This window comes from Meriones unguiculatus, chromosome 2 (assembly GCF_030254825.1).
Source record: "Meriones unguiculatus strain TT.TT164.6M chromosome 2, Bangor_MerUng_6.1, whole genome shotgun sequence".
Taxonomy (NCBI): Eukaryota; Metazoa; Chordata; class Mammalia; order Rodentia; family Muridae; genus Meriones; species Meriones unguiculatus.
The window spans coordinates 28,270,088-28,334,494 of NC_083350.1; the positions used below are offsets into that span (position 1 = coordinate 28,270,088).

General features: G+C 48.9%; 2 protein-coding genes across 5 annotated transcripts; one reads left to right on the forward strand and one right to left on the reverse strand.

Annotated features, from left to right (window-relative positions):
* The first annotated feature begins 14,941 nt into the window (after nt 1–14,941).
* On the forward strand, nt 14,942–47,781 carry Tcof1 (treacle ribosome biogenesis factor 1). Of its 3 annotated transcripts, none has more exons than XM_060377215.1 (26): nt 14,943–15,158; nt 17,361–17,416; nt 20,396–20,535; nt 23,678–23,745; nt 24,431–24,617; nt 25,166–25,239; nt 27,371–27,595; nt 30,456–30,668; nt 30,820–31,041; nt 31,146–31,337; nt 31,483–31,635; nt 31,814–31,891; nt 32,104–32,274; nt 34,060–34,179; nt 34,391–34,579; nt 34,698–34,892; nt 35,794–35,904; nt 40,101–40,284; nt 41,174–41,292; nt 41,698–41,920; nt 42,360–42,442; nt 43,212–43,392; nt 44,965–45,468; nt 46,531–46,628; nt 47,085–47,124; nt 47,363–47,781. In XM_060377215.1, the coding sequence occupies exons 1-25, from the start codon at nt 15,051–15,053 to the stop codon at nt 47,103–47,105; spliced, it is 3,915 nt and encodes a 1,304-aa protein (XP_060233198.1). In that variant the 5' UTR covers nt 14,943–15,050; the 3' UTR covers nt 47,106–47,124; nt 47,363–47,781. The 3 variants fall into 3 exon arrangements, with proteins under 3 accessions (XP_060233199.1, XP_060233198.1, XP_021489378.1); XM_021633703.2 differs by having other exon boundaries at nt 14,944–15,158; nt 47,082–47,124; XM_060377216.1 differs by lacking the exons at nt 46,531–46,628; nt 47,085–47,124; nt 47,363–47,781 and having other exon boundaries at nt 14,942–15,158; nt 44,926–45,062.
* An 896-nt stretch (nt 47,782–48,677) lies between these two features.
* Nucleotides 48,678–57,515, reverse strand: Cd74 (CD74 molecule). Of its 2 annotated transcripts, XM_021633714.2 has the most exons (9): nt 57,331–57,515; nt 53,117–53,286; nt 52,872–52,951; nt 52,131–52,193; nt 51,280–51,372; nt 50,937–51,024; nt 49,850–50,047; nt 49,426–49,488; nt 48,678–49,179 (listed from the first exon to the last, which is right to left on the reverse strand). In XM_021633714.2, exons 1-9 carry the CDS (start codon nt 57,405–57,407, stop codon nt 49,169–49,171), a joined length of 843 nt encoding a protein of 280 aa, XP_021489389.1. In that variant the 5' UTR covers nt 57,408–57,515; the 3' UTR covers nt 48,678–49,168. The 2 variants fall into 2 exon arrangements, with proteins under 2 accessions (XP_021489389.1, XP_021489390.1); XM_021633715.2 differs by lacking the exon at nt 49,850–50,047 and having other exon boundaries at nt 57,331–57,514.
* Between the last annotated feature and the right edge of the window lie 6,892 nt (nt 57,516–64,407).

Genomic DNA, 64,407 nt, shown 5'->3' on the forward strand with positions numbered 1-64,407 from the left:
CCTTGATCCAACCTCTATAAGAGTGACATGACCTCAGAAAGCATGTGTGTGTGCAGGCAAACACACTGACACACACACACACACACACATAGACACATACGTACACACACAGACACAAATGCTGCCCATCCCCCAGACCACAGGTTTTTACCTGGTTGCCTGGATCCCTCAGTTCCTGCTGTTTATTGTTATGTTCACCCTGGAGGAACCATGACTCACACTCACAAGAGAAGTACACAAGGCTAGTCATAGGATCAATGTTTTTCAGAAGCAACTCCAATAACCACAATAGCCAAGGCATTATAAATAACTTGGCTCCTTCAGATGGGAAACATGGACCCCAACTGTTTCCTGCTGTCAGCTTACACACGTTCTTCTGGGATTGATGGCAGATGGAAGATATCAGTTCATCTTCCAGGGGACCCAGTCCAAGCTGGACAGAAGGTCCTAAGAGCTCTCTCTGGGCCAGTCCTGAGTGCCTTGGGGCTACATCTTATTTACCACTTGGCTTTGCAGAGAAGGCAAGACCAGACACACCCAAGGTCACATGTTGTTGAGCGAGGTTTGATCTTTTGTCGCTAAAGCCTAAACCCTTCCTCACCACTGTGAGCATATACTGTGAGTTCTTGGGATTTGGGACCAGTTTTGCTTGGGACCCTCAGCAGGTAGCACATAGTCTGACCCATGGAAGATCCAACATATCAGGCCATCAGTTTCCCGAGACCAACTGTGGTTTTGTGGCGGACCCTCCTGATCCCTGAAGTCACTTTGGCCCCAGGTTCCCCTGTTCCCTGACACAAGCATGGATGTGAGAAATTCATCTTCTTTGAGATTCCTCCAAATCTGTTTGTTTTGTGACAGGGTCTTTCTATGTAGTCCAGGATGATCTAGGATTTACTGTGTAGACTTGGCTGGCTTCAAACTCTCAATCCTCCTGCCTTGGGTTGTTGAATGCTTTGCTTTTCTAAATATTTAAGTACATAGAATAGGGCTTCATTCGTTTGCCTTTTGGTTCTTGGTTCCTTTGTATGTGCGAAGCACAGAGGTGAGAAATGGCAGCGACCAGACATGGCCCCTGTTTTCTGGAGCCCTCAGCTTACCCGAGGTGACCCCAACCATGAAGCCACAGTAGATTCCAAAGTCACTGTAGACTACAATGAAGTGCCCATCCATGGAGCAAAATGGAGCCCAAGGATTCAGAATGGAAGGACTTGGGTGCCTTGACACTGTGTGCCTCTTACCTGACCTTTCACCTGAGAAGAAATTTATTTTTTGCTCTGAGAAGAGAAGTATGACTGTGGGGACACAGTGCACTCGTTTATTTATTTGGCTTTGCTAATTTAATCTCGTTAACAAATAAAAAGGTAATATGTTTGCCCAAATGCTAACCAGGCTCTTCCTGTGTTGTTATTCTTATACTTTCCAGATTTAGCATCCAGTGACCCACTGCCCCTGGTAGCAGAGGACAAGAAGCCCAAATGATGATGGTGGAAATGTCAGTTCCCCTCCTCAAGGCTCCTTCTCCAGGTTTAAAAAATGAGAGAGCAGAGCTTGCTGATAATAACTTTCATATCCACTGTCTCGTTTTACATTCATGATATCCTGGGCTGAAGGCAATCTGAGCCCTGTTTTCTTTCCTTTGCTTTGTTGTTGCTGAGATGGGGTGTCTTAGTCACTGTTCTATTGCAGTGAAGAGACACCATGAGCGAGGTAACTCTGGTAAAAGAAAATAGTTAGTTGGGGACTCACTTGCAGTTTTGGAGGGTTAGTCCGATATTATCATAGCGTGGAGCATGGTGGAATCCTAGTGCTGAGAGCTACATCCTGATTCACAGGCAGAGAGCCAGCGTAAACCTGGTGTGGGCTTTTAAAACCTCAACGCCACCTTCCCAGTGACACACCTCCTCCAACAAGGCCACACCTCTTAATCCTTCTGATCCTTCCGAACAGTTCCATTCCCTGGTGACTAAGTATTTAAATATATAAGCCTATAGAGGCCATTCTTATCCAAAGCACCACACAGCATCTCACTATGTAGACCAGGCTGCCCTAAAACTCACAGAGATCTGCCTACCTCTGCCTCCCAAGAGCTGGAGTTAAAGGTGAAAACCACCCAGCAAGCCATATTTGCTTGGTGGGGAAATTAAAACAGAAAAGATGTAAGTGTCCCAGTGACCTAAGGAAAAGAGGGAAGTGAAAGGACTGTAACCAGGCTGTCTGCCCTAGCTTGGGACCCTCTCATCCTCACTGGGATTTCTTGATGTAAATAATGTACAGGAGCCTTAGAAAAATTCTCTCTGAAAGTTTCCTCAGAGTCTGTCCAGGGACCTTAAAGGTCTTAGGCCCAAATCTGAGTACCTGCTCAGTGTAGCAAAGTACCCATTAGTATGCTTAATTTTACATTGTTATGTATCCATTAAAAAGAAAGGCAACGTGGCTAGAGGGATATCACTGTGGTTTGTTATACAATCATGCTGAGTTTGGACTCTAGCACCCCGGTAACAAGCCTGGCATAATCTTGCATTGCTGTGAGGGGCAGAGACAGAAAAATAAGTGGAGTTTACTGTCTGCAAACCTATGGGGAGGAGAGCAGAACACAGCCCCAGATTCAGGAAGAGATACTCCCTTACAGTAGTAAGATGGAGAGTGATAATCTCTTTGACCTCTGCACACATTAGTAGAGATAAATGCACATATGAACATACACTATAGTACACTACACACACACACGAACTTACTCAATTTGATTAGCTGCAAAATCTGTTTACTTGGGTGGGGGAGTCTATCAGTTGCAGACCTTGGTGCCAATATGATTGCAAATACAAACAGCAACGTGGTTTCCACATCACATGACCAAGGGATGTTTTATACATAAGGTAGACTGTCAAAATAATCCCAAGAATATAATACCTAATCATTTCAGATTATCACTGAAGGAAACTTAAAAATGAAAGCCTTGAAGAACTTGTGGGAAGTTCCCCCTCCCCATTCTGAGATTCTGTCTTGCAGTTCCGCCTTGCCCAAAAGCCCCTCCCCAATCTAACAGTTTTCAAGTTTCCCTGGTAACCATGGCTGGTGGAAATGACAATTAAGCTGTTCAGCTGCCTGGCTCTCTTAGTTCTCCCATTATGGCTCCATGCCAGGGTCAAGAAGGCCTGGATTTATCCGTCTACAGTGACACGCTGAAAGAGAGAGAAACCCTGGAGGTCAGGTTCGAGTCTAGAAATACAAAGAATAAAAGCCCAAACCTGGATGGGCACCAGCCTTCCTGCCCACCACCCATCCACTCATCATCCATTCTTCATTTTCTGATGCCTATTGTATTCCAGTTACTAAATTGAGAAAAGACAGGAGGGGGTAAAAATAAGCAAGGTTCACCATGGATCTATAATGCTCCCCATCGATGTCACATATGCACATACATAAAATGTCTGGTAACACTGCTTCCTGCTGGGAGGCTGGGGGACCACGGGGGAGGCAGGGAGGTCACTCTTCTTTGCACCCATTTGTGCACAGACACAAGCTTGTGCTCCAGACACAAGCTTTCATTTTAAACGACTCTCTTCACTACCAGGGAACATTCTGGTCACATTGAGTAGGCTGACCACCCAGAGGTAAACCTGTTGAGCATAGGCTCTGTAACACCGTCCAAGAGACTGCTGACCCCAGAGCCTTATTCCTACCTTGTTCCTGCCCGGCTGTGGTGTGTGCTATGCTCAGATTGAACTACTCTGGAGGTGACAAAGGTACCCTCGCCTCAGGACACCTGTTTGTGAGGGTTAGCATGCGGTCACAAAGGAGCAAAAGTGGCCAGGCATGTGTGCCTTTCTCTTTCCCTAGACAAATATTTTCCTTGGAGCCTCCTGATACTGTCTCAACCATGTCAACACTGGTGATCAAGCAAGCTGTAAGCACATGGGTTGTGCAGAGGTCATGAGCACACACCCTTCTTCCTGTCTTGCTTTCCAGAGAGGTCACTGGTGCTTTTCCAAACATATCTTCGTCTCCTGAGCTAAGTTCAAAAAGAAGCACAAGAGCCACCAGGGCCAGTCACTGGGGATGTTGCATTTAGATGGCTCCCAGGTGGCACCCTCTCTCAAAGCTTTGTGTGAACCCTGCTTTCTGTGGAGGTTTCTCCATTACAGCCTCTTAGCATCCTTGGGAGCTGGGGGCTGTTCCCATCTCTGGTTCATTAGTCAGGAAGCTGAAGCCCGGAGGAAAAATAACTCATCCAAAGTTCACTTGCCTATAACTCATCCAGCTTCACTCCTAACTATATGCCATGCTGCCAAATGGCCTCGGCTGTGTGAAGATCACATGTCTCATACCACAACAGAAGACATCAATGGGGCCAAAGAGATGGCTCTGTAGTTCAGAGTACTGGCTGTTCTTCCAGAAGACCTGGGTTCAATTCCTAGAGGCCACATAGCAATCCACAACAACCTGTAACTCCAGTCCCAGGGGATCTGACACCCTCTTCTGGCCTCAGAGGCACCAGGGGTGTGTGTGTGTGTGTGTGTGTGTATAGTTGTGGCACATGCCTTTAATCCCAGTCGTCTGGAGGCAGAAGCAGCTGGGCCTAGGGGATGAGCCCAGGACATTTACAGTAAGTCGTCTGCGGCCCTGTGCACATGGAGAGCAGTCACCACAGAGTGGTTTTATTGTGGGAAATTAAACATGACTTCAATGCTCACCCACAGGAGGATGGATTAGCAAGCTGTGCCTCACACACAATGCAATCAAGTCGATGCTGGGAATAGATAATTTGATGGAGCTCTGTACATCACCACAGATAAATTTACACCATAATGTGGGGTGAGAATAAGTCCATTGCAGAAGGCTGTATGTATTATATCATTTACAAAAAGCCGAAAAGAATCTAGAAGCAATACTGTCTCTGTTTCATGAGCACAGTATTGTGTGCTAATACACTCACAGGCAGTATTAGTAAGAATCTACCTACAGGGATGACTCCTTCACCCTCAGGGAAAGGAGTCAGTGACCCTCTCTGACAAGAGGGCAGGAGAGAAGAGGGTGTGCTAGGAGTTCCTGGTCACTCTTAACATCTTTTATCATAATCTGAACCACGAGGATTTGGCAGCTGCCTACCTGTTACTATTGTTTTGTTCAAAGTATGTCAAATACCTCATGATTTAAAATGCAGCACGGTGGCACACGGCTTTAATACCAGCACCTTTGAGACAGAGGCAGGTGCATCTCTGTGAGACCTGCATGGTCTACACAGTGAGTTCCGAGACAGCCAGGGCTGTTGCACAGAGAAACCTTGTCTCAAACAAACAAACAAACAAACAAACAAAAACAGAAAAAGAAGGAAGTAAAGTGCCTCCTAGAATTTGCCTCCTGTTAAAAATCCCATGTGGAATCCAGTCCTGAGCGGTGTACATACCATGGTACACAGACTCTTGCTTTTGGTAGGCAGCCACTATGAGGAAGCTATCCCTTAGCCTCTGCTGACACCCCTCCCCCCCCCCACATACATCTTTTCCCACCACTATTCCTCACTACCCTTTTGGCCTCTTCAGCAGATGGCTAAGAAAGTTCTTAAGCAGCCCAGAGGCCAGGAAAATGGAAATAAACTCTCTGTGTCTGGATAACTGCTATTGACTTGCTGGGTTCAATAAATGACAGAACCTCTCTGATCTTCTTCTGGTGCGTGACAGAGCTATGCTGGTGATCATAATAGTTCCAGAAGCCTCCAAGCCTCCAAATCGCCTGGGAGGGTCAGAATTGCCTTGGTGGAACTTTAAAATTGCATTTCCACTGGGTAGTTCAGTGATTCCACTCAACAGCCAAGCTTGTTCTGGGTTAGATATGCATGCATTCAGGAAAATACTGTTTACCTCTTTCCTCTCCCCAGCCCACCCCAGTGGCTCTCTGCAGCTCTGCTAATCATCACCCTGAATAGCTTATGCCAAGCAGGGTGCTGATTGAGAATGAGGGAGCAGATGAGCTTCCAGAATGCAGCCCCTTTAAGCCTCCCACTCCCTGGTAACCGCAGGGGAGCTGAGAAGGAAGGCAGAGGGGGAGCCAGCAGTCACAGCCCCCCCCCCAACACACACACTCAGGTAGAGGAGGGTTCTGGGGTGGGGACACAGCAGGTACTGCCGCTAAACTCCTGCCTCTCCTCAGGCAGCGCCTTCGCCCTCTTCCACTCCCACCGAAGACAGGCATCCCTGCAGATGAGTCCCTGTGGATCACAGCAGCCAGAAGCTGAAGGCAGACCCATGAAGATCGAAGCCATTCACTGCTGACTTCTCATCTGCACTATTATTTAATTGGTACTTTCTTTTACATTGCTCGCTCTGTTCTTTTTTTCTTTTTTAACTTGAATGCCTATTTAGCCCCATCCTAAGCAATCATATCTGCAAAATAGCAGGTTTGATGTGCTAGTTCTTTTTTGTCTAATACACATTAAAATAAATACAAAATGACTTCCATTTAAATACGTCCATCTACTTCCCTCCCAAAGCATTGTATATTAGCAAGCTTTCAGAAACACTGAACTAGCCCAACCCCATCACTGCACAAAGATGCAAACAAACCAAGGCCCAAGGATGAAGCCCAACTTTCTAGAGGCCGGGCCCTGGAGTTGAACCTGTCATATCCACAGCCACCCATTATTGGACAGATGACCAGACAGTCCCTAGTGACCTTGACCTTTCAGAAGACCTTTCTTTGGTTGTATACTGCCCTCTCCTGGCTAGTCCTTTGGTAGCATGTGTCTGGGAAGGAAGAAGGGGCCCCCTGACAGAGCAGAGATGACTGCCCAAGGTGGGAAGTTTGAGTACTCAGAGAAAACACTGGAAGAAGTGATATTTACACTTGGCTTTGAGGCAGAAAGAAGAAAGAGTGCAACTTCAAAAAGGAAAATGGCAGCTCTGCCCAAATGGGGTGAAGGGAGTGAGATGTTCTGAGAACAACATGTTCTCAGGATTTGGGTTCTGGTTTGACTGGGAAGATACACACCAGAGAGTAATTATTAAGAAGCTGGAACCCTGCTGGAGAGATGGTTCCAGCCTTTAAAAGCATTCATTGCGCTTACAGAGGGCCTGAGTTCAGCTCTCCGCACCTACGTCATGCAGTGCCCAACTGCCTCTAACTCCAGCTCCAGGGGATCTGACGCCCTTTTCTGGCCTCCTTGGACACTGCACCCATGTGAACAAACAGACTACCCCCAACCACACATACACACACACAATCAATCAATCAGTCAAGAATCATGTGGAGGAGGAGAAGAGAGACGAGGGGAGAAGAGGAAGGGGCGGAGGAGATGGAGGTAGGTAGAGGAGAAGGAAGAGAAGCAGCAGCAGCAGTGGCAGCAGCAGGGACTGTGGGCTGACAAGATTGTTGGGGCACCCTGCTAGTTGAGGTTGGAGTTTGCCTAGTCCTATAGCCATTCTGAGCTCAGCGTTAAAGGTAGGACTCCCTCTTCCCCAGCAGGGCCTCTTGCTCTGTCTGACTTCATCTGGAGAGTGTCTTTAGACACAGATGCCCCTAACCATAGGTGATATACAGCCTTTGACACAGCTCCTTGCTAGCTCTCCCCCCCTTTTGACTACTTGATGATTAGGTACTGGATTTCCATTCAGATGATAGGGGTGTGCTATATAATGCAAATCAAGCATCCTTGAAGTGCCTAGTTCCAACCAATTATGTACACTTATCCTTGGAGCCCCCCCCCAAGGGATATATAGCCTTTGTTCTCTGGAATTAAGGTTGAATTAGCCATCATCTTGTTCCTGGGGTGTGTGATCCCTGGACGAAGCTTGCTGGCCATTCCAGGCATGCTTCTCGTCTTGTGCCCTTCCTGACTTTGTGGGCTGTAGGGAGACAGGCCCCTGGCAGGAGGAGAACCCACACAAGATGACATTCACTTACTGCCAAGCTTGAAGACCTGAAGTCAATTCCCAGAACATAAATGGTGGAAGGAAAGTATCAGCTCCTGAAAGTAGTTGTCTTCTAACATCTCTCTGTTCTGTCTGTCTGTCTGTCTCTCTCTCTCTCTCTCTCTTTTTCTCTTTTACACACATACACACACACACACACACACACACACACTAAATAACTTGTCACATTCCTGTAATCCTACCACTCAGGAGGTAGAGGCAAGACAATCAGACATTCAGAATTATCCTTGGCTACACAGCAAGTTTGAGTTACATGAGACCTTGTCCCTAAAAAGAAACAGCAGCTGGCACCTGAGCCTATGGTCAATGGCTTAGCAGCAGAGGTCTGATAGGCGGGGATGTGCAGCACGGCCATTTGTGTGGAGGAGGGAAGGGAAGAAGAAGGAGGACACAGAGGGAAGAATAGAAGGCAAGGGCCCAGGAGAAAGGGACCAACTCTCTACCTCTGCTCCCTACCTGGCAACTCAGTCATTTCCTGTCACTAGGCCTGGTTCCTGAACCATAAAAGGGTGGAACTAGCCAGGTGCTCTCCATGGATCCTTTCTGATGATCTTCAAAAGGAAACCACACACACACACACACACACACACACACACACACACACAAAGAAAAAATGAAAAGAAAGAAACCATGCTGAGGAGACTATGCTCTGGGCAGTTAAATTTGTTCCACCTATTAAAATAGAATGTGTGTCTCCCTGTTGCCCACAGATTACATCCTGCATATTTAAGACTTCAGTCTGTAAGCATGTATTTCTTGCACTGTGTTTTTAGCTTAATCATAAGGCCTCTGTCCTGCCTCCCCCATCTGTGTCTATGGTCCAGCCTGGGTTGGGTTAGGAGGCCCTGGCAGCTACCCAAATCCCACCAGTGGTGACCCAGGCCTCTACTTCTCAAAGCCTCTTTCTTCATCTACACTAGCAGAGCTGGTGTAGTTTAGATGTTTTCTATGGTGCTAAAGTGAGGAGTGCTTATCAGCCTGGAGGTCTAGCTCTGGCTCACTGCAGACACTTCACAAAATGAGCCCTTCGAAGGGTTCATTTCTGAGTCTATGCAGACCTCCACGTCAGAAGAAATGGATCTAATATGTTACTGTTAAGTGAAAGAGGCCACACTGTTCTGTGTATATGGCGAACGCCTTAAGGAATAATGGGAGGAAGGGAGGAAGGAAGAGAGGAAGGCTGTGAGTGTGGGAACAGGGCAAGGATGAGCTGAACTGGAAGGGCTACAGTGTGAGGCAGCCTCTGAGGGCAGGGGTGCTGGGAGAGGAGTAACTGTCTAGCTACATTTTAGAATTGCTTAATCTGCTACTTTAGTAACAACTTAATGACCTTCAAAAGCTTTCTCTGGATTGAAGAAAAACAAACAGAAATTGTAGGTAGGGAAGGGGGAGAGAAGGATCTGGGGAAACAGCCTGCCAATGTATGTGACTTGAGTCAGAGAGAGCCTGGAAGATGAAAAAAGGGGATTATCTTTGAGTCAGGGTGATTGCAAAAGCAACCTTCCCAGATAGCGCCCCCCCCAGACAGTCCAGTTCCAAACAACCTTTGTTCCCAGATTAATTTAACACATGGTCATTTCAGAGGACCAGAGAGGACAAGAGATTGGCCCAAGCCGCACAGCAGAACTTGACCATAAAGGTTCTTTACTGTTTCCTGGTCCCGCTGCTTCCCACGCATGTACAGACCATTCCTGCTAGGAAAAGCTTGTAGAGCCCCACCTGCTGAATGTTTTCTTCTAAAAAAAAAAAAAAAAAAGGAGTATTATTCTAGACACCTTTAATTCTAGCACTGGGGATGCAGAGGCAGGCAGATCTCCGAGTTTGAGCCCAGCATGGTCTACATAATGAATTCCAGGACAGCCAGGGCTACATAATGAGACCTTGTCTCAAATAAATAAGTATTCTTATTCTTATTTTAAATTATATGTATATGTATGTGAGTATGTGTCCATGAGTACAGGGACCTAAGGAGACCAGACAAGGGTACTGGATACTCTGGTGTTGAAATTACAGGCAGTTATAAGCTGCTGGTGTAGGTATTATGACCCAAACCCTGGTCCTCTATAAGTGAGCAGTGAGTGCTCTTAACCACTGAGCCATCTCTCCAGGCCTGTTTTTCCTTCTTTTCCTGACCCGCCTGGGAACCTGAGGTGACTAAGGCAGGCTGCTTTACCCATGGACACTTAAGTTGAGTGCTCTGGAAGCTTCTAGCTTCTTCCATGAATAAAGTCAAGTTTTCCTAACTGGTAGAGAAACGCTCCAAGGCTAACGTTTTTAATGTGCAATCTTTGTTTGCTTCTGCCTTGACTGTTGCCAGGTTATATTTTATGGGTTTAATGTTTTAATTTTGTGCTTGGTCCCTGAGGCAATTCACTGAAGGATATGATTTAGAAAATCCAGGAAATAAAGAAATTACCCACCGAAGAGGCATCTGACAATGAATTTTATTAGGGACAAAACAAAACAACCTGTCGCCAGACTGAGGTATTAGAATGTCCTGGTTTAGTGTAGGGTTTTTTGTTTGTTTGTTTGTTTGTTTGTTTGTTTTTAATTTAATACTAGCTCTCCATTCCTACCAGGGTCAGCTGGGGATACACACCCGCCTTCTTCTCTGCTCACCCTCTTGCTGGTAGGAAGCATCCTGACCTCTTCTCCAGGCACTTGTCACTACTGACCCAAGCCTGCCATGCACAGCCACGAAGCAAGGGCAGACCTGTGTGGTGAGACATCACAAAGCTCTATTATCATTTAGAGAATGCCCTGAAGGAGGAGAAATGTGAATGGAGAGGGTAGTAAGAAATACTGCAGGTCTTTGAATGCTTGCCTGCTCATCTTTTGTGCACAACCTAACAGCTGTGCAAGCAGAATTCCAGGCTTTTCATTTACTCACCTGGCAGCTTCCTTAGATTTCAGTCTCTGGATGCTCAAACCTAAGGTAATCCCAGTCTCTGAAAGGCTGAATCCCTAAAAACTAGCCCTTCACATCCTTCCCCTACCAGCTCAGTTCCTAAGGCCTAAGAGTGGGGCACTATGGTTTCTGAGAACACCTTAGACCCCGAACCCTTTGTTTCCTGGCAGTTTGACAAAACCCTACCCCCCCTCAGAGTGCTTTCCTTTGCTGGCATCTGGGCAGGTGAACCCTGGCCACAGAAATCACTCAGCAAGACAAGATAAGACACAGCATACTGGCCCCTGTAGCCCATCAAATTTATCAGGCCACCCAGGATCCTGTGGGCAAGTTGCTTGCTTCTCTGGAATCATTGTTCTCCCTCCTTCCAACTCCTCACCACCTCTTCTTCACTCTCAGCAGACCTCGCCTCCCACTTGGAAGAGAAAAATAGAAGTTCAAGATGAAATCTCCCATAACATCCCACTGCAAACCTACATCCACATGTGCTCCCATCCTCTCCATGCTCCCGCTTTGGGGTTCTATTGAAGTCCTCCCTCCTCCTCTCTCAGACCAGCCCTCCACCCACACCCCCATCTCTCCCTGCCACGTGCCCTCAAATATCAGTTCCCAGCTCTTTTCCCGGCTTCCTAAAATGTCTCCCCCATCTCTCTCCCCTGTATCTACATCAGTTTTTAAGTCAACATAAGTCTCTTCCACCTCAAAACACACACACACACACACAAACACACACACACACACACACACACTTTTCTCCCCTCCACACAAAACTTCCCAACAGCCTAGCATCTCCCCAGCCCTGGCACAGTTGTGGGATCACTGTGCCTGCCTTACTCAGCCTGCAGCACATCCTGAGTCAGCCTTCAGCGATAGTAATCTGACCAGGTGTGGTGCATGTCTATCTCCTCTGGAGCCACCATTCCACATTCCTGAAGTTCTTCAACCAGCTTCTTCCCATGAGCCTACCCTCCCACTTTGTTCTTCAGCTTCAGCAGGATTCTCTTGAACTGCCCTAGTCTCAAAAACCACCTCTGGTCCCACCTTCTTGCTCGGTGTATGTTCTTGGTAGGCATCCTGTCTACATCCAGAGTCCCAAGAAACCTCTTTCCATTCACAAATTTCTATCTTTTTTTTTTTCTGACCCAGACTTTTAAGTTTTGCCCCAACTAGGTTTGCAAGTAACTATGAGGAACTTGGGGTATAGGCAGTGATGAGTTCTTACTTAGCATTCACAAGGCTCTAGACTGCATCACCAGCACCCCATCCCAAGCAGCACACAGGCACACACAGAGGAAAGCAAACACCTATTTGCCATGTGCCCTTTCAACCACAGGATGTCTGAAGCAGGACTGACACTCTGTTTCCCCTTTGCCACCCCCTGCTCCCTCAGCCCTTCCCCCAAGTCCTCTTCCAGTTACCTATCCAAAAGGTTCTTCCTACTGTTTGCACAGACACCCCAGAATCTAGCCCAGAAGACATGCCCTGAACTTCTCCTTGCTTACCCTCCCATCCCAGGAATCAGTGGTGACTCCAACCAGCTGTGGAGCTCCCTAGGCCATTGTTCTTCGATGTCACAGATGTCACGACACCCTCTGCTTGCTCCCACCTCCCACCTCTCATCGTTATCTATCTTAATTCCCCTCACTCTACCCTCCACAAGCCACATTACAATTCACGTGGTACCCTGTCCCTCTAGGGTTCACACTGCCACTGCTCCCTAACTGCCCTCAAGCTGAAGAAAAGGACCTCTAATATGGAGTCTGCCTTCTGCTGTCCTTTTATGCGCTGCAGTTCTCCGCTGGACGCTGCCATAAAGGCCTTCACTTGCCTCCTCCCTCAGTTGTGCCTTTTTCCAGGGCAAAACAAGAATGAGACAGAGTGTCACTGTGTATGTAATCCTGGCTGTCTTGAACTTGTTCTGTAAACCAGACTGGCCTCTGGTCTCTGCCTCTGGAGTTCTAGGATTACAGACAGGGGCCACCACTCCCAGCTTCAGCTCCACTCCCAGCTCCAGCTGTACCTTCTGATTAAAGCTCTTTCAGCAAGTTCCCCTCTGACCAGGATTCTTTCAACCCAGACTCCCTCACATGTAGTTCAGGTTTCTTCATAAACACCATCTCCTTTAGGAATCCTTCTATTTTTCCTAAAATGAAAGAGATTCCTCCTTCATGTTTTTTATGATAATTGCTAAGGTACTTAGTTCTATGGTTAAGGGGCCTTTCTAAACATTTCTGCTTAGAACTCTCCTCCCTCCCCCCCCATGACAGCCTTTGGAGGTAGAAATGGTAATTATCTCCACTTCACAGATAAACTAAGGCACAGAGATGTTATAGAACTTGCCAAGCTCACTTAATTAGGAAGAAAGACAAAATTTAAACCCAGATAGTGTGACTTCAGTATAGCTTTCAAATGCCATACCATCCCACAAGAAAAGGCTATCCTACCCTTCAGTGTATGCTATGGCTATTTGTTTAGCACATGTCTCCCTCATTAGCATTGGAAGCTCTGCTGGAGTACAGACCATTTGTTCTCCAATAGCAGGTATTCTATAAATATTTTCTCAATATCCTCACACACTCACTCACTCCTGTCACCTGGTCCTGTGTGCTTCTCCCTAGAATGTGCATTTGTTGCTTTTCTTTGACCAAATAAAAAGCAACTCATGTTGGAAAGGCTTATTGTGGCTCACAGTTCACAGGACACAGCCCATTATGGCAGGAAAGGTATGGTGACAGGAACTTTGGTTACACGTCAGCAGGCCAGGAAGCAGAGAAAGAATGCATGCTCGCCCCACTTAGACACACCCACAGGAGTAAATCTTATGTAATTCTAAAGTCAAGTCGCCAGCGAAGATTAATGATCATATGTGCTTATGTTGGTCCTGAACTTGGGTGAAAATGTATGTCAACGCATTTCTAAAGTGAAAGCTATTGGCAGATTCACAACCAGTCCAGAAATTAAGAAGAGCTGCCTCAAATATTCCTGGACCACTCCCATGCTCTCCTCAGGGTCCCCTCAACAAACACAGCAGCCACACATTGGAGTTCTTTTGTTTGTTTGTTTGTTCATTCGAGACAGGGTTTCTCTATGTAACCCTGGCCATCCTGGAACTCTGTAGACCTGGCTGGCCTTGAACCTCTGTCCCCTGAGTGCTGGGATGAAAGGCAGGCTCCACCAGCCTGTACCTGGTTTTATAATCCCTTTGGAGCATGTCAGAAATTTGCTGCAAGAAGGGTACCATAAGCCTGCTTCTTCACCCTCCAGTGTTCTGGACCTTCTTCCCAACTCTATAGCAGTACAGGGTTCTGTTTGGGGTTTCCTTACCAAACACCAAGGCGGTTCTCACATTCTGACTCATGCAGTACCTCCAGCCCACCTCTCCTCGGTGCGTAAAATTTCTGCTATCACGCCTCTAAATCCCGGCACTCCGGAAACAAAGGCAGGTGGATCACTTGAGTTCTAGGCCAACCTGGTCTACAGAGTGAGTTTCCGGACAGTCAAGGCTACATGGAGAAACCCTATCTTAAAACAAAACAACAACAAAAGTTTCTGCTGTATTTGAGGCTAAACTTAAATGTCTCTTTGGGGCTAGGTGGCCCTCCTCTGTGCCTCCAGAGGCTCTGCCTTCTCTCAACAAGGTGCACCAGACATTTGAACTGTAATTACCTCACATCCTCTGTGTCTCCAACCTGGGTGATTTTTGAGGTCGACTGCTTGTTTTATTTATTTTTACATGTCCCAAGCCTAGCAAATGGGGCTCAGGTAAGGATTTGTTTAGTAACTCAACACATCAGTGACAACTGATGCCTCGTCCGTGGATCCCAGACACTGTATGAAATGAATGAGTAATCGGAGGCTGGGGATAGTGATCAGGAAGTTCGAAGATGAATATAGGCGCCGCAGGCGTCATGACAGCAAATCCCTTCAAAGGGTAAATCAGAATTAAGATGAACGAGCCCTTTTTATCATGGCTGTCCCGAGGGAGGTTCCAGATCAGGACACACCTTCGAGCCAATCGCAGAGCTGATTAGCCTCCGTGGCTCCGCCCTCTCTGGCGGGATGGCCCACTCCAGCTGCAAGACTACTCTTCCCAGAGCGCCTTGCGGCCGGGTGACGCAGGAACGGAAGTGAGGAACATGAGGTTCTAGGGCGCGAGGGAAGAGGGTTGCGGGCCGAGGGGGCGTGCACGTGAATAAGTTGGCCGGATCTCTGGCATGGCCGAGGCCAGGAAGCGGCGGGAGCTGCTTCCCCTCATTTACCATCATCTGCTGCAGGCCGGCTACGTCCGCGCGGCGCGGGAAGTGAAGGAGCAGAGCGGCCAGGTAAGCGTCAGCGGGCCGAGTGCAAGATCTAGAGAGCGGTAGCCGGTGCTCCTCCAGGCCAGCGCGGGTCCGAGATGCTGGCCAAGGTGCAGGAGGCGCATTAAGCTCTGCCCTACCCCATGCAACTTCCACCTACCTCACCGGACTCAGTTTCCCCATCGGTTCAGTGGGCGGGCCGGAACCTCTGATCCGACTCCTGCAGCTTTGTAATTCCCGCCCCGGTTCCCGGTAGCGGCAAGTTTCAGTTTCCCTGGTCTCTGGCCACGTGGCTCTATGCAGTTTCCCTGGGGCACCCAGCTAGCCGCTGGTCCCAGGTCACAGTGGGTTGTCACTACTCTTGGGAACACCGAATGGAAGGCCCCCTTAGTTGGTGATAAGGAATGCAGGGCATGCAGGCCTTTCCTTGGCTGTCTCCTGTTATGACAAGACTGGAACCCGTAATTTCAAAGTTTATTCATCTGGCAACTTTTAATTTGGCCCTGAGGTACAGATGATGAACTAGGGGAGCCCAAGAATCACAAAAGTGACTACAGTTAACGTTGTATTAAGCTGTAGAATGAGAGATTCGAGATACCAAAGAACACAGGTGGCAGAACCTGAGTGGAGAGTATCAGGGCTGTTTCCCTGAGGATGTAGTAGCTGATTTGAGATCTCAAGGGAGATGGGTATGTAGAGTGCTGGCGCCAGGTTGGAGTGGGAATTGAGAGCGTCCTAGCCTCCTGAAAGTTTGCTGTGCCTAAAGTTGGAGTCTCCCAGAGAGATGGAGACAAAGCAGACAGGCTGGAATGGTCCACGGGTAGTCTTCCCAGAATAACTGTGTAACTCACTGGTGAGATGGATATTGATCTGGTTAATCTATACTGCTTTGGCCACAGTGAAAACTGCAGGACTACTGGGTGAGGTTGTGCTCACCCTTAATCCCAGCACTCTAGAGGTGGATCTCATTTGAGTTCAAGGCTAGCCTGGTTATGCAGAATGAGTTCAAGGCTAGCCAAGGACTACATAGTGAGACCCTGTTTCAAAATCAAATGAATTTAAAGACCAAAGGTTGCTGGGTCCTAAGATGTTATCTATCTATTGACCTTTCCTGGACCCCAGCGTCTTTCCCATTTGTACTCTTGACTTTATAATGGGCAGATGGGGGGGGGGGGGCGCAGGACTACACAAACAAGAATGTCTACTCCCGTAAAAATAAGTTTGTGTCTTAGCATATCTACCTAGATGGTGGCAGATGCTGGCCACAATAAGGAGAGCAAGGGAGATAGGGAATGTCAAACTCCAGTTACAACTAAAGTGTTTAGAGATGCCTTATGGAGAAGATGACATTGGAGTAGAGACTGGAAAAAAAAATGTAGAGATGAGCTATGTGGTTGGCAAGGGAGGGAGAGCATTTCAGTGACAAGAATGGCAAAGCCCTGTTAGGAACTTACTTTATTATGACACTCTGCCTGGGGTAGAGGAAAGGTAAAACTGACTGACTATAGATTGTACCCCTCAGGCCTGACAGCAGCTCTTTCCACCTTACACTCATTGTGCCGTGAAGAAGGATCCTAAAGTTTGCAGAGATGAGCTCAGCCGGTGAATAGGAGCTCTCCCTGAAGCTAGGCCAATCTGTTTAGGTGCTGGCATGTTCTTTCCTCTGTGTGTGGCTCTTTGTATTCCATTGGAGCACTTTGACTGTTTGGTCTTGATGTTCACACAGATTGTTCCTCATCCTAGGCCTGGATTCTACCTGTTTTCCTCTGTTTTAACTATGACTCTAACACCTTTGGGCTCAGGCTCTTTCCAGGCATCCAGTAGGTTCCCTTATGTCACACAGAAGCCTACAGGGTTTAGGCTATCTGTGTTTTAGGGAGATTGATGAGCCAGGCCTTTGAAAACCATCTAAGGAGGTTAGGTAGGAGCTTCCATCCCTGGCATGTGCTAGGGATGCTGGGTAATGCTAGTCTGGATTATTTTAAGTGCCCTCCACTCGAAGGTGCCTTTTACCAATGTATCATATTGAAAGATTTGCAACTGGAACTGTTTGCCCTACTTGACTCTGGAAGGTTTTGAATGTTGCTGGTAAAGCCAAGTAGACATCTAAGAGCAAACAGTATCTGCCAGAGCAGCTGTTGCAAGCCCTAAAGTCGGGGAGAATTAGGCCCAGGAGGAGGCCTTTTGGTCCGGGTATGTTTTGAAACTCTCTCTATTTCTCTACAGAAGAGTTTCCTGACTCAGCCCATCACCCTTCTGGACATCTATACGCACTGGCAACAGTAAGTCTAGTGGGAGGGAACAGGGTTACCCTAACTAATCATCTTTGCAATAAGCTAGTGTACTAATGTGGCCCAAGATATGTCCTAATAGCTCACTGTGGATATCCTTGTCACCTTCGTAAGGTAGGCTGTGTCACATGTGTGGGTATTTCTTTGTGTATAGCTTTATTATAATGGGGGAAACAATGGAGCTTTCTTACCTTTTTCTTTTTTATTTTTTTGTTTTGTTTTTGAAACAGGATCTTACTATGTAGACCAGGCTGGCCTTGAACCAACAGAGATCCTCTTGTTTTTGCCTTCTGGGACTAAAGGAGTGTGTTACCACACTCAGTGAGAGCTGGATCTCTTAAGAACAAAAGGTCAAGACTTTAATCCCAACACTTTAATCAGAGGTAGATGCCTGCTGATCTCAGAGTTCCAGGCCAGCCTGGTCACATAGTGAGATCCTGTCACAAAGAACAAGCAGAGAAAGCCAGGTGATGGTGCACACCTTTAGTCCCACGTGTGGGAGGCAGAGGCAGATGGATCTCTGAGTTTGAGACCAGCCTTGTCTACAGAGTGAGTTCCAGGAAAGCCAAGGCTACGTAGAAAAACCTGTCTAGAAAGAAAGAACAAAAGCTTAATGACCAGTATGGTGGCCCACACCTTTAATCCCAGAAGCAGGAGGATCTCTGTGAGTTTGAGACCAGCTTGGTCTACATAGTGAGTTCTAGGACAGCCAGGACTACTGATACCCTGACTTTAAAAAAAAAAAAAAAAAAAACTTCATACATACTAGTGTGTTATTTACTGTCAACATTTATTAAGTACCTATGGAATGGAATTTCAGGACCTAAGAATGGAGGTGCTATTAAAAAGGAGAAAGCTGGAAGTTAGGCATAATTATACACGCCTCTAATCCCAGTATTTGGGAGGCAGAGGCAGGCGGATATCTAAGTGAACCTTGTCTGGGAAGAACAAAACAGTGCTGGGACTAAAGGCGTACGCCGCTGCCACTTGGCTTGTTTCTTCCTTGTCACTGACATCGTAATCAAGGAGGCAGGCGTGAGGCAAAGGAGATTCTAGTGGTGGAGATTACCAGTGAAAACAGGAGCCTGGCACCAGACAGGAGCACTTACCACCCGAGCTACCAAAAAGTGAGGCTGGTAGCGGATGTTCTGTTGTGACAGCTCTGATGCAGGGGATGCCAGGCTCTTGGGGGGGGGGCAGGGCCAATGATAACCTTGCTCACCCTCCCATACTTAATACTCCTCCGCTACTTGGCAAGCTCACAGCACAGGGCATGCTTCAGTGCCCTCTCCGTCCTCCCCAGGTGTGTGGGTGTAACTGTACTTCCTTCCCCACCAAACTATATCTGAGCTGTGCCACACACTGTTTCCTGTATCTGCCCCATCCATGATTGAGGGGTACAGAGTGAACCAAACATCTTGCCCACCAAGCCAGTCTAGACTGGCGATTACCTATCAAGTCAAACCTAGAAACCAGCTAAATGGCCTTGAGCAACTTCTGTGACCTAGAATATTGTCACCTGTAAAGTGAGCATTATTATAGCATTGCCTTGTGACGCTCAAACACAGTAATCTATTTAAATTCATAAAATTGCCCAGTGAAACCTCTCCTATCTGCAGACACTATTCTCGATAGATCAGAGGACAAGCAAGAAGGGAAAATCCCAGCTCTTGTGAAACTTGAATTCTGTTGGGAAGAGAGGGTTGAAACAAACTGATACATCTAATAAAAGCTGCTTCCTGACAAGGGGCCTTCCTAGGAAGAAGCCGCCTGGGCAGCACATCCCAGACTGTCAAACCCAGCTGGGAAGAATGGGGCTGAGACAGTGATTTCCTGCAGGTGGGAGGGTGGAGTCAAAAGGTCTGGCGAGACTAAGCTATCTGACAGAAGACTTACCGGTTTACACACACTCTCTTCACCCACCGCACCCTCCTTTCTCCCAGACCAGTTCCATAAATCCTTTCTCCGGGTACTGGGGGACTGTTGTGAGCTGCTGTCCTTTGGGGCTGTGTGAGTAGTGGACTCCTCCAAAAAGCAGTCAGAAGATACAGAAGGAAATGAAACTAGATGGTAGGGTGGAGTGTGGGGGGGGGGGGGGTGAGGGCTGTCAGCAAATATAAGATACTTTGTACCAAACTCAAGAGTTCAAGAAGGGAAGAGCATGGGAGGGGAGGAGGAAGCCTGCAAGGGCAAGAAGAGATGCGTAGGGCTGGGGTACATGATGTGAAGCTCACAAAAATAAAAAAACTTTAAAAGGGGAGGGGGGTTGGAGAACAAGTACACCACCTGTCTTTGTTAGGGTTTCTCTTGCTGTGATAAAACACCATGACCAAAAAGCAAGCTTAGGAGAAAAGGGTTTGTTTGGCTTACCCTTCCATTTTGCTATTCATTATTGAAGGCAATCAGGACAGGAACTCAGAGGGCAGGATTCTGGATGCAGGAGCTGATGCAGAGACCATGGGGGGGGGGGGGTTGCTGCTTACTGGCTTGCTTAGTCTGCTTTCTTATAGAACCCAGGACCACCAGCCCAGGGATGCTGTACCCACAGTAGGTTTGCCCCTTCCCCACCAATCACTATGCCTTACAGCTGCACCTCATGGAGGCAATCCTGAATGGAGGCTCCTTCCTCCCTGATGACTCTAGCTTGTGTCAAGCTGACACACAAAACCAGATAGTGCACCAGTACAAGAGGACATTTCTAGGGTCAGGGGAACCTGGATAGTTCTGCACAGCCAATGGGCTCTACCAGTCACCTGATGGTTGTGAGCTGCTGCTGTTTCGGAACATTGTTGGCTGCCCATGACACTAAGAAGGGTTAAAGTATGTTAGGAAGTGGGTGAAGATGCAGAGCACAGGTAATTTCCAGTGTTGGTGTCAGTACCTAAACTCTCTGTGTGCCCTTTTCCTTTGAGGACTGAATAGATATCTTCCCAAATCTCATGGATATGTCCTGTCTCTCTTGTCCTGAAGGACCTCAGATCTTGGCCAGAAGCAGAAGGCAAAGGATGATGTCACACTGCAAGCCAAGAAGTCCCGGGTGTCAGACCCCATTAGCAGCTCGGAGAGCTCGGAGGAGAAGGAGGAAGAAGAGGCAGAAACTGCCAAAGCCAGTAAGAACCCTCCTTGCTCGGTGCTGTGTGGGGTTGGGGCCCACCTGGCCAGTTGTGGGGTGCTAGTCTGCTCCACATCAGGGTACCCCTCCAAATCATCCTTTAGTGTAAACCCAGAAAAGGTGGAGCTTTTCAGAGGGAGGTTGAGGAGTACCAGGAAGCCCTTACTTTGTGGCAAACATTGTGACCCCAAGCTCCGAGGACCCAAGGGTGAACCCTAAGATCCCGGAAGGCCACATGTGGTGGTGCACACCTTGTAATCTCAGCACAAAGACAAGTGAATCTCAGAGTCTACATAGTAAATTCCAGGCCAGCAAGAGTTGCTGATTGTTTTAGTTACTGTTCTATTGCTAAGAAGAGACACCATGAGCAAGGCAACTTTTATAAAAGGAAGCATTTAATTGAAGGGCTTGCTTACAGTTTCAGAGGATTAGTCCATGATCATCATGGCAGCAGGCGGGCAGGCATGGCACTGGAGCATTATCTGAGAGCTTATATCCTGATCTGCAGGCAGCAGGCAAAGAGCCAGAGACTGAGGTTGGTGTGAGCTTTTGAAACCTCCAAGCTCACCCCAGTGACACACCTCCAATAAGGCCACGCCTCCTTATCCTTCCTAAACAGTCCACTGACTGGAAACCGACATTCAAATATATTCTCATTCAGACCACCGTACTGTTCTCCCTCGTATTTTGCCAGTATGAGGTAGATGTGGTAGCAGAGTGACCTAGTGTGGGCTCTTTGGCCTCTTCTCTCCTTGCAGAAGCTATAATGCTGTACCCAGCAATTGCTGTGTCTCTGTCTTGTAGGCATCATATTGCTTACATAGAAGACAGTTCCTTGATTTTTTTTTAAATTTGTTTATTGTGTATACACTGTTCTTTCTGTATGTATGCTTGCACGAAAGAGAGCACCAGCTCTCCTTATAGATGGTTGTGAGCCACCATGTGGTTGCTGGGAATTAAACTCAGAACCTCTGGAAGAGCAGGTAATGCTCTTAACCTCTGAGCCATCTCTCCAGCTCCAGTTTTTTGATTTTTAAGTAGGTTTTCTGATTATAAAAGAAACACAGGATTCATTATAAATTGTTCATTACAGAACATTTGAAAATTGTTACAAGGGAAGGTGGAGAAAATCGCCCACATTCTTGCCACCTACAATTCCACAGTGCTGTCTTTCATCTTTTCTTCCTATGTGTGCTTTGCCATCTTGATCTTAAATTACAAATGCAAAACAGGTCCAGTGTGTATACAAAAGCATACAGAAGGAAAATGCAAGGATTGCTATTCTCATCCCCATCACTTCCTACCCGTTTCTCTTGGTGGGCAGCCAATAAGCCTGCCCTGTTGCTTCCTGTCAGACAGGTGTCCACCTGTGTGCATGTGAATGGACCCACATCCTGCTTCAAACAGAAATGGCAAATGTTTGTGTTGTCTAGGTATTTGGTGGTATTTAGTTTTTAGAAGTATCTTTTTTTTATTCTTTGACAGTTTCATGCATGTGTAAGATATGTTGCTCAAACCCACACCTGACTCCTTCAGGGTCCCCCCAGTCTGTTCTGCTTAATATCCTCTTTTTGTTGTTGTGATCAGCCGGCTGAGTCCAATTAGTGCTGTCTGCTAGGATGCTGCCTGCTAGGATGTTGTGTAGGTTACTATAACTACTGTGAGTTCATGAGTATGACCTTAAGACAGCAGTTCACCGGCTCTTTTTCTTTTTGTTTTAATTTATTTTTGATACAAACTTTCACTGTGTAGCCTTGGCTGTCCTGGAACTCACTCTATAGACCAAGCTGGTCTCAAACTCAGAGATCCATCTGCTTCTGCCACTGCCTCCCTGGGCACTGGGGTTAAAGGCATATGCTGCCACCGCCACCCAGCAGCTCTTACATTCTTCCTACCTGTTATCTTCTGATGTTTCCTGAGCATTTTGGCCTTGATGTGTGTCCCATTTAGGGCTGAGAGCTCAGTAGTCACTTAATTCTGAACAAGCTATGAGTCTCTGCACAGCTACTCCAGAAAGGTGAGTATAGATTTATATATTTAGTTGTAATTTGACATGTCCTAATAGCAAAACAACAGTAGTCAGTCCCATTCCATATGACTCCCGCCCTCACCCCAGCCTACAGTCTCTAGCCAGTAATCAGTTTCTAAAGCGATGGTCATGGACTGACTTATAATTGACTTTTTACATTTTGGATTTTGTTTCAGTTCAGGTTTTTGCTGTTCTTAGTTCTTCTAGAGACTAGGTCTTATATGTAGCATGGACTGGCCCCAAGCTCAGGAAGCTCCTGCCTTGTCTTTTGTTTGGGTGCTGGCCGACAGGCACGTGCCACCACATCTGGCTCAATTTAAGAGTCCTCTTTGAAGTATTTGTGTACAGCATGACAGGATGTCAAGCGTTTTCTTCAAAGTAATGTGTGATGGGGAAGGGGGAAATGAGACAGTAGGTGAACTAAGATTGGCCACAAGTTGATACAAAGTTATAATAAAGCCTGGAGTTAGGTGTTTTTAGCATACTTCGGAATATTTTGAAAACTTCATGCAGGTTAAAAGAGTGTTAAAGTGCCAGGAAATGAATTCAATCCTGCCATTTGTTTCAACAACTGTTCCTTTAATGATAACTTCTTTCCCTGAATGCCTGAGACCTAAGGTACTGTTCCCTAAAAGTACTGATAGTCTGAATTTTACCGTCTTCAACTAGGCCCAGGCCCGGGTGGAATTGTTCAGCACATTTCCACCAAGAAACCACTCAACTTCCACAGAGCTTTCTCTGTGGCTTGGGACTGGCTACCTTAACCACTGCCCTGCCTGCCAGTGACTGTCAGGACTGAGGGTTGGCACCCTATGCAAAGAGTACTTGCCAGAGTCGGGCATGTTTTGTGGTAATGGTGGTAGGACTGTAAGCCCGTCCTTTCCCTCTCGGGACCTCCTGATCTCATGCCATGGAGCAGCTGGGAATCTCTCAGGGGTGCAGGCACAGTAAGCATGCTGATACAGCGCAGAGCTCTTCCCCTGGGCTAAGCCTCAGGTCCTCAGTAAGCACCAAGCAGTCAGTACCAGTAGGACTGATAGATGGCGTGAATTGTGCTCATCATTCTTAGACGGGAAGAGCCCACCTTGCTCACAGTGTTTGTGTCTTGCAGCCCCAACACCAACATCTGTCAGTTCTTCAGCCAGGGCTGCAAATTTGCCATCAAGCATGAAAGAAAAGGTGAGTTATTTCTTAGCTGTGGGAGTTATATCCAGTAGAGCATAGTCTGCTGTGTGAACCCCAACTTGCCTCCAGGTGTCTATGTCCTCATCTGTTTGGGCCTCAGGTGCCTATTCTGTAAAAGAGAAGTGATACCTCAAACCGCACTGCACTTGGGCAGGTGCCTTCCCCTCTCTCTTCCATGCTCACTGTTCACTGAGAGCTCTTCTCCAGTACCTGGTATATATTGCAGGCTCTGCTAGGCAATGGAAGGCTATCATAGATAATAAGGTTTGTGCACTGTACACATTTTCCAAATTAGAAAGTACTTAAAAAAATATTGGGCAGTAATCTGTAACACTGTGGCAGACACATAAATGATTATGTCACCCAAACCAGGAGATAGCAATAACATGTAAAAGTAATAATGAAGTAATAATAATAACACAGTGAACTATTGCTTAGTGCAGAACAGGAACTACTGTGACCCTGGAAGGGTAATGCTCTCTCAATGTGTAAAAGGCATCTTTGTCCCATTGTAGAGGTGATAGGACAAATCAATTGGCTGTTAAAGGCCATAGCTGACTGCCCTTAGGCTGGGCGAGGAGGTGGGAAGCACAAACTCAGACAGGTCGGAAATGGCTGTTTGGGGCCCGGCCCGCATGTTCTGTCATGACAGAGTGCTCATCTCTCTCATACTCTGTAGGCAAAGACCAAGACGGCCAACAAGATGGTGAACTCTGTGAAGCAGCCTGCATCAGCAAAGGCAGTGGTCCACCTGCTCTCTGGGAACTCACCCAAGAAGTCGGTAGAGCCCTCAGCAAGCACAGTCTTGGCCTCAGAAACTGAGGAGGAAGGCAGTGCCCAAGTCCTCGGAGCCACTGCCAAGCCTGGTGAGAGACCCCCAAAGTCTGGGGCAAGGAGGCAGGCTAAGCCCTGCTGTGCTGTACTCTGGGGCATTCTGACTGCAGGTCTGTCTCTGTGGCAGGCAGGGTCCTACACCAACACCCATTTCCTCCTTTGCTGACCTCCTGGGTCAGCTGCCTAGACGATAGATGGGCTTTCTAGAGGATGGCATTTCCTGGCCTCTCTCTGTGGCGGGTTATAGGGACCTCTGGCCACTTGGAAACTAAATGAAAAGGCATAGATCTTTTCCATTTCTTATGGAAAACAGGCTTTTGCCCAGCCTGTCCGCCATTCCCCAACCTGATAGCACATAGTGACTTGATTAAATCATCGGATACTCCTAGCCTTACCAAGACATGCAAAAATGGGCAGTGAAGGTCACTGCTTCAGCCAGGGGTTTGGGGTGAGGGCAGATACCTGACCCTATACAGCTGAGAAATGTGTGCTGCCTCGGTTTGACTGGCAACTGGCATGGAGGCTCTGGGAAGGGAGGTGAGTGTGGGAAGGGTCCTCAGTCCTCTGTGTCCGCCCTCAGGAATGGTGTCAACGGGCCAGGTCAGCAGTTCCAGTGAGGATACCTCCAGCTCAAGTGATGAGACAGATGTAGAGGTAACTGCCACCCATCCCCAGACATCGCGCTCTTTTGACCCCTGACCCTCCCAGAAGCCTTGCTGGTGTTCGGATCCCAGTGGCCAGTTATCAACCCAGCAGGTGTATCAGCAACTGGAAGGTTACAGCCAAGGCTAGGCAGCTGGGGAGTGAAGAGCACAGTACTGCTCAGAATAGGCTGGGCATCCGGGACCAGTGCTATGAGAGGGGCTCGCCTTCCTGGGTTGTAGGCCTGAAACACTGGGAAAGGAAGACCCAGAGCAGAGACCTGAGTAGGAGTGTGGGTTGGGGGTAAGGCACAGAGACAGGTGGAGGGATCTTCTGTTTCTAAAGCATGTGGTTCTGCAGTTTCTTACGTGAGGATTTGGAATGTGGTACAAGATGAGGTTAGACAGGGCAGGGCCTCAATCCTCTGTCTGAGCTGGCAGGTCAGTGTAGGGGTCAGGGGTTATCATATGGTCATTGAGGGGCTGCCACAGGGTTTCAAGCACCCTGTGTTTATGAGGTGGCCTGGCTTACATTTCAAAAAGATTGGTCCTGTGGCCTGGACCGGAGGAAGATTTAAAAGTAGTGAGGCCCACTGGAAGACTGTCAGATAACAGTGACAGGGTGCCAGTGGCAGAAACCAGGTTCCATTAGAAATATGGTTGCCAGGTATAGCCATTCTGAAGCCTAATACAAAGCCATAAGCTTATGTAAAACATGAGGGTGTTTATATTCCAATTGTTGGATCTTGGGTATGAACTTTGTAAATTATAGTGCTGTATCACAGTGTCAGAAAGTTGGACAATTTAGAGAGGGGCCAGCAGTAGCCAGGGATAGACTAATACAGTGCATGGGCCCAGCAAAACCCAGTGGCCTGGTGAAGACTGAGCCATCTCCATCTATCCAAGACTTGGCTATAAGGCTGCTCCTTGCCTTCCATCTCACTGTTGGGCCCTGAGTATGATAAGGCATAGGGCTCCTCTGGGTACCTTCACTCCAGGCCTTGCTCCTGGAAATCCAGCATCTGTGTAGGCAGCATTGGTAGACTAGAAGTCAGTGTGGAGCTTTGGCAGCAGTGAGGTGGTTTTTTGGGAAGAATGTGGTACCGTAGGGTCCTGTGGGGCATGAGATACAGAATAGAGCAGGTGCTGACTGACCTACCAGCTACCTTAGGCATGTTGGGAGGAACACTAAGGAATTCTCCGGAAGAAGCTCATGCCAGTGCAAATGCCAGGGTCTTCTCCCTGGATAGCCACCACAGTCAGGTGTTTCTCAGTTGGAGGGGCCTTTCAGGATGGACCTCATTGTGTGTCAGTAGGTAGACAGGCATGGTGGCTAAGTTCTGTCCCACAAATAGCTAGCGGCCCTGTTATAAACCTTTGTGCTGCCCTTGAATGATCTGTGCCTTTTTGGGAAAAGGGTGTTAGATTCTGTCTGCCTCTGGGAGATGGAAAAGTGTATGCTTTTAGGAAGGGGCTTGTATTAGTTACTTTTCTGTTACTAAAAATGACCCCTATAGGCTCATATATTTGAATGCCTGGTCACCAGAGAGGACCTATTTTAAAGGATTAGAAGGATTAAAAGGTGTGGCCTTGTTGGAGGAATCCTACCACCACTGGGGGTGGGTTTGAGGTTTCAAAGGTTTCTAAAGCCCATGCCAGATTTCTCTGCCTGTGGATCAGGATGTAGCTCTTAACTGCTCCACTGCCATTCCTGCCAGCATGCCGCCATGCTCGCTGCCATGATGATAATGGACTAAATCTCTGAAACTGTAAGCAAGCCCCCAATTAAATGCTTTCTCTCACAAGATTTGCCTTGGTCATGCTGACTCTTCACAGCAATAGAACAGTGACCAAGGCAAAGTATAAAAAAGTTTAATTGGACTTATGGTTTCATAAGGTTAGAGTCCAAGATGGCGGAACAAAAGAATAGCGGCAGGAAAAGCTGAGAGCTCACATATCTAAGCCCATCCCAGTGACACACCTCCAACAAGGCCACATCTCAACATTCCCTACCAACTGGGAACCAAGTATTCTAACATGAGCCTTTGGGGCCATTCTCACTTGAACTGCCACAGAGCTTGACAACCCCTTGACATCATAGGGGAAATGGCTCCTCATTTCCTGCTTCTGTCTCCTGCTTCTAGGTGAAACCCTCAGTAAAACCAGCCCAGGCCAAAACTTCTCCAGCCCCCGCCAAGGAGCCTCCAGCAAGAACAGCCCCAGGCCCCACCAAGTTAGGGAATGTGACACCCGTGCTCCAAAAAGGAGCACCTACTACCCCAGGGAGGGCAGCACAGGCGGAAGAGTCTGAGAGCAGTGAGGAGGACTCTGAGGATGAAGACGAGCCCTCTGCTGGGACGCCCCCCCAGGTGAGCCCCGGGAGGGCTATCCCTTGGCCTGATAACTTCTGATAGCCACTGAGTAAGGGAGTGTTCCTGCAGAAGAGGATGATTCTAGAGTTTGTGGAGAGGGAGAAGAGCCAGGGCAAGTTAAAGAACCATGACAACTGGGCAGGGGCCTCCAGTACCTGTGGAAATGGCCCTTTGGGCCCACAGTGCAGCCAAAATGGCTAATTCTGGGGCTGTTGCACTTTGTCAGAACTCCACACCAAATTGGTCAGTACATAAAAGTTTGACAAGGATTGCTGTAAGCTCAATCCATCGTGCTTGTATAGAGAGAGGTGTGAATTAAGTAAATAGGTAAATCGTAATTAAATTAATTAATTTTAAATTTCATTTTTAGTGTAAGTGCCTCAAATTGCATTACAGTGGCTACAGGGAGAAGAGTCCATTCAGTAGTGGTAGTAAAATTAACTATTCTTACAAATTACTTTTAATTCTTTTGAGTCCACATAGAAGTTTCTCAAAAGAGGACTTTAGTAAATAAGAATTTTCTAAACATAATATATAAAATATATCATACTAATATCCAATCCATTGGTTAAAGAATTTTTTTCCTGGTTATGTTACTTATCTTGCCCAGAATGAGTAAATCCCTGATGTAGGGGTCCTCTGTCTGTTTTGATAGCTGTAATTGTAATGGGTTTGCACTAGCCGGCACCACCAACCTACCTTGTTTTTATGTGACTAGAGGTAATGTTTCTAAAAGAAAAGTAAATAGGGTCAAGACATACAATCTGTGACCAAGAAGACAAGCAATCAAAGTTAATTCTTCAAAATGGAATATTATTCCACAGCTACAGGCTCCAGCTCATTGCCACATGGAGCTAGGCGCATTCAAGGTTATTTATGTGACCCAAAATACACAGAACAGTGAACATCAAAGGGACTCGACCCCAACTTTCTCCATGGAAATGAATCATGTTTGAAATTATGAAAGTAAAAGTAAAGAGACAAACAGCCCTAAACTACACCTACTCTGGTGATTATATTATTTGCCTTGGTTTCCATGTGTGGCCAGTGTAGTGCCATCCCAGCATGGCTGCTAGGAAGAGACCTGGGGTTGTCTTCATTTTGAGTCAGCCTCCCCATAGTCTAGGCTGCCCTAACTTATACTCTTCCTGCCTTGGCCTCCCAAATTCTGAGGTTACAGGCATGTGCTAATCATGCTTTCTTAAGTTACTTTTCTGTTGCTTTGAAGAGACACCATTACAAAGGCAACTTATAAAAGAGAATTTAATTGTGTGCCTACAGTTGCATGACCATTATGGTGGTGAACATAGGGGCAGGCAGGCATGGAGCTGGAACAGTAGCTAAAAGCCTCTAACTGCTCCACAAGCAGAGAGAAAGCTATCTGGGGGTGGGATGGGCGTTTGAAACTTGAAAGCCAGTGATACACCTTTTCTAACAAAGGCATACATTCTGATCCTTCCAAACAGTTCCACCAACCGGGGACCAAGCATTCAGACATACAAACCTATGGGGGCCATTCTCATTCAAACCACCACCCATGCCCCAGCAAGTCTTGCGAAGTTTTAAGTGCTAAGTTCTCTAGACAAACTAGACTGAGCAGGTAAATGCTAGAGAGGGTCTACGCTGTTTCTTTTCTGTGGGTCAGATAGCAATCTCATGTCCCTGAACACATCCTGGAACAAGCAAAAGACTAGAAAGCTTTCAGAGTTAGAACAAAGGAGGCAGGCGTGAAGGGAGTCTGTGCTCAGGACTTGGGGGAGGTGGGGTTCACGGCAATTATTGAAATGTTAAAGAAGGGTTGGTTGACAACTTGAAGTGGCCAAGGAAGGACCCAGAGGAAATATATGACTAAAGACCTGAAGTTGAAGGGTTCAGGGAACGTAGTTGGGCACTGAAGCTCTGAGGTAAGTTACAGGTCTGCAGCCCGGCCTACTTGGGACTGTGTTGTTGGCATTGCTTCATATCTGAAGAGACAAGCTAAATGCAGCTTGTCTGGACTGCTTGCCCCTCCACACAGAAGGTCTTAGAAGGCCCAAAGCTATTTATTTTCTATGTAATTTAGGGCCTAGTGGACAAGTTCTTTATGAGAAGACAGGGTCTGTGGCCATTCTTCCAAGCCCCAGAGGCAATGGTGAGCCTTTGGCTGAGAGCAGTAGGGAGAGTGGATGAAAAGGAGGCTGCTGTGGGAACAGGATCTAGAGCCATGGTTCTCTACCTTCCCGGTTCTCAACCTTCCCATTGCTGCAACCCTTCAATACCATTCCTCATGCTGTGGTGACCTCCAACCATAAAATTATTTTGTTGCTACTTCATAACTGTAATTTTGCATTTGATATTCAGGAAGATCTGTTATGTGACCCCCAAAAGGGTTGTAACCCACAGGTTAAGTTGACTGATCTAAGAATTGGTATGCTGCTTACCACAGGAAGACCCAGGAAGCTTGACTTCTCTTTTTCCATGTTCAGGCTGCCCTTGAACATCTCCCTTTGCATACCCCTTCTCTGCCCTGAACCCAGACAGCTATGTAATTGAGCTGGCCAGACTCAGAGGCCAATGCCTGTGCCCACAGAGCAGACTGCCAGCTAAGAATTTAACCACTGTGTGCTGGGGCTGTCCAGAGCCAGAGTGAAATCCACTATACTGGTATCAGTATATATCAGTATGAGTATCAGTATCAGTATGAGGAGGTTTCTGGTGCTCTGGCACTGAAAGGATATGGAACTGGAGGGCTGGGGTGGCTAGGATACCAGTGACAGTGAGAAGGGAAATGGATGTCGAAAAAGCCTTTGGGGTTTTTCTTGTTGGATCACCAGAGCACCTTAGAAAGAAGGACGAACTGTTTCTGCTCTTTCACCAGGCAAAGGCCCCTGAAAAAGTTCTTCATGCCAGAACTGCCTTAGTTTCTGCCAAGGGTATCTCTGGGAAAGGGCCTATCTCGGCATCACCAAGGAAGACTGGGCCCGTAGCCACCCAGACCAAGGCAGGAAGGCCAGAGAAGGATGTAGAGAGCAGCAGCGAGGACGATTCGGACAGTGAGGATAACGTGCCAGTTGCTGTGACCACTCCTCAGGTGAAGGTTGGGAAGGGAGCATCTCAACCTAGACCTGGAAGGCCGCTGGCCCCATCTCCCGAGCTGGTCCCGGCCCCTGTTCTTACTGATAATGCTGTCAGGTTTTTGCACACATCTGCCTTCTAATTCACTCCTCAATTTCTCACACCAGGCAAGGCCTTCGGTGAAGAACCTTCATGTCAAAAGTACCTCAGCCCCTGGCAAGGAGTCCTCCCAGAAAGGGGCTACCCCCGTTACTTCTGGGAAGGCAGGGCCTGTGGCAGCCCAGGCCCAGGCAGGGAAGCCTGAGGACTCAGACAGCAGCAGTGAGGAGTCAGAAAGTGATAATGGGAAGATGCCAGCAGCTGTGACCCTAACCCCAAATCCTGCCAAGGTGAGGCCAGGGAGCCTTGTGCCCTGCCTCGTAAGACCATGCTGTAATCCTCACTTTTCAGAACCAGGGCGTCTTTCCCTGATCTTTCCCTTTGTCACTCACAGGTGAAACCTGTGGGTTCACAGGTCAGACCTGCTTCCACTGTCAGCCTGGGGTCATCAGGAAAAGGCGCCGCCCACCGAGCATGCCCTGTGACAGCAGGGTCAGGAGCTCCCAGGGTCCAAACTGGAAAGGTAGAAGAGGACTCAGAGAGCAGTGAGGAGTCGGACAGTGACGGGACTGTGACCCCAACCAAGGTAAAGCCCCTTCAAGGTCTCAGCACTGGAGCCTATGTGGCCTGCCAACCCCAAACCCTTCACCCCAGGTTCTGCCATCTAGGTCTCTAGTTGCTGTGTGTATCCTTCATGTGGCTCCCCACTTATCTCATGTGTCTCATTCCAGGCAAAGCCCTCAGGGACAAGGGCTACCCCTACACTCCCTCAGAAGGCAGGGCCTGTGGCCAGCCAGGTCAAGGTTGAAAAGAGCAAAGAGGACTCAGAGAGCAGTGGGGAGTCGACGGACAGCCAAGAGGCAGCACCGGCAGCTACAGCACAGGTGGGGAACCAGAGAAGAGAGGCAGCATGGTCAGCCTGGCCTGCCCTAATCTGGAACCCCTCCTCTCAGGATTATATGGGTTCTAATTGGTAGGGAGGCCAAGGAGCTACATCCCAGAACGAATGTGGCCCATGAATCCAGGAGGCTCTTTCAACCTTTGGCTGTACTTTCTCCACAGGCCAAACAAGCTCTGGAAAAGCAGATGAAGGCTTCCCCTAGGAAAGGCACTGCCAACATCCCTGCATCCGCCACGGGAGTAAGTACCTCATCCCATTGTAGGGCAGGAGCAATGACCTCTGCAGCCAGCCTGTCAACCCCAGCTCTAGCTAAGGCTCTTGGAGTGAGGGGATCAGAAGGAACTGCTCCTAGCACCATGTGAGGCCTGCATTTCCCCAGCTGGGCTCACTCCCAGCCCCCATGAAGTTTTTCAGGCTCCCATGAAACCTTTACTTCCTCTTGTCATTCTAGGGGAAGTCTGTGGGGAAGGGCCTCCAAGGGAAAGCTGCCTTGGGACAAAAGATGTCCCCAGTGCGCCCTGGGAGGACAGAGCCCTCAGTTGCCCAGGCCAGAACAACGGCTCAGGAAAACTCAGAGAGCAGTGAGGAGGAATCCAGCAGTGAGGATGAGACCCCAGCACAGGTAAGGGAGGGAGGAGCCAGCCCAGACCACGACTGGGGAGGGTTCACCTAGGGCTGCTTTCGGCACTGGGAGCAGAGTCCTGGGGCTTGGGCTCAAATGGGCCTCAAGGTCCCCTGTCCTCTGTTTCCTGATCCCCCAAGCTCTGATTCCACAAATCTAGGTGTGTCCCACATAACTTTGCCCACTGCTGCTCTGGCCAGGAGTTTCATGGCTTTGGCCTTCAGGAAGGTCCCACCTGAAGCAGGGTGTGATGATTTACTCTATTCCAGCAGGATAAGGTGGTGCTGTTTGGGGGTGTGCGGTGGGGCTAGGTAAGCATGGCACCTCAGGTATCTTAAGAGGAATGCCATGTCAGTGAGGAACTGAAAGTCACCTGGTGAAGAGGAGGGGAAACTCTTCAGTCAGAGAAGCAGCCTGCACAGAAGCCAAAAAAGTTGGCTTGGGTAGCACCATGAACAGGTTAAATAGCAGGAGCCAGGAGCCAGGTTCCCTGGGTTCAAGTCCAGCTCTACATCCTGATGAATGGTGCTACTCCTGGGGCCTTGGCTACACTCCTGTCTGTCAGAAACCCACCCTTGTGGATGTGGGCAAGCTCTGCCCGCAGCCCAAGGACCTACCTTCTTGGCAGTAGGCTAGGCTACTGGTGGCAAAATTGAGAGGCAAACAACCTGGCTCAGGAGTCTCCCTCTGGCTAAGGCTGTAGCTCAGTGGCAGAGTGCCTGCCTACCGTGCATGAAGCCCTGGGTTCCATCCCCAGCACAGGACTCACTCTGGAATGATTTTTCCTTTATACTGGTCCCTGTAGCTTTGTATGAGCTGGATACCCTGACAGGCATCTTAAGAATTTTGTAGGCAATAGTTAAGATGGGGCTACTTAGCATCTGGAGGGATGTTGCTCTTGCAGAAGACCTGGGTTTGGTTCCCACACGGTAGCTGGCAACCATGCGTAACTTTTATCCAGGGGCTTTGACCCCTCCTCTAACCTTCACAGACACTGGGCATAAAGGTGATGGGTGCATAGACATTTGGGCAAACTCATCCACATAAATATGTCTTCAAGGATGGGTGGGTGAGATTAATCAGAGAGAAAAATGTGGAGTAATGTTTCTGTCTTGTCCTGTTAACCTCCTACTTACTCAGTTCCTACTTCATGGACTGAGATGAGCTGCTTGAGCTCCAGCTTCCTTGGCTTTTTAAAAGGGAAAGAAAAGACAGCTTTATATGGAATTCAACTTCCATTCCATCTAGAATTTGATGACATGGCCCCCAGCTGAAGGGGAACCTAAATGCATGTGTCTGGGTTGGATTATACTTAGCTGGCTTCACGGTGCTGGATTGGAGGGTGTGATAGTGCCACTTAGACTAGTTAAACACAAAATCTGTTTATACTTTGCAGAAATAAAATGTGTTTTATTAAACTTGTTTTATAGATATGAAGGTGATGCCTAGTAAGATTGAGTGGCATTTTTGTTTTGTTTTTTTTTCGGGGACAGGTCTCACTGTATAGTATAGCCTTGGCTGTCTTGGAATCCATTCTGTATGTAGACTATGCTGGTCTTAGTCTCAGGGATCCACCTGCCTCTCTTCACCACCCCCACCCCATCCCCCGAGTGCTTGGGTTAAAGGCATGTGCCACCACACCTGGTTTAAATGACTTCTTAAGCTCACATTGCTGTTAGCTGGAAGGAGGAGCCAATATCAGCTCCCTGTCTACAGCATCAGTATTTGATTATTGCTCTATTGCAGGTCACCTTTGACCTTCCTAATTCCCTTACTTCTTTCTAGGCCATGCCGATTGGGAAACATCCCCCGGCTAAAGCCAACCCACCGCCCACTAAGGCATCTCCAGCCAAAGGGCCAGTATCTGTATCTGGAAAAGTGACCACTATAGCTGCTCCAGCCAAGGCAAGTAGGACCAGAAACCACAAAACAAGTTGGGATAAATTCTAAAAGGGGATCCAGCAGTGATTCAGCAGAGACCACACTCTGTACACGAAGACACTGTATTATATTGCATTGCGTTGTTTATTATAGCCACACCCTAGTAGAAGCTTGACCAAGAAGGACCCACCCTGTCCTCTTCCTCCTCCAATACCATTGCCACCTCTCAATTCAGGGAAAACCACCTGTGAGTACTGTTCAGAAAAGCGCCATCTCTGCAAAGGACCAGCAGTCTGTGCTGGCCACGGGAAAAGCAGGGGCCGTAGCAATCCGAGCACAGACAGCCCCCATGGCTGGAGCAGGGAAGGACTCAGACAGCAGCAGTGAAGAGGAGTCTGACAGTGAAGAAGAGACACCAGCCCAGGTACCCAGGTGGAGCTGGTATTAGGACACAATATGTTTTGGCCCAGGCCTGTAGGCACAGCTTTGTATGCCTGAGCATCTACCTGGTTCCTCTAACTCTCTCCCTTTTCTTTCTCCAGATAAAAGCTGTGGGGAAGACCTCTCATGTCAGAGCTGCCTTAGCCCCTGCCAAGGAGCCCCTTGGAAAAGCAGCACATCCAGGAACCCCCAGGAAGACAGGGCCTGCAGCTATCCAGACCCAGACAGGGAAGACGGAGGAATCAGAAAGCAGTAGTGAGGAATCCGACAGTGATGGGGAGATGCCATCAGCCCAGGTGAGGTCTGCCAGGCCTGAGAGCCACTGTTAACAAGTCTTTAGTCATAAACTGATCTTGGCCTGGTGAGAAGGAAGAGGAGCGGGTAGAAGTTCTAACTCCAGGATCCCTTGTCCCCAGGTACCCCCCTGCCAAGTCCCTGGATGAAATGTGCCCTAACTTTCAAACCAAGGCCATCCTAGGCACTCCTGCAGCTTGCAGGGGCTCCACAGCACTGGACACAGCAGTCCCATGCAAGCTGAGGCAGGTTCTGCCAAGGTATATGAGGCCAGCCTGCAAAGATAGCCCTGTCAGAGAGTCACAAGGAAGCCTGGGGTAATGGTACAAGTCTCTGTCTATGGAGTCCTGTCAGGCTCACTGAAGCCGGGGCCCAGGGAATGGGGGAGAGAAGCAGTCTTAGCCGAGCCATTGTCCACTTCCCATCCCAGCTGCAGAGAGCAGTGAGGCTGGCTGTGTTCTGAGTGACAGACTCTAGTGTGAGCTCAGGCAGCCTGGTAGAACTGGTAGGTGATGGCATCTGATACTGCAGTTTAGGGAGCTGGCAGAGAGATCATCAGGAAAAAAATGTTCCCTGTCAATGTCAGCCAATCATGACCATATAGAAATTGGGAAATGTCAGGAACTAGTCGAAGTACTGTAGCTTCTGTTGAGAAACTGGTGGCCTAGGTTCTACCTGCTGAGTGAGCACAGTCCCGCTTGAAGTCGGCACCTCCAGCTCCTCCTCACTAATGAACATGTTCTATGGCTTTGGACCGCATGTCCCATGCTTAAGAGGCTCATGCAGAAGGCTGCACTGTCCTTGGAGAATCCGAGCCCAACAAGTGCTGCTTGAGCTGTGTTTCCCCCTCACCTGGGCACCCTCCCTTATCGCGTGCTTATTCCAGTCTTGTCCCCTCCGAAGGATGGTGCCTCCCAAGCTGCCAGAAGCAAAGCCTCAGCCCCAGCACCCCCAGAGAAGAGTGTGGAAGAGTCCTCAGAGAGCAGTGATGAGGAGGAGCTGCCCTCCGGCCAGGTAGGCTGTCCCTCCCTGGGAAGAGGGCACATCTTTCCCCCGGGATAGTCTAAGCGCACGCAGGCAGCATTTCACAGCTCTTGTCTGTCTTCTGACACACTCCTGCACAGCCGCAGAGCATGGTAGAACACAGACTTCTCGCCCCCAGCTCCACCATGCTGGGCCAGGATCCTCTTAGGACTTGGAAGTTTTATGTGAGGTGGAGTTGGTCATGGTGCCTGTGTACCAATCCAGGTGGCCCAGATCCTTGGCCCAGTTCCCTGCCTGAGCGCCGTTGGAGGACACGTTGAGCCAGCTGCCTGTTTGGCAGGCCAGGGTTTAAGGCCCCTTTTCTTCTCGTGAAGAGGCTTGAAGAACACTGAGCACTCCTCCCCAAGCCCCTTTGGTCCCCGTGTACTGTTAGGGATCTAAGGCTCCCCTGCAAGCCTTCGTGGAACCTGTGGGCCTGACCGCAGATTGGGCCTGAACAGCCTATAGCACCTTCTCATTTTCTCCTGCTCCCCACTCCTGCCTCACCTTGTGCCCACGGGTAAGGTTCAGGACACCTTCTCTGACTTCAGAGGGCCAGCATAACTGCCAAACGGCACATGTTCCTTGTGTACCCAGGGCTTTGTAGAGCCAGCACTGCTCTCTTTGTGAGGGAGGGTATTTCCATTTTAAGGAGAGGGGACAGTCGCTCTGAAAGAGCTCAGGGAATGCTGTGCAGTGTGCGCTTACTCCTACTCAGCTGTCCCTGCAGTACCCCTTCCAGTCTAGGCTTTTGTCCTCTCCCTCCGCAATCTTTCTGAGGCACCTCCCTCACTCCTAAGGGACACCACACAGCTGGGAGGGAAGCCTACCTTGATTTTCTCTGTGTGACTGGGCTAGCACAATTAAAATGAGCACTATGCTGAAATTGAACTATTAAATTGGTACGTTAGTCTTGAAGATCTGGTGTCTCTATTTTGGAGAAACAAAGCCAGTAGTTTCTGGGTTCCCAGAAGGATTCAAGAAATGAGCACGGCCTGGGAAGCTGTCGTTTTTACCCCTCTGGGAGAGTCCTAGCTTATCATGATTGCTATTTTTTTTATTGGGCATTTGTGGAATACTACTCTATTGACAACTGGAGCTGCTCCTTCCTCAGATTCCATTTTGTTTGTTTGTTTGTTTGTTTAATTAGCCTGTCAGTGGGGGAAAGGACTGGGTACTAGGGCAGTTGCCCAGCTTCAGGCCAGCTGTGATCCCAAGTCCCATCCTGCAGCTCAGTCCTCTTGTGTGGAGTGTTAACCTCAAGCTGAGGCTGCCTGGGACCTCGGGTGGATACCAGATTAGAAAGAAAGTGAGCTTATGATGTAATGCAAACATTAAGTCATGCAGAGTACGTGACTGATCCATGCTGTGGTTGCCTTGTATCACACCACATCATGCAGAATTGCTTTGACCTCCCACTTAAATTTTTTTTTAATGTATGAGTGTTTGCCTGCATGCATGTATGTGCACCATGTACCTGCCTGGTGCCTGTGGAGACCAGAAGACGGTGTCCACTTCACCTGTCATTTTGCCAAAAGAAAAGCATAAGCCCTGTCCTTACTGAGTCAGTGCAGAGAACCTGTGAAACTCTACATTTCAGTATTAGGGCTTGCATGATTAGGTCTAGAAGAAACTCCTGGTCCCTTCTACTTCTGGATCTGAAACCAGTTTGCTGGTCTTCTTGGGTGAGGGGAAAGTGCTTGCCTTCTCTGAGCATCAACCTCAGCTCCTGGGGTGAGACTGGGGCTTTATAAACCTCAAGTCTCCTAGCTGCATCCCCAGAAAGTATCATCTCTAAGTCCCCTGGGGTAGGACTGGCCCAAGATCTGTTAACCAGCCCCCAGGTAATGATCTCTGTCCCATCTCTTTTTTTATTTTTTTGGCGGGGTGGAGGAGATGGACCCCCAAGTGCTGAGGACACGCCCTGCTGCTACACTGCACCTCTAGCCCGGCAAAGCAGCTTTGAGAAAAGCCTATGGTGACTGTGTCCCATCAGCCTAGCCCCACCTCCTCACTTTGCCTCAGACTTACTGGAATAAGGTCACAGTAGGTATGAGACAGAAAGCAGTGAGCACTGCCCAGAACACCCCAAATTTGTTTCTGTAAGCATCATTCCTGTGAGCATCCCCATCCCCTACTCTGTGCTCCCAGCACCCAGTACCCACAGGGAGGCACAGTGAGAGGCTCCTGTGGGGGTGGGGGTGGTGTCCTCTTTCACTGCTTTGTCTCTGTCAAGTTCCTTGATTGAAGCGCAGTCTACACGTGCTGGGCTTTGTGCTTTCTGCAAGGCAAGCACCCCAGCTGGGGCTTATTAGCAGCCCTTTCAGCAGCTGGGCAGCTGGGCATGACCACACACAGCATTGATGACAGAGCGGGGAACAGAAATGCTGTAGACCTAAACACCGCCCCTGTGCCCAGCCTACCCTCATCAGCCAGGCCACTACCGCCTCCCCCTCCTGCCCTCCCTGCCTCGGGATGGGGTGGTGTGGGCAGGTGGAACTGGAGGAGGCTGTGCCGCAGAGCTGCTTTTAACATCCCAAGACGCTATTGTTTGCCTCAGTGGGTTTGCTGCCTCTCTCGGTCCCCAACAATCTGTTCTTCTGTCTTCTCACATATATATAGATCCCCCTCCCTCCACCACAAGCCTTCTCCCACTTTCCATCCTTCTCCTTTTCATCACGTGGGAAGGAAGGCTCTGGAAGTGGCAGATCAGAGCGGCCGCGGGGGAGGCTGTTTGGCAGGGTGGGAAGGGCCTGAGAGCTGCAGCACTGCCACACTTGTGGGCGCCGGAGCGCCACGCTTGTTGCTTTCTCTCTACCTCGCAGCCCCCCGGGGTGGTGGGAGCCTGGTGAAGCACAGCGGGTGGCCAGGGCGTTGTAGTGGACAGAGACCGGACTGCCCCTAGATGGCCCTCAGGCAGCACCCCCTCTGGCCAGAGCACAAAAGCCTCGAACCAGCAGTGACATTTGGAGAGTAGAAAGTAGAATTCCAGTGCCCTGACTCCTGACTGCCTCCGTCAGCTGGGGCTTTGGAGGGCAATGAGTCCCCTGGTGTGCAGGGACTTGAGGATGTGGCTCACTGCCAGACTGGCCTTGCCAGTCCTAGCATCTGCTGTTTTACCCTCTCTGTGAAATGCAGAGCAGACCCAAAGGTGAAATACTGGGCCATGTCTGAAATCCCAGCCTTCTGGGGACAAGGCAGAGGGTCAAGAGTTAAGAGGCCAGCCTGATGGGCTCCACAGTAAGACCTTGTCTCAGGATTTCAAAACAAAACAAAACATGAAGTAAAGTGATGAACTACACATAATCCCAGTCCTGAGCAGGTTGGTCTTGTGCACACTCTGCTTGTGTACCAGCACCCCTGACTTTGAAGCTGGTCTCAGGCCTGTCCATCAGGATTTCAGTATGCAGTTCAAAATAATAAGAGTTTTCCTTTTCCTTATAAGCACAACCACAAGATAAGTATCACAGCTAGAAAGTTGAGCAGCAGGCAGTGTGCCTCTTTCTCCAAAGTATCTGATGAGTGACCTTTCTTTGTACCTATCCTGTTTAAGAGTCCAAATAAGGTCAGAGTGTGGTAGGCCATTTCTCTTGAGTCCAGCCCTGGGGGGCTGAGGCAGGTAAATCTTTTCATTCAAGGCCAGACTGGTCTGGGGTGGCAAAACCTGTCTCAAAACAAACAAAGGCCACCTACACTACATCTTGAGTTCTTTCTTAATCTGATGGTTCTCTACCAACCCACCCTGCCACCCCAGGCAGTTTGTGTATGAAGGAAACTAGGTCAGCATGCAGTGGGGGCTACATGCTGGGCCACACCTCAGGGTAGCTGTTTGGGAATCTCTGGGGGAAGGGACAGTGAGACTCCAGGGAAATGATACAGTCAGGCTGCTATAGGAAAGGCTTTTTAGACCTCTCCACTTAGGAGGTGGCCATCTGATGTCACCAGAAGAAGGAGGCAACATTAGACATTCTAACTCTCGCTTTGCTTCCTATCTGCCTGTGTGGTCTGGGCTCTCGCATGAGCTATGAAGTGCTGTGCTGGATGTTGGCTGGTATGGGGTAGGAGTGTGCTGGGAAGGCTCAGGCTCCTTGAACTTCTTATAAAACCCTTCCTCATACACTTCCTCTTCCCTTCCCTGGTCAAGCCTTTAATCACTCGGGGTGTGTGTTTCGTTTTTGTTTTTCAAGGTGATCAAATCCTCTCTGATTTCTGCCAACCCTAATCGTCCAGCTGGCCCAGCTCCTACCCCCGACCAAGCACAGGCTGTAAACACTTCAAGGAAGGCCCAGGCCTCAGGTGCCGATGCCCAGAGCTCCTCCTCTGAGAGCGAGGATGACAACGTGATTCCTGCCACACAACCCTTCACTCCTGGTGAGTGCTGCTTCTTGTACTGTTCAGCTAAGAGGGGCTGCTGCCATGTGTCCCCTCCCCCCTGAGACCAGGAGGGACCAGACCCTAACCAAGTGACCCAGCAGAGGCATTCATCAGGAAGACTAGGGGCTCAGCCTTAGACCCTTCATTGTCACCTTGATGAGGGTAGCTCATTCTCCTTGTTTTGAAGGAATTATATTCAAGGCTTCTCTGTGCTGGCTCCAAGCCTGAAAGCCAGGGACCAGGATAGTCTAAGACAGTTCTGCTATAGCCAACTGGCTGTATGCTTTCAGCCTGGCAGTGAGCTTCTATTCCCGTAGCACAGAGAAAGAAGACAGGAACATTTTATACTTGTTCTCATACCAAAAGCTCAGGTGGATGAGTGTGTTTGTATGTGGCAAGGCCCGTAGCTCAGACATCTTCGGTTATTTATTAAGACACTGTGACATTTCTGTCATTAGATACGGACAGCAAGATTCCTGCTGGCAGCAAAACAGTGCTGTTTGTTTGGCCAGTGCGTAACTGGGACCCAGATCATGTTGGGTTGTTATAAGCCTGTCTTCCTCAGCATCCAGCAGCTCTCCCACTGATTCCTAACTGAGCTGTCACTCACCACGGTCCAGCGTGTTGCTTAGGAGTAGCCACCCACTCAAGAGGAAAAAGACGAGGATAGGTCTTAGAGTCACTGCCTCAGCAGCCATTTGAAGGCCGTGAGCCTTAAAAAATGACATAATGACAGCTGCTGCCCGAAGGCTTGAGGAGTCCAGCATCCTCCTTATGACCCCTAAGTCCAGCACAGATCCATGGGAAAGGCTAGTAATCTAGTAATGCCTGGCTGGGGAGTCGTGGGGCTTCTGTATCCTGAGGTTTCCCCTCTCCTCCATTTCAGCCATCAGGACCATTGTGACTGTGCCCACAGCCCTCCCTCAGACAGCCCCCCAACCCAACAAGAGTGAGCAGTCTAGTCGGATGCCAAAAGGCAAGAAACCAAAGGCAGCATCCACTCAGGTACTGTCGGGTAAGAGAGGGCTGTGGTGGGGTCACTGCTGCCTGATGTGTGTGTGCCATTAGGTTGCATGGCGGTCAGTGGCCTATTATATGTGAAATAAACAAGTAAATCTTAGAAAAGAGAGAGACACACACAAAGAAGGCAGATGGCTTCCTAAGAACAACTTCTGGGTATTATAGCTTCAACATTGAGTGTGTGTGTGTCCCACATGTGTGGCTGGGTTCTCTGCCACTCCAGTGAGAACACGGCATGGTTGGTTGTCCTCCTACCAGCCCTTACTTTACCTCCCTGGGCCTCGATGTCCTGGTGCGTAACAAGGAGCTGTGGTGCTTCCCACATAGGGCCTGGCCCTATCATGTCCCTCTCACAGTAACTTCCCTTGTACCTTTTCTTTACCAAACCAGATCAGTAGTGCTGTGGAAGCACTCCCTGTGTCACCTCCCCAGAGCACAACTGCCCAGTCCAAAGCAACCAACAAGCTCAGAAAACCCAAACTTCCTGAGAAGCAGCAGCTTACTCCAGGCTGCTCCAAAGCCCCCAGGAGCTCAGATGACAGCAGTGACACCTCTTCAGAGAGTGAGGAGGATGCCAAGAGACCCAAGATGGCCAAGTCAGCCCCCAGACTGGGTGAGGATTCCAGGAGGGAGGGCAGGAAATGAGACACAGCCTGGTGCCGCTGTAGGCTCTGGCCTTCTTACCCCTTCCTGGGCCTATTTACCCATGGATATACCCCCACAACTTCAAGGCCTGGCTGCTCTTCGAAGCTGGCAGTGGCTTGGTATCAGGTTCCCTTTAGTAAAATCCCCAAGTCCCAGGACTCTGCTTTCCTTACAGGGGAAAGCAGGAAAGTGGGAGCCTCAGGAACTGGAAAGGAAAATGATAGCTTTCAGATGTGTGGGGCCGGGTGCTTTGAATAGCATAGGTGAACAATGGGAGGCCTTGTGCAGGAGGGTGAAGAAGGTAGAGTGAGCCAGGCCTCCCACGTGTCCTGAGGGGCTCTGCCTAGCCTGATTAACAGGGCCACCAGGGGCCCACACTCAACAGGAAACCTCTGCTTCTACGATAGACCCAGACCCTTCCCAGAAGGAAACTGTGGTGGAGGAGACACCTGCTGAATCCAGCGAAGATGAGTTGGTGGCTCCCTCACAGGTAACTGCCAGGGTAAAGGCTGGAGCTTGGAGCTGCAGCTTTATACCTCAGCTACCCCTTGGATCAAGTGTCTAGGTTCCTGTTCCCAGGGACCTGGATACGGTCCTACATGTGGGGTGCTCTTTATCAACAGAATAGAGCCTCACCTCCTGCCATGGGGCCTAGGGAAGGGATTCAGATGAGTTCTAAGACATACCCAGATAAACCCACTCCTTAGATCTCTCTTAAGGCTCTCCTCTGCTGGTGATTTTTTTCATTTGTGGGGAATAGGTATGTATGGAGGTCAGAGTCAGTGTCTCCTTCCGCCTCCATGTGGTCTACTGGATTGAACTCGGGCTGTCAGGCTCCTGTGACAAGTGCCTTTACCCTCTGATCCACCTTACTAGCTCAAAATGCTAATGATATTCTGTGATGGGAATAGTCCATTGGCAATAAGGAACTCCCCTTTTGTTTTTGTTGTTGTTTTTTTCTGTTTTGTTTTTTGTTTGTTTTCCAAGACAGGGTTTCTCTGTGTAGCCTTGCCTGTCCCAGACTCGCTTTGTAGACCAGGCTAGAAACTCCCCATTTTAATGTGCCTTAAGTATGCATTCATTCACATAGTTTAGGCGGCACACACCAAGGGCCTGTGTTCCCTGTGGACTCGGTGCCAGTCATCTGTTTGACTGGATGAGCTTGATCTTGGGTCACTGCACTGATTTCCTTGGAGCAGGCCTTGCCTCTGGGGATAAGGGTAGGGACTCACTGCGTCTTTCACACTGGACTTCTTCAGTCTCTCCTCTCAGGTTATGTGACCTCCAGGTTGCCTGTGACTAATTCCCAGCCCTCAAAAGCCACTTCTAAGCCAGACTCCAAACCCTTAGTTTCCTCTGCTCCAGCCACCAAAGATAACCCAGATGGCAAGCAGAAAGCAAAATCCCAACACTTGGCAGACACCACACTTCCTAAAACCGGTGAGTAGGGGGGCAGCAGGACGTGGAAAGGCAAGGCTGCTGGTCCCTGCACAGCATGGGCAGCAGCTGTGCCACCAGTGGTTATCTGTGTTCCATCAAAGTCTCTCGCATGTGAGCCTCGATGGTCCTCTGGGGGAACTGGAGGGACCTTCAAATACAGCTAGGGCCCAGGCCCAGGTTTCCAGCTCTGGGAAGTCTGGGAGCAGGTATGTCCGGCCCTTTGGAGGTAATGAAGCTCCAGCAACTTCTTTGGGCTTGTGGAGGAGGCCTCGGCTACCACCTGTCTCTACTGACTTTCCTTCTCAGTCAGTGAGCCAGGGTATTGGGTATAGGGACTCAGAATGACTCAGACTATGCCAGCAGCCCTGTGTAGAGGATTCAATACATAGAGAAGACCTAGGTGATGGACTGGCCTCCAGGGGCTGCTCTGACTCACTCTGCAGCCTTGACAAGCTTCTGGCCACCTGGACCCCTGTGTCTTCACTATGCAAGGCAAGCATAGTGCCACCATGCACTGTCAGAAATGTGTAGTATGCAGAAAATTGTCACATGATATTTGGAGGGACCCAGGGCAGGGCACTGTCAGGAGTGCCCACACCCCTGCCTTATATAACATGAAACATCCCATATCACCCACCCCACTCCAGTCAGCATGTGACTGCTAGGGTTCAGCCCCAGAACCCAGCGTTTAAGAATTATGTGCTGCACAGGTGGCCTGGGAGGCTGGAAGTGCTGATGGGGCCGAAGCTCTGGGCTTGTAACTTCAGCTTCCCTGCACTGGGTCAGAGGCGGAGTTGTTGCTCACTTTCTTCCCCAGTGTTCTTGTCTATGTGAGAGGCGGGTGCGAGCGACAAGGAGACATTTTCGAGGGGGCTGTGGAAGGTTTTTTTTTACACATGTAGTCAGCACACAATTATCAAAGGCAAGCAGAGGCGTGGAAAATTCTAAACAAAGGCTGCACCAGAAGTCACTCTGGCAGGCAATAAACCTGCTTAGTCAGCCACCGCTTGCATACACAGCGTACCCAGAGTCCCCCAGTCTGTCCCTTGCCCCAGCCTTGATGGGCCAAGGACCCATTGTTTGTCTTCAGACAGGAGCTGAGCTTTGGTCTGCAGGACCCTTCGTGTGTGTTAGAGATCTACAGTTTGTGGCAGAAGACACAACTACTTGTCTAGCTTCTTGTTTTACAGAAAACAGGCCTTGGCCAAAGCCAAGCCCTGTACTAAATTGATAAAGGCAGACGTAGAACCTGTGTCCCTCGTGTCCCACCTGTTGTGCCCTATCTCACTGGCAGACTTCAGGTCTACTCAATTGCATTCTGAGATCACTGTTTATCCTCAACCATAGCTTGGGTAGAGTTTTTGGTGTGAGGACATAAAGCAGATCTGGAAGTTGGAGTTGAGATTTCCGTGTAAGGCTTGAACATAGGGGATAGACAGGGGCAGAGTGATACCTGGGCCTCAGTTTCCCTTTTGTACAGTTGTAAGGTATACCCCTTCAGTTCTTATATATTGTGCAAGATCTATCCCTCAGCTTTCCAGACCTGTGACCTCCGAGACCTGTGATCCACAGGTAGAAAAGAAGAGTCCTCGCACCCCACGCCTCAGAAGCCCAAGAAACCTAAGAAAAGCACCTTAAGCTTGATAGCTCCCACACAGACGCCACAAAACAGCATTACCCAGCGCCTCCTGGAGCAGTCGTGGCCCCTGAGTGAGGCGCAGGTGCAGGCCTCTGTGGTGAAGGTCCTGACAGAACTACTGGAGCAGGAAAGGCAGAAGGCCTCCGAAGCCATCAAGGAGAGCGGGAAAAAAGGCAAGAAAAGGAAGCTGTCGGGGGACCAGCTAGCAGCTGGTCTCCCAAAGGGCTCGAAGAAAAAGAAGAAGAAGCTAGATGCTGGAGCAAGTGCCATTTCCCTAGAAAATACCTCCAGGACTTCCAAGGCAAAATCAAAGGTAGACAAAGCAAGTACTGGTGGCAAGGGCAAAGAGGAGAAGCCCGAAAGCGAGCTGAGGATAAAGGTTGAGAGTGGGGAGCAGAGCAACTCAAAGAGCAAGAAGGAAAAGAAGTCCAGTAAGAGTAAGTGACTGCTTTCCCAGGCATGCGCTGTGGTGGCAGGGCTGGGTGGCAGGGTCCTGTTCCAGCTCGTTATCTCATTCTTTCCACAAAAAACAAGAGGCTGGAAAGTGGTTTGCCCAGAGTGACAGGCGTCGGGTGGCTAAGGCAAAAGTAGATTGCAGAACGTGCAGGCCAGTGCTGCGTCCCCTGATCCCAGTGCCCAGCATATACACCCACATTAGCCTCGGGCTTTTAGAAAGCATAGGTTCAACCCCAGCTTCACAAGATGGGCACAGGGAGCTCTCCACTCCAGCCTAAGTCAACAGCAGAGGTCCAGCTGCCAGTTCCTGAGGGATAGCATGTAGTTGCATGTTCACTCAGAGCCCATCTTCCTCTAGAATTCAGCTTGTCGCCCTCCATGCTGGAACCTGCACCTAGTGGGACTCCTGAGTCACCTGCCAGCTTGGCTGGGGGGTGGGGGGTGTTTTCATTTTCTAAATAGGCTCTGAGCTGGAAAAGCCACTTGTGCTGGGAAGTTCCCTCTTTTGTTTTGAGACAGGGCCTTGCTATCTAGCCCTGGCCAGCCTGGAACCTACTGTATAGGCTAGGCTGTTCTCAAACTTGGAGAAATCCACCTGCCTCTTCCTCTTGGGTGCTGAGATTAAAGGGGTGAACCACCACGCCCAGCATGGAAGTCCTGAGCACTGCCCTTCTGTGGCAGGAGTGGAAGAGAAGAGGCATCTCTCTGGTCACCTGATCTCTTCTGTGTAAGGGCCTCATGCCCCTTGATGCCCATAACTCTATGGAGCTCCTGTCTTCTTTTTTAAAATAAATGTGGCAGGGAGGGGTTCTTAAAGGGAGTCAATTCAAGACCGGATATGTGGCTCAGTGGTAGAGAACTTTCAGTGCTGGTATTGAGGCCCTAAGCTGTGCGGTCTACAGACGGGAAGAATGGAGCCTGGCACCTGAAGGGTGTCCTGGACCCGTCCGCACCAGCTTCCCTGTGGTGTAGGGGGGGCCTCCTGATGCTGACCTACTCAGTGTCAATGTCTGTTGCTCAAGGAGCTCACTCTCTTCCCTCAGAAAAAAAAGACAAGGAAAAAAAGGAAAAGAAAAAAGGAAAGAAGACCTCAGGCAAAGACTCTGACTTACTAGACCAGAAGAAGAAGAAGAAGAAGAAGGTAGATTGAGTTCTGAGGGGTCTCGGGCCAGGAATTCAAGCCCTTCCCCTTCCAACACCTTTACCGGGTCGATGCCCATCTCAAGTTCTAACGAACCTTGTATGGAAGAGCTGGGGAGGGGTGATAGGAGACACCTCCATAGGTGGGACACCAGTTAGGCTATGGTCACCTTTCAGGTGGGAAGAAATGGGTATGAGGGAGTGTGCGACCTGTGTGTCCTGGCCAGTGGGGATGCCCACTGAAGAAACAACATTCGCTGCGTGAGCTCAGAGGCTGCTTGGCCCAGGGCTGCTGACACAGGAAAGCCTAGCAGTGGGTGCTACAGGGCTGTGGATCCTTAGAGGGCCCATGAGGTGCCGCCTTGCACTAGGGAGTCCTGCACTTGGCAAGTGCGACAGCAGTGGCGAGGAAAACCCACAGGACTGATAGCTTATTGTCCTTCTCTCCTCACAGAAGACAGCTGAGCCTGCTGTGTGAGAGCCTGAACATTGAAAAGGTACCTGACTGTTTCCATCCTTCCTGGGCACCTGGGTAGACCCAAAGAGAGGGAGCTAAGAGAAAGAGATTCCTTTCCTCCGGGTCAATGGGACTGCAGTCACAACAGCAACTTGCCAAGGATCCAGCCTGAGCAAGTCTGGTGGCTAAACCAGCTGGTGCTCCTCCCTTGCTTTTCTTTGCCTTGGTGGAGATAAATTTCAGGAAAGCTCACCGAAGCATGCTTTGTTCTCTTCCAGAGTCTTGGCAGAGTGTGACCACCTCCAGGCCCCTGGCCTCTGGCCAGCGTGGGTTGAGACTGGACCTTTTAACTTGTCCTCCCTCAACAGAAGATAATGGCCAGCTCCAGCGTGTGCTGCTGGCTAAGCCAGTGACCCTGCAGGGAGGTGGCAGTCCCAGGAGGAGGCGGAATGAAACACCCCCCTCCCAGTGCTTCATGAGATGTGTACAGTATATATATTTTTTTAAGTGACCTGCCTCTCCCCCTTCAAATCCTACATGCCCAGAGGCCGCGGGACCTCTCCGCAATCCCCTGCAGACCCAGCAACGTCCTGCTTGTGGTTCATCCCATACCCTTATCCAGAGGCCCTATCAGTTTTCCAGCTGTTTTTGGGTTTGGTTTTTTTAAGAACTCAAAATAAAACACTTTCAATGTGAAGGTTTGAGTTTCCCCATGCGTCTGGGACTCCGGTACTGTTCCTACTTAGGAAAGAGGGTCAACGAAGTTGCCTAGGGGTGATGTAGGGAGGGCTGCTGAAGGAGATGGCTTGAGAGGAGCTGAAGATGGTTCAGATGCTAGAGTGGAGGGCACAGGCGACCCAGGGGCCTTTGGAAACTTTGGAGTTATGATGTGGAGGGAGGTGGTGGAAAGCATCGGTGGCTGGCGTGGGAAGGGTGGAGGAGCCAGTGAGCTAGGCCGTGAGTCGCCCTCTACAGGGAATAGTTCTGTGTTGGTGAAGTGAACCAAGCTGAAGTGTGTGTTGGGATAATTTCTAACATTAACCTCAGCAGAAACAGTGCAGAAAAAGAATGGGCTGGAGGTCCTAGAGACCCTGTACTTAGAGCCTTGGGACACACCAACCGACAGAGAGCCATTCCTTTCATTCCAAGTGTGTTGGTCCAAAAAAGTATCTCATTGGCTCTGCCAGTTCACACAAATATTTTAAAAAGGGAACCGTGTCACTAATGTTCATTTCGGACTCCCTTTTCCAGTGTCAGCGGGCTGGGACTGAGTAGCCATTGGTCCTGCACAGACACCCAGCTGGTGGCAGCCCCCACTTGTGTCCATTCCTGACACTAGGCCCCTGTGTCCACTGTCATCTGTCATCACACTTACACTATTCTGAGTACAGAAATGGAATTGGGGACATGGGGAATGGAAGCTGGGACACATGAGCTCTGCTTCTAAATCTGAGCAAGAGTCTCTTTCTGAATGTTAAACAGGCACTAAGTGTGTCTGCAGCCCATCACCCCAGGCTCCACGGGCCTGTGCACCCAGATGGCTAGGTTTAAGGTTTTCGTTGAATCCCAACTTAAGAGCCAGGCGCGAGAATGTTCTACTTTCTACCTTTTATTGTCACGTGAACCATGATCCTACAGGTTGCTGACAAGCTTGGCTGAGCAAGGAGCCCCTGGGGGTTTGGCAAGAAGTGAGGAAGGGAGCTGGGAGGAGGGCCTGGGTTCTTCCTTGAGGTGAAGACAGCTAATGTGTCCAGCCTGGGTTAAGGGAAAGGTATTCCTTATGTCTGTCTGTAGGCCTACATCTGAGCCCCACATTGGAGACTGCTAATAGGGCAGATATGGTGGCCCACCTAGAATTGCCACTCTGAGCTCTGTGTCCCTTTAGGGGTAGGCAGCAGGGCCTTCCAGCATCCTCATTCTGTTCTGGTTTTATTTCTTGTGTCCAGGGATGATGAAGCAGGCATCAGTCTCAAGCCCCAAGGTTCAGGGAGATGGGAAGTGGGATGTGATGTCAGGGAATGCAAGAAGCCCGGGGCACAGGAGAGCAGGGGAGCTGCCGCTGTGCAGAGCTGTCCCCCATGTCTTCACAGCATAACTGGGAAAGGAAGCACAAGGTGATAGGGTTGAGTCACCAGTTTGTGGTCCCTGCCTCCTTCCAGTATCTTAGAACTGCAAAGCAGTCAAGGGCCCTCCATCGTCCCCCTGCTGGGCTCATGTGCTCTGCTTCCAGCCACCAACCCGTTCTGTAAAAGCCATCCCAGTGATGGTGAAGAATGGCCCTGGGTCACCATGCACTACTGGGGGAGAGGGAGGGAATGAGCCCCTGCATTGGCCCCCTTACTTTGGCCCAGATCCTGCTTGGTCACACCCAGGCCAGAAGTCAGATCCTCCATGTCCAGGGGCTCTGCAAAGGAAGCATCAGGCTCAGCTGTTACTCTTAGCCCATCACACACAATGTGCCTTAAAGGCATCCTTCCCAATCAGGTATGGCCTTGAGCTTGGCAAAGGAAGCATCGCAGTGTACAGTGTGGTTAAGGGGTACAGTGAGGTGGGGGATGGGGTTGTGGGACTCCGGTGTAGGACAGCGTGTGGAGAACGTGAGAGGAGACAAAGGGTAGGACACACAGGAGTGCATGTTGGATGAAGGGACAGGTGCATGAGTGACAGTGGCTGTTCCCAGGGCCTAACCAACCCATGCCCTGACCCTCAGCCTTTCCTAGCACTTCCTAGTCTTCTAGATTACTGACATAGTGGCCCCTGCTTACCACTGCAGTTTTGACGCCCGCGGCTCTTGGTGTGAGGGACCTCAGTGCCGTTGGGGAACACACACCAGCAGTAGCCAGTGCTCCCGTGGCACTGGAGTGGCAAATAGTTACCGTTCTCGTCGCACTTGGGACGGAACGCACCCGGGTGGACATCGGGGACGTGGCTGACTTCTTCCTGGCACCTGGTCAGTACTGAAGCTACAGGCATGATGAAGACAGTGAGTGAGTGGGCTCTGGGCCAGGAGCTCAGCAGAGCAGAGACCCACACATCACTGCCATGGGCTTAATGCCTATCCAAGTTGCTTTCCTTATTCTACCCATAGCATAGATGGGAAAACTGAGGCCCAAGGTCCTAAAATCAGTAAGGTCCAAAAAGAGGAAAAATATGGCTTCAGGAGTCATTTGCCCCAGAATATAATTATTCTAAGCACTCAGATTTTGTTTCAGTTTGTAATTGCTCCTATTATTCTGCTTTCTGGAGAAGATTAATGGGGACACCCCTGGAAATCTGATATTCCTGTTACTGGGGTAACCCAAGTAGAAATGGAGATTCTGGAGAGGGGATTCAAATATTAGCTAGAAGTTGAGATAGCATGTAAGGTCTCTTGTATATATCGGAGAAACAGGTCCAGGGCAGAATGGGCCACTAGCCTTCCACTTGTAGGACACAGAAGCCCAGTGGGGCAGGCTTGTCCAGCACTGCACAGCAGATTAGGGACAGCACCAAGGTAAAAACAGGGTATTCCCCCCAATGCCATAGGTCTCGAGCCTCCTCTGTGCTGGCCTTGCTGGCGAGGTGAGGAGTACCCAGGGCTGTGTGGGCATTTGCTGATCCTGTGGCCCTCTGCCTCCTCGTGTTGATGTAGTGCTGGGGTGGTGTCCTTCCAAGGACTCCTGCCTAGTATGTTTTGAGTTACTTTTGCTCCAAGACAGAGAGACAAGGGTGCTCTGTGGACATGTGTGTGAAAGAACAGACCCACAGACAGGATGTAAGGGTTGCCAAACCCTGAAGCAACAGGCCAGAAGAGGCAGTGAACTGAGAGAATGGGATCCTGAATCAAGCACACCGGCACTCCTATCCTGGTACCTTTGGGCAGAGTCTCAGTGGGCTTCTCCTCCAGAGAGTTCTTGCTCAGTTCAAACAAGAGCCACTGTTTCATCCAGCTCTCGAAGACCTAACAAGAACAGAGGCAGGTGGTCATGGTCAGGAGTCAACACCCTACCCTACCAGACTTCACCCTGTGAGGATCAGACAGGCTCAGCCGCAGGAGTCCAGCTGCAGCCCGGCTGCCTCTTAAAGGAGACACAGGGACTTTGTGGATGTTAGAAGGCCCTCTAGATTCCAGGGAACAGCTGCCCTAGTCCACCCTTCACCTCTCTCTAGTCCTGGGGCTACTGTGGAAAGAGGAAATTCCAACAGAAGCTCTTACCTTCCAGTTCAGACCATCCATAGAGTTCCTAAGTTGCTTCAGATTCTCTGGGAAGCTCCCCTTCAGCTGTGGGTAAGTCAGGGGTCCAGATCTCTGCAGAATGGGGGAGCAGGGCAAGGGGAAGTTTTTAATGCAGGTCATGATAGGCAAGGGGACATTGCGCACCCTTGTCCCCAGGTCTTCATTCTGAAGAATGGATGTTGGCCATACTAGGTCTGGACCCTGGCCTCAGTGATGGAGAACAGGGTGAGGGCCACCCAGCTATGTAGCTCTTGTCAGGGTCCAGGCCAGCTTTCCCAGCACCTCCAGTTTTCTCTTCGCAGACACCTGCCTGTTTTGAAGGTCTCATCTTTGACTAGGTCCTCTGCCTGTCCTCACACAGCCAGCTGCACTTACCGAAAACCTGCTCACTGGTCTGTAGAGGTTGTTCCCTGCTGTAGGCCAAGCACCAGGCATAGTGCCTAGCACAGAGCAGGCATGCACAATATTAATGTAGGAAGGAAATCGGGGTATCAGGGCCAATTCACATCCAAGACTTGGACCTCCATTTTTCCACCTCAAAAATGAGGAGGCCGGGGTCTAGCCTTGTGATGCACACATTTAATCCCAACACTCAAAAGGCATAGGAAAGCAAATTCCAAGTTGAGGCCCAACCTGGTCTACATAACCAGTTCCAGGACCACATAGAAACTTATCTCAAGAAGGGTAGGGGGCTGGAGTATATGCAGCATTTAAGGGGCACCTTGTATTCCTTGGGGTGAGCATGTATTGAGTTTATAGTGAGCCTGGCATGTGAGTGAGGGGCAGAGTCCCCCGTGGACCAGGGGACTGCCACTGGCTCTGACACTCACCATGAGCAGGTGCATCACATGGTCGTGGGTCATGTTGCCATACTTGGTAACATTCTTCACGGGCTGTGGGAAAAGGAACAGGGCTACCAACACGGGCCAGCAGCTGGAGTCTAGTAAACTAGAGTCAGGATCATGCAGTCAGCAGCTCAGATCTGCCACCTCCTGACATGGGAGCACCAGCCACTCACTCCCTGTCTGCCTCCGAGTCCTCACTGGTCAGACTAGCATAGAGCCTTTCCAATGGCAGATTCTGCCTCTTGTTTTTTTTTTCCCAAACCCTCTCATATGTGCCTTCCTGCTGTCCTTCAAATTCATGTCCTCGTTTTTCGTTCAATGGTTTTGCTTACATATGTTTATTGATATGCATTTACATTCAGTCCATATAATGCTACCTGTCAGGGCTGACTGACCATTTGGCACTATCCAGTTGGTGTGTGCTTCCCTGGATAAAGTACCAATAGCAGTTTTATGAGTAACAGCATTATTGTTATCAGAGGCTTGGAGGAGGTGAAGGACTGTAGGATGCTGTGGAAGATTAGGAGGCACTTTGCAAGCCATGGAATTTGCCCTCTCCCCATCACAGCAGCCCCAGGAGTTCTGGTCTCCATCACCCTGGCGAGCCTGTCTGAGCTGGGCCCTTCTCCCCAGCAGTCAGGCTCTCGCTTCCTTGTCAGCTGTTACCCTTTGCCACCTGCCCTCTGCCTGCGCCAGGTGGCGTTCCCTTCCTGCCACCTTCCTTACCCCGTGAAGCATGTCTTCCATGGGCAGTGGCCGCATCAGCATGGGAGTAGCCATCTTCATCTGGCTCACAGGTTTGGCAGCTGTGGGGCAGGGAGGATAGCATAAGTCCAGGTCGGAGGGAGTAGGGCACCCAGGGGTAAAATCCGAGGCCCTGGGATGGGGGCGGGGAGGGAAGGGCTAGATGGAGAAATGGGTTCTGTGAGGTGAGGGCTAGAGAGATTGAACGGGACAGATAGAACACGCACATTTAGGAAGCTTCATGCGAAGGCTCTCCAGCTGCAGATTCTGGGAGGTGACAGTCAGTTTGTCCAGCCGGCCCTGCTGCTGGTACAGGAAGTAAGCTGTGGTGGCCTGCCCAGCCAAGAGCAGAGCCACCAGGACAGAAAGGCCCGTGTACAGGGCTCCGCGGCTGCACCTGTTGTGGGGATCGGAGTGTGAGCATCATCTGGAATCGGAGGCTGGCTGGGGGTGGCAATGCATGCCCCCGTTATGCACTCTCAGACATATGTCTCTACCATGCCCTCTCAGACTTCTTTCAAACCCTCCCAATACCCTAGCTGTAGAGGTGCATGTGAAAACATGCCCATCCCTCCCTCCTGCTGACCACCAATGTCTTTCCCAGGAAGAAAGCACATCCGCCTGGGGCCCAAGCTCAGTCTGAAGAATGAGCCAAATTCCTTGCCTCCTCTGGGTTTTGCTGTCCCATCTGTGCAGTGACAGGGTAAAGTGGAGTGGCCTCCCCTCACCACTGCTTCCCTCTGCCCAGGAGACCTGAGGAGCAGAGCTGCCCTCAGGGAAAATGGATTTGGTTTTGTTTATTTGTTTAGTTGGCAGAAAAAGATAGGTGAATTTACTTTGTAAGAGGAACAGGGGCTTTCATCCCCAATGCCACCTGCGATCCCGGCAGTGACATCAGGTTTAAAGAGAAAAGGGAAGGAAATAACGATGAACATACGTAAAAAAGAGAAGTGGAGCCTAGACATTTTACACGTGGAGTGGGGAGCAACATCTCCAGGCACCCCACCCTTCAGAGTCTCCCTGTCCCAGAGTCCCTAGAATCTGAAGAGATCTTCAGTAGTCTCCCAGGTCATGAATAACCCTCACCCCAGCAATTCTAAAATTTTGTTCTCTGTATGGGTGCACACGTGTGTGGAGACCAGAGGTCCACTTTCGATGTTTTTTTTTTCTTCAATTATTATCCACCTTATTTTTTTTTTTTTTGAGGCAGGGTCTCGCCCGCAAACCCTAGGGGTCCTCTTGTCCCTGCCTCCCCAACGCTAGGATCACAGGTGCTTGTTTTTCAAATGGGTGATGGAGATTTAAAATCGGGTCCTCGTGCTTACGTAGCAAGCACAGTATCTTAGAGTGATGACCACTCTAAGAGAGAAATTCAACAGCAGCACAGCTGCCTGGGCCTGGAGGAATTTCTCATGTTCCTGGGTGGCCAGACCCTCAGACCTCAGTGACTCCTTACAGTTTGGGGCTTTGAATAATGTTGTGGAGTGTATGCACATGTTATAATATGGAACATAGGGATCCTGAATTCGGGACCCTGAGAGTTCCTGTCTGTTCCCCACTCACCCCTTGGATGGGAAGAACTAGCGGCGCTCTGCTGTTGTTTGAACATTGTTCCCTTTACAGAATTCAAATGTTTTTGTGAATGGAGTCAGGCATCCTTGTAAGAAGCTTAGCAGAGGGAGTTGGTCCCCTGCCTTTCCACTGCCATGTATTTACAACACAGAAACTTCGTCTTCAGATGCCAGCACCTGGATCTTGGAATTTGCAGCTTCCATAACTGTGGGAAATAAGTCTCCGGATTTTTTAAATCTACATAAATAACCCAGTCTGTGGTTTTCTATTATAGTAACAAGGACTCAGACTAAGACAGACTCCATTAGAAATTCTCACGATGAGTTTGCGTCTTGCCTTCTCCAACAACCAGGAAGGGTGATTTAGGAAACTCCAGAAGACATGTCTGCCAAGTAACTTATGATGTCACAGACACGGCTAATTCTCATTGGCTCTGTGCTTGCCAACCCTCTGTATTTCCTAAACCAAGGGCTGGCCCAAGGAAGGAGAAAGGAAAAACTCTTTGTTGGGGGAAGGGAGAGCAGACAGGATGGGGAATAAGTTAAACTTCTCAGCCTTCTGAAGGCAGATGTAGCTTGGACTCAAGGTCTTCTGCTTTATTATCTTCTATGTGACTCGTGGGACCCCTGAACCCCTCTACCACCTCACACTCAGCTCTACCTCTCACCACATGAGGTTGGGGAAGCCACACCCCTCCCTTGCTGAACTTCAACCTTTCGGAAGGCCAGAGAACCCAGGCTGTATTGAAGATGGGGGCAGGCAGCCACAAGTGGCATCTGGCTCTTTTGCTTGCCTAACTCTGCAACCATGACCATGACCATGGTTGACACTTGTGCATGTGAAGTGGGATAAGAGCTTGGAATGAGACGTTGTTAACAGAGATGAAACACGGCCTCCACACCTAACACACCTCTATCAATAATGCTGCCCTCAGGGAGGCCACCATTAATAACAACACTAGAGGCTAGATTGTAACTCCAGCCTCTGCCCTCCTTCCTGTTTTATTACATTTATTATTATTTTGGGGGTTTTGAGATGGTTTCTTGTAGACGAGGCTGGCCTTAAACCCCTGATCCTCCTGCCTCTACCTCCCAAATGCTGGGATTATAGTCATACACACAATCACACTCATGCCTCTAGATTGGTTGGACCCTGATTCTGATTGAGTGGCTACTCATGTCACCTCTTGGTTTTACTTCCTCCTTTGTACTTCCTCCTTTGTGAACTTAAAAAAAAAAAAAAAAAAAAAGTAGTTGGCTAAAGTTAGAAACCAACCAGAACTCTCAGGAATCATGACACACATGTTGCCAGGTAGAAGTGTTCACAAAAAATGCCCTAAATCAAACCTTGTTGGGAACGGCCTGAGAGCTTTCAGAAGCAGTAGCTGAACAAGTGAAATCAGTCCTGGATCTGATGAGGAGGCACCCTCTCTGAACACTGCCCTCACTGAGTGGCCTGACCTCAGAGGGCTCCCACCTGCCCTCTCCAGAAGTGAGGCCTCTAAAAGACCCAAATGGAAGAATAAACTAAGACTACCCCTGGTTCAAGTGCTATGTCCCATGCTCACCAGCTGAGAGAAGCTGGAAGTTACTCACAAAGATGAGCTCAAATTCCTTTTGTGTAATAATGCCAACCACGGTGGCGTGCACCTTTAATCCCAACATCCAGGAGGCAGAGGTAAGGAAATCTGTTAGTTCAGGGCTGGCCTGGTCTACACTGTGAGTTCAAGCCCAGGCTACATAGGGAGACCAGTCTTAAAAAAAAAAAAAAAAGGCAAGGGCAGGGGGAGAGAATAAAAATATCCAATTTCTATCTACAGTAACTGTAAGAATTAAGATAGGGTCTGTAGCTGGCCTATTATTTACAGTGACGGTCAGGAGCATCTGAGAATCTGTGGGAAGTACACAAAAGATGAACTGTTCTCATAGCCTTTGCTATTAGGCCACGGGACACAGACTTTTCCCCCCCTGTGGTCATCTATTACGGCAGTGAGAGTTGCCCTGGAATTTCCCATTGCTCTAATAATCCATATCTGGTTACCTTCTCTCCAGAACACAATTCTTGTGCTTGCTCCCAGAGCCTCTCTCAAACCCCTTTCTGCCTGGCAACATCTGACGTCACATCTGCTTTTAGTTCCCCATAGACAGCAAATCAGGTGTGGCAGCGTGGGCGTGGGGGAAAAGCAGGACAAAAGGGCAGGTGAGTTCTGACCCTGTTTGGGTTTTTTGGGGTGGGAGGCATAAGGCTGAGGTCTTTTGGGGGGCTGGGAGAGGAGCACAGGGCTTTCTGGACGGCTATGGCAGCCTCTTGCTGCAAAGAGGTTCGTGGATGGGCTGACCCACAGCAGCGCTGATCCCCTTCCACGTGTAACGGGAGCTCCTCCTCGAGCAGCTGCTGAGATGGCAGCCATCCCCCTTTCCCTCCACACACAGAAAGGCTAGTCCTGTTTCAGATGTGGACTCAGGTATGTGGGCCCGTCCACGCCTTCTAGCAGTTATGGAAGACTGTTCCATAACTGACCAGTTCCTTCTATTGTCCTCAGAAATGGTTTCCCCACTGGCATTGGAACCTTTTCCAAATGTGAGGCTAGGAAAGCAAACGGACTTTTTCGGGGAGAGTGGGAGGCAGAGGCAGGTGGGTCTCTGTAAATTCAGGGCCAGCCTGGTCTACATAATGAATTTCATTATATAGAAATCCAGGGCTCTGTGGGGAAACCCTGTCTAATAAAAAAAATAATAATAAAATAAAATGACTCAGAAAGTCAGTGCTCCTCAGAGCAGCCTTCCGGCGACTCAGCGCAGTGTGCCTGTCCAGGCCTGCCTTCTGTGCCCTCCAGAACTGAAGATTCTCTGCTGGGATTCACACATACCTTTCTGGGGCTCTGGGATGCTGGCCCAGCATGGGCAGCTGCTCGTGGTTAGAGATAAGGTCTCGCTGGTCATCCATGGCTCTAGTCTTCTTCACAGGTGCTGCTGCTGCTGCTGCTGCTGCTGCTGCTGCTGCTGCTGCTGCTGCTGCTGCTGCTGCTGCTGCTGCTGTGTCTGGGACCCTTGAGCCCTGGGATCAGCTCTTGAAGCTGGTGCTGGGAGGAATCTGATTCGTCCACAGCAGGTCACTCCGCCCACATGGCAGATGTGGAAGTGAAAGCCACAAATGTGGAAATACCCCACTCACTCAGAAGCTGCCCTCCCTAGGCAGGATGGGGAGGGGAGAAGGTCCCTAAGCAGGTAGGAAGCAGCCTGCATGATCCTATTGGCTGGCTAGGACTCTCATCACTTGTTTCTAGGCAGGCCTCTGGATTCATAAGGCTCTTTGGATGGCTCTAGAAACAGGCAATCTCCCTAGACAAAAAAAATCATTTTGAAGCAGAATGTGCCTTTGTCTACCCCTTATCTGTGGGTAAATGAGAAAGAAAGCGGCTTAGACAAATCTACTCTCTGATCTGCTTGTCATCTCCATGTTGGAGATGAAGGTTAGACTTGGTAATGTCCATGGTCGAAGGTTCTCGTGGCAATGTTTGCCATCACGGACTAAACCATGCTTGTGAGGCCCTGTGATCAAATCATAACTGGTCAGGTCTTATAGGATCTTTGCAGTGGTGTGTTAGAGGAGTGTGCCTTCTGGGACACTGTAGAGAGGGTATGTGTGCTTAACCTCATCTATGCAGGCAGGGATGTCTGGAACCCTGGTTCTTAGCCATTCTCTTCTGCTTCCCAGGGCTCAGACGGGGAGTGACAGGGAGTGAGGAAAGAGAGTCTGGAAAAGGGTGCCAAAGAGATTTAACTGTACCGACATGACATTATCAGCCACATCTGTGCCACAGTGTGGCATAGTAAGAAAGACCTTTAGTCCCTGTTTTTGGTCTCTGACAAAAGAACCACTAAGGCCTTGGGATCTTAGAGTTGTAAGGGCATTTTGTTGTTGTTGTTGTTGTTGTTTTAGGGAGGCCTCATGTAGTTCAGGCTGGCCCTACACTCGCTAAGTAGCTGAGGGTGACTTTGAACTTCTGATCTTCCAGCCTCCACTTCCTGAGTGCTGGGGATATACATGTGCTCCACGGCACCAAGTTTATTCAGTGCTCGGGATTGTGAAGTAGAATAAGGTAGAAAAGGCCAATTATTGCTATTAGATCTTAATCGGTTGGTTTCTTTGCTGATTTATGTAAAACACTGCTTATACTGCCTGTTTGTCAAGAGTGACTTTACTTGCTCCATGAAACAGAAAGACCTGGAGAAATAGCCAGAACAATGGGTCGCTGCCCCTAACAGCCCGCTGACGCCCATGTGTGCTCCTGTCAAAACCTTACTTTCTGGCCCTCCCCACCTTGTGGTTTGAGAGCATAAAATGAAGACACAAACTGGACCCGGTATCAAAGGCTTTCAGGAGCCACTCTCGTTGGTCTTTCACAAAGATCCCCACAACAATTGAACCCAGGGCTTCCTACGTGATAGACCAACACTCTACCAACTGATCTACATCCCTCGCCAAGAGTATATATTTTTATATGTTAGCTAGGACGGAAGCTTGCTACCAGAGAGTCCAACTATTCAATGAGAACATGAGAACTTGAACTCTATTCAGAGGGGAGAAGGGTAAAGACTGAGCATTAGCAAATAACTTAAGCATATCTTCATAAACAGAACTTCCATGAAAACCCAATGCATAGGGTCTGAATAGCTTCTGTACTTCAAGAGAGTGGCACACCAACAATACACAGACATTCCTGCGTCCGGGGCTTATTTCACATACCTCACACCTACTTGCTACGTTCCCAGAAAACCTGATTCAAATTCCCTGCACCCACATAATGGCTCACTGCTATTTGTAACCACAACTCTCGGTAATTCCAGTGCCTGGGGATTTTATACCCTCTTCTGGCCTTTGAGGGCACCAAGCATGCACATGATTCATAGACATACATGCAGACAATACACCCATGTGCATAAAGTAAATAAATGAGATTTAAAGGCAAATATTAATCAGTAATCATAAGAAATATCAATAATCAACAAAAGCTTTTATTTTCCTATTTCCAGGATAGTTGAGAAAGATAAAAAGAAAAACATCAGAGAGAAAGATAAAAAAAATAATGACAGTGGGCAGTGGTGGCACACACCTTTAATTCCAGCACTCGGCCTACAGAGTTCCAGAACTACAAAGAGAAACCATGTCTCAAAAAAAATAAGACAAAACAAACAAACAAACGGACAAATCTAAGAAGGCCAACAGCCATGTGCCAGAGTTCTAGAAACAGAGAACTGAAAAAAATAGAGGGGGAGTAAATTACCAGTGAAGTAATTCAACACAGTTCCCAGAAGCCAAGAACTTGAATTTCCAAACTGAAAGGATCCTGTTAGTACCAAGAACAGGATTAAAAAATAATTAAAATTTTTTTCAAAGATGTGGTGGCACATAGCTTTGATCCTAGCATTTGGGAAGCAGATCTCTGAGTTCAAGTCCAGCCTGGTCTACAGAGTGAGTTCCAGGACAGGCAGGGCTACACTGAGAAACCCTATCTTAAATAATAATAATAATAATAATAATAATAATAATAATAATAATTTACACCAAGGCATATCATCATGAAGTTTCAGAAAAGTCAAGACTAAGAACATGTGGCTGGAGAGATGGCTCAGAGGTTAAGAACACTGCTTGCTCTTCCAGAGGTCCTGAGTTCAATTCCCGGCAACCGCATGGTGGCTCACAACCATCTCTAATGAAATGTGGTGCCCTCCTCTGGCATTCAGGTGTACATGCAGACAGAACACTATACATGATAAAATAAATAAATGTAAAAAAAAAAAAAAGAAAAGACTAAAAACATTCTGCAAGTTTTCAGAAAGAGAAATGAAACATACAAAAAGATTATCACATCAAAATGTCCTTAGGCTTCTTAATTATGACAATAGAAACCACAAATAATGGAGTAATACTTTTAAACTCCTTTGGGAAAACTCATTTCCATCCTGAAATCTTCTCTGAGACAAGCCATCATAGATATGTACATTAGCCTCTCATTACTGTGACAAAATACATGATGAAAGTAACTTCAGAAAGTGTTAATAGGGCTGGAGAAATGGCTCAGTGGTTAAGCTGGCTGCTTACTGGCTGCTCTTTCAGAGGACTCAGGTTCAAATCCCAACACCCACATGGCGGCTCACAGCTCTCTGTTGCTATGGTTCCAGGGAATCCAACACCTCTCACAGACATACATGCGGGCAAAACACCAGTGCACACACAAAAAAGAAAGAAAGTGTTAATGATTAGTCTTGTCAACTTGACAGGCTTTAGAATCACCATGGAGACAAATTTCCAGGCAGGTCCGTACAGGATTTTTCAGATTAGATTAATTGAGGGGAGATGATCCACCCTAAATGTACATGACACCTTCCCATGGGCTGAGGTCCCAGACAGAAGAAAAAGGAAAAGGGAGCTAGCTAAGTGGTGGCATTCATTGCTCTGCGCTTCCTCCTGTGGATGTAATGTGACCAAGTACCTCGTGATCCTGGCACCAGGACTCACCTTGCTGGATGGCTCCAGCAAACCGAAAGCTGAAATAAATGCTTTCTTCCTAAGGTGATTCTGCCAGGTGTGTTCTCACATCAATGATTTATCCCATCCTTGAGAAAAGCAACCAGAAGAGAAAAGAGGAGTCTATCTAAGCTCACAGTTTCAGGTCCATCATGGCAGGGAAGGCATTGTTGCAGGGCTGTGAAGCAGCTGGTCACATTGCATCTGCTGTTAAGAAGCAGAGAGAGATAGCAGGGCCGTGGCATATGCCTTTAATAACAGTAGTTGGGAGGCAGAGGCAGGCAGATCTCTGTGAGATCCAGGCCAGCGTGATCTAAAGAGTGAGTTCCAGGACAGCCAGGGCTACCCAGAGAAATGCTAACTTGAAAAACAAAACAAAATGTAGAGGAAGAAGAGAACGAAAGCCTGGTTTAGCTGATCACTTTTAATCCCACTATTCAGCACATAGTAGATAAAACAGGTTATCTGTGAGTTCAAGGCCAGCTTGGTCTTCATAGTGAGTTCCAGGCCAGCCAGGAAGTACACATAGTAAGACTCTAACTCAAATACGGATGGGCTGAAAAAGAGTTACAGGCCAATAAGAATGCTGAGAGCAGTAGGAAGAATCTTCCCCAGGGAAGAGCTCCCCAATTGGTTAACCAATACCAAATGGGCCCTAAAATCATAAGAAACATTATACAGACAGAGCAGGTTGTATTTATACATTTAAGATATACATACAGGGCTGGAGAGATGGTGCAGTGGTTAAGAGAACTGCCTGTTCTTCCAGAGGTCCTGGAAGAGGATCTCTTCCAGGTGGCTCACATCCATCTATCCTGGGATCTGAGGCCCTCTTCTGACATGCAGGTGTACGTGCAGAGAGAGGACTGATATACATAAAATAAAAAACAAAAACTTTAAAAAATTGGACACGATGGTACATGCCTGTAATCCCAGCACTCGGGGAGGCAGCAGCAGGAGAATCTCTGTGAGTTCAAGGCCAGCCTGGTCTACAAAGGCAAGACTACACAGAGAAACCCTGTCTCAAAAAAGCAATATATATAATTTTCATACTTACGTATTTTGGATACATAATGTAAACAATTAAAGAAATAGAGGCCATGAATTTGAGAGCCAGCATGAGGAAGGGGACACATGAGAAGGACTGGCAGGAGGAAATAGAAGAGGTAAAATGATGTAATCATATTTTGATTTCCAAACATTAAAAGTAACAATTGGTCAGGCATGGTGGCACACACCTGTAATCCCAGAACTTGGAGAGGCAGAGGCAGGTGGATTTCTGTGAGTTTGAGGCCAGCCTGGTCTACAAAGCAAGTCTAGGACAGCCAAGGCTACATAGAGAAACCCTGTCTCAGAAAAAAACAAAAAGAACAATTGACTGAAAATTAGGGGTGGGGGTCTGGAGAGATGATTCAGCAGTTAAAAGCACTTGCTGCCCTTCAGGAAGGCTTGTTCCATTTCTGGCATCCACACGACCTTTCACAAAAGCCTGTAGTTCCAAGAGATTTGATGCCCTTATCTGGCCTCCAAGGTCCTTGCATGCATACAGTGTACATTCACACCTGCTCACAAAACACTCGAACACTTAAACTCAAATAAGTCTCAAAAATTAAGTAAAACACCCTTCACCTCACCTGGGTAGCACAGGCATGAAGGCATGGGGGGCTGGCATGAGATGGGAAGAGCCAGCCCCTCCACTCATCTGCTGTTCTGTGGAGTGGGTGAAGGAGAGATTCCCTCCCCTCCCTTGTCTTTCACTGTCTGTGTCAGGCCATCGGGAGAGCTGGCCCCGACCGACCCTCACCACCTGCAGCACTCGGGCGAGCAGACCCTGCGCCTCCACTGAGTAGCACAATAGAGCTGGCTCTGGTTGCACAGGTGCAGGTGAGCCGTCCCTGAGGGCAGGAGATTGGTAAAGCTCTCCCCCCCCCCTTGCTGGCTGTGACATTGGGTGAGCTAGCTGGGACAGTGCTGGAGAGCTCGCTCTGATGGTGTCGGTGGGTGAGCTGGTGGGCCGAACAACTGAGCTACCACCCAGGCCCAGATCCAGGGCTCTGAGTTGGCCCACCCTAGAACCTACACCATCTATGAACTGCTGGAGCATGTGAAAGGGCTGGTTCTGCAGATCCAGGGTGGCAGAATCTCCGTGACACAGGGCAATGGCAGGAGGAGTCCCAGTGAGGATAGAGTGTTGACAGAGTAGCAGAAGCCAAAGGCCTTGAACCAGACCAATGACTCATTGCAATGAACATTTGCAAGTAAAGATGTGTAAACAAAAGGTATACTGTGACACTACAGTTTCCACAAACAAGATTTTTTTTTTTTAGGGGGAAGGTTACAAGGGTTGAGGGCAGATACAAAGGGATGGGGAGATGAGTGGGGAACTCACAAAGAATCAATCAATCAATAAGCATAGAGATGGATGCTCACTTTGTCTTTTTAAAAAATATATTTATTTATTTTGTGTCCACAAAGACCAACTATATCTGGGCACAGGGGTCTTTTGTGAGACTGTATCTCCAACCAAGGACCATGTATGGAGATAACCTAGAACCTCTGCTCTGATGTAGCCCGTGGTAGCTCAGTGTCCAAGTGGGTACCCTAGTAAGGGGAAGAGGGACTATTTCTGACATGAACTCAATTTCTGGCTCTTTGGCCTCCCACCCCCCACCTGAGGGAGGAGCATCCTTGCTAGGCCACAGAGGAGGACTTTGCAGCCAGGCCTGAAGATACCTGATAAACTAGGGTCAGAAGAAGGGGGAGGAGGTCCTCCCCTATCAGTGGACTTGGAAAGGGGTAGGAAGAAGATGAGGGAGGGCGGGTGGGATTGGGAGGGAATGAGGGAGCAGGATACAGCTGGGATACAAAGTTAATAAACTATAACTAATATTAAAAAATAAAAATTTAATTTAAAAATACATTTATTTATTTTGTGTGTGACTCAAATCTGGAACAACACAGTAAGTTCCATGCTGGCCTAGATTACAAAGTGAAATACTATCTCAAAAGCAGAAAATAAGCTCCCAGCGACAATCATGGAAAGGAAAAGAAGCAAATAAAAAACCAACACCACAACCACTACTAACCAGGGAAAGCTGCTGGGCGATGGTGGTGCACACCTTTAATCCCAGCACTCGGAGGCAGAGGCAGGTGGATCTCTGAGGTCAATACCAGCTTGGTCCGCATAGTGAGTTCCAGAACATCCAGGGCTGCACAGAGAAACCCTGGCTCAAGAACAAACAAAGAAAAAAGCAAACTAACAAAAGCTATCAAAAAAAATGTCTAAAGTGAAAAAGTCAGGAGGAAACAGTACCAGAAAGTTATTCAGAGACACAGAGGTAAACAACCAAAAGCAGGCACTGAAAGTTTGAAAGCTGTATGGAAAGGACCTGAGGATCTGTTATTTATCTATCTA

Coding starts and splice junctions, on each gene's coding strand:
- Tcof1 (XM_021633703.2), top strand. CDS start 15,051: ATGGCCGAGGCCAGGAAGCGGCGGGAGCTGCTTCCCCTCATTTACCAT. Junction 41,293..41,697: donor CAAAGGCAGCATCCACTCAG/GTACTGTCGGGT, acceptor TTACCAAACCAG/ATCAGTAGTGCTGTGGAAGC. Junction 46,629..47,081: donor AGAAGAAGAAGAAGAAGAAG/GTAGATTGAGTT, acceptor CTCTCCTCACAG/AAGACAGCTGAGCCTGCTGT.
- Cd74 (XM_021633714.2), bottom strand. CDS start 57,407: ATGGATGACCAGCGAGACCTTATCTCTAACCACGAGCAGCTGCCCATG. Junction 51,025..51,279: donor TGGATGGTCTGAACTGGAAG/GTAAGAGCTTCT, acceptor TGTTCTTGTTAG/GTCTTCGAGAGCTGGATGAA. Junction 50,048..50,936: donor CACTGAGACTCTGCCCAAAG/GTACCAGGATAG, acceptor TCATGCCTGTAG/CTTCAGTACTGACCAGGTGC.